Source organism: Durio zibethinus, chromosome 15 (genome assembly GCF_047325235.1).
Source record: "Durio zibethinus cultivar Kanyao isolate XHJ-2024 chromosome 15, ASM4732523v1, whole genome shotgun sequence".
Classification (NCBI taxonomy): Eukaryota; Viridiplantae; Streptophyta; class Magnoliopsida; order Malvales; family Malvaceae; genus Durio; species Durio zibethinus.
This window is the reverse complement of record NC_143176.1, coordinates 24,218,697-24,290,785: the sequence shown is the minus strand read 5'-3', so window position 1 is coordinate 24,290,785 and position 72,089 is coordinate 24,218,697. Positions and strand designations below refer to the sequence as shown.

The 72,089-nt window shown below is 37.4% G+C and overlaps 1 non-coding gene and 5 pseudogenes across 1 annotated transcript; 5 read left to right on the top strand and 1 right to left on the bottom strand.

Annotated features, from left to right (window-relative positions):
* The first annotated feature begins 34,937 nt into the window (after nt 1–34,937).
* LOC149514840 (5.8S ribosomal RNA) lies at nt 34,938–35,093 on the top strand. The gene has a single exon (XR_016328417.1). It is a non-coding gene; the product is annotated as a 5.8S ribosomal RNA (ribosomal RNA).
* Nucleotides 35,094–35,321: 228 nt separating this feature from the next.
* On the top strand, nt 35,322–38,639 carry LOC149514839 (25S ribosomal RNA; annotated as a pseudogene).
* LOC149514835 (uncharacterized) lies at nt 37,572–56,835 on the bottom strand (annotated as a pseudogene).
* On the top strand, nt 50,644–52,498 carry LOC149514838 (18S ribosomal RNA; annotated as a pseudogene).
* On the top strand, nt 52,789–52,952 carry LOC149514837 (5.8S ribosomal RNA; annotated as a pseudogene).
* On the top strand, nt 53,181–56,524 carry LOC149514836 (25S ribosomal RNA; annotated as a pseudogene).
* Nucleotides 56,836–72,089: the final 15,254 nt, after the last annotated feature.

Sequence of the window (72,089 nt, the reverse complement as noted above, 5' to 3'; positions counted from 1 at the left end):
ATCTTTTTCTCTTGGACTGTGTACTTGTGCTCAGTCTCATCGAGTTTTTGGCTTTCAAACATAACTGGATGGTTCTCCTACATCAGCACTCCCCCTATCACAAAGTTTGATGTGTTCGTATGCACCTCATATGGCTTGGCATGGTCTAGTAAAGCCAACACTGGCTTCTTGGTCACTGCCCATTTCAACCTACCAAAGGTATCCTGACACTCAGTGCTCTATTCCCATGCTCTTCTTTAAACAAATCTGTCAATGATGTGGCTATGGTTGATTGGCCTTTAATGAAGCATCGATAGTAGTTAACCAACCGAAGGAAAGACCTCAACTTAGTAACCTTGGCTGGAGGCTCCCATCTTAAAATGGCACAAACCTTGCCTGTATCCATGTGTATCTTACCACCTCCCACTATGTGGCTTAAAAATGGTACCTCTCACTAGGCAAATGAGCACTTCTTCTTCTTGACATATAGTTAATGCACTCGTAACACCTCAAACACCTATCTCAAATGGTCTACATGCTCTCCCAATGTCTGGCAATAGATCATAATATCATTAAGAAAAACCATAACAAAATGATCAAGGAACAATTGAAGTACCTTGTTCATAAGTGTATAAAATGTTGTTAGGGCATTGGTGAGTCTGACTAAGAACTCATATGAACTACACCAAGTGACACACACTATCTTGGGCTCATCTGCCTTTACGATCTTGACCTAGTAGTAACCTATCCTCAAATTCAGCTTGGTGAACCACCTTGTGCTTCCAAGTTGGTTGAACAAGTCCGCAATGAATGGGATAGGGTACTTGTTCTTGATAGTCAGCTTGTTCAATGCCTTGTAATCCATACACAACTACAAGAACCCATCATGCTTGTGTTGGAACAACATTGGGGCACCATACAAGCTCTTCGAAGGCCTGATATAGCCTACATCAATCAACTCTTTGAGCTACTTCCCTAGTTTCTTTAACTTTACGGATGACACTTGTAAACGACCTTAGCTGGTGGCTTGGCCTTAGGCACTAGCTTGATCTTGTGCTCCACCTCTCTTTTTAGTGGTAGCCTACTTGGTAATTATATAGGCATCACATCGCTAAAGGTCTCCAGCACCTCTAGCACTTCTAAGGGGGTGTTAGTCTCTTTCCCCCTTAATTGCTTATACTTTAGAGTAGCCAAGAAGGTGTCTTCATTCTTGGTCACTGCCTTGACAAATTAAATGGCTGACAACACCTTGGACCTAACCTAAACCCTTGCCTTAATGGTATAAAGCATTGGCACTATGCATCCAAAATGCATATACAATTGGCAAATAGCACAATGAGGGCATTAATTTGAACAGGGAAATCTAACCCAATCACAAACTCATAATCATCCAAGGGTATTACCTTGATGGTTTTCTTGCCTTTTCAAGCTCTAAGTTGTATCCCCACTCCCCGTGCTACTTCAAAGGCTAGAACCTCTTTGAAGTTCACTATCTTGATGGTACATGTTCCCTTTTACACTTTCAGGTTGAGTTTTTAGGGTCCATCACCTGAAATAAACAAATGTGAGGCACTTATGTCCACTACTTCGCTCACTTTCTTGCCCACAACCATTAGATCCATAAACATCATACCTTTTGGCTTGCGGTTCCCCTTAATATGGACAACATTAAGCAATAGTGACCCAAGCTATGCTATCCCAACCTTTAGCTCCTCATCTGACTCCTTGTCTATGGCAACCAGCTTACCCTTCTAGGGGCAATTTCATGCTATATGGCCTCTTCCATATAGGTAGCATAAGATCAGCTCTCAATCACCCTTAGCCTTCCATTTCCTTGTTAGTGGTTTGCCTTGGATGCCCTTGTCCAAATATTCTCGGTCTCCATCCATGGACTACTAGTCACGATCCTTTCCCTTGGACTATTTCTCTTAGTCCCTCTTGTCCTTACTTTTCCCATTGGTCTTGGTAGACTTTGACTTGCTCTATAGCTTGAAATCCACCAAGGACTCAACGATGGTCATGGCCTTAGCCAGCTCACAAACTCTTTTCCTTCAAAACTCATGCTTCACCCATGGCTTGAGCTATCCGTGAAGGCAAACAAACCTTTGGTCTCATTCAAATTTGAAATCTAAAGCATTAATTTAGAGAACTTCTGGACATACTCCTTTATGTCCCCTTGTTGAGCAAGTCAGCTTAACTTCACTCACATCTCATCATTAGGGTACTCTAGGTAGAACTACTCTTTAAACTCTTTTTGGAATGCATCCTAGGTTCCAATCATAGTGCCCTGATGCCTTATATCATCACACCTGTGCCTCTACCATAATTAGGCAACATCAGTAAGATATATGGAAGTAGTGCTTACCTTACAGGCATCATCATGCATACCTGTGGCTCAAAAGTACTACTTCAACCCCCATAAAAAGTTATCCACTTCGATTATAGCTCTAGTCCCCTTGAACTCTTTGGGCTTGGGGATTTCCATATGAGACTTAAACATTCGAGTGTACATGCCATTCCCAATGGCAGTCTTATAAACAGTGAGCTGCTCTTCAAACTCCTTGCACATGGTCTCCATCATGGCCTCCAAGGCTTCATTCCTCTAGATGAACATGTTAATTATCTCATTTAAGGTAGCCTGTATCTCACCTTTGATCTCCTCCTCCTTGGAGTCCATATCCTCAAAGCGAGCCTCTATCCCTTTAAGCTTGTCCCTCACATTAGCTACTGTCACCTTCACCTTGGCTAGCCTCTCATCCATAGTAGACTAAATGTCTCATGAACTAGCCTTCTTCCCCTTTTCACGACCTTGCTCTTGGGCCTCTGATCTAGCAACCTATACACAAAACACGCAATCAAAACTTGCTTGATACCAACTATCACAGGCTTTAGAATTAAGCCTAAATTTGTACAATTTCATGGCTTGGAATTAACTCTGTATGCCTAAGTTCAGCTTTTGCAACTAGCATATGGGTAAACAAGAATAGAAAAGGGTGGAATATACAAGTTAGTGAACATAACAGAATGCTAGAATATGCTCTATGTATTACTGAAATAGAATGTGAAGATGTGTGTACAACTAAAAGTGGGGTGACCTTATGTTTATAGTTCAGGCCCCAGGCTCTACTTTTGGCTATCTCCTAAAATAATGGGATTTACAAGTAAAAATCAGAGATTACATAAATTACATAGATTACATGAGGTTCATCTTGATTTTTAAGGTCAACTAGATCTTCCTACTAAATGTTATCGATCTTGGATGCCTCTAGAAGATTCTAGATTAGCCTAGTTCCTCTAAGTCCACCTAGATATAGTGTGGGCATGTTGTGGGCTTGGTCTTGGCTATGCAGGCAGGCCTGCATGCTATGCAGGTGGTTTGGACACTTCTCCCATGCTTATTGTACCAACCCATGCAACTATCCCTGGTGCTCGAGTCTTGGTCCTTGGTGCTTGGGCCTGTGCACCTAGCGCACCCACCCAGGGCATGACACGTGCACTTGACCCTTCTAGAACCTTTGGTGCTTACACACCTAGCTTGCCTCTAGGCACCTCTACACCTTTTTGTGCCTACCCGTCTAACCTATCTCTAGGTTGATCTAGAAGCTTCCATGCCAATGTGCCTAGCTTATGTCTAGGTAGTTCTAGGCCTTTTTATGCTTGACTACCCATGCCATATCCTAGGGCTTTCTGGAGCCTTCCAATAAGCAGTCCTCTTCCCTGACACTATGTAGCTCACTTTAAGTGTACTTCTACACTCTAGCCTTGGCATTTACCCCCATATTTGGGTAAAGTATGTGCCTTTAGGACCTTAGTTTCAATCCTTCCTAATGCTTCACCTACACTATCTTAAGCAAGTATCGTCATGTGACTCTTTTGGTCTAGGACTCATGCCTAGTCCATGACATTCTCCCTACTCATTCTAGCAATGCTTGCACATGCACGTTGGATCGATGTCCCACTGTCATCCCATCATCCTCTTCAATCGCCTTCATGTGGTCATGGTACCCTAGGGGCATAATTGAGATCCTATGCTACATACCTAAATTGATGAAAACTAGATGTCTTGCCTTCCCTTGTCTATCTTATGCCTTTAGGGGCTATGGGTTAAACCTCAATTGTGCCCTGTGTCCCAAGTGTGCCACCCAAACCTTTTATGGCCACATTGGTACACTAATGTTCGATCATGCTCTTGGATGTGAAATATTTTCTAGGCATAGGCTCTTGGCCCTTGTTTATCTGATGCTATGCCAAGGTCTTAAAGTAATGCTACTTGGTTTGTCTTGCCAGTAGTTATATGCTTATCTCAAAGATTATGCCATTCATGTGTAAGTAAGAACTAATTTAGACTATGAAATTGCCAATGGCTCATTAAATCGGCTATTGTTCGTTTGATGGTATCTACTACTTGAATAATCATAGTAATTCTAAAGCTAATACGTGCAACAAACCTTGATTTTCTGGAAGGGATGCCTTTGTTAAATAAAAGGTCGATGTGGGCTTTGCCCGTTGCTTTGATGATTCATGATAACTTGACGGATTGCATAACCTTTGTGCTTATGATGCATCATTCGAATTTTTGCCTTATCAACTTTTGATGGTAGGATAGTGGCCTACTATGGTGGTGACGGGTGACAGAGAATTAAGGTTCAATTTCAAAGAAGAAGCTAGAAAAATAGCTATCGCATCCAAAAAAGGCAGTAGGCATGCAAATTACCTAATCCTGACCAAAGAGGTAGTGACAATAAATAACAATACCAAGCTTTATAAGTTTGGTAATTGGAATGAGTACAATCTAAATCCCTTAACAAGAATCCATTTGAAGGCAAGTTCGGTGCTAGTAGTGACGGTAATTCTAGCTCCAATAGCATTTATTTAAGTTGTTGCAATAAAAAAGCTCATAGTTGGAACTAGGTTTGGGTTGTCCAATCTGCTCATGGTGAGCATCAATCTATTATTTCCTATTACCAGCAATGCACTCCTATCTTTAATTGGCTGGGTCATTCCTCTGACACTATTACTTTGAAGAAATTAGAGTGCTCGAAATAGGCCCACGCTTGTACACATTAGCGTGGGATAACATCATAGGATTTCGATCCTATTTTGTTGGCCCTTGGGATTGAAGTAAAGATTAATAAGGACTGTCATAACAATTTTTCGTATGAGGGGACTCAATCACTAAACTTGGTGAAAATTTTCAGATCTGTCACCAATCTTTTTATAGGGTGTGATTGGCCATCCAAAATATCATCTTTTAGTAAAAAACTTTTTAAATTAATTAAAACTTACTAAAAGAAATTTAGGTTTACGAAATCAGGACTAGGTTCGAGAGTACGGTTATGAGTGAAGAAGGTATTAGCAACCTCACGTCGCCCGTTTGAAGAACGGTATCATTTAAACATGCGTAATCCTATAATTTTGATAACGGGATCTTTTTTATTTAAGTTTAATTTCCTAAAATTTATTTTAAAACATTTTTCTCTGTTTCGAAATTAACATTATTATTATTATTTTGTATTCTATAAATTCTTCAATGCTTTGGTGCAATTTATAGAAAATCACTATTTATAAAATATTTTGAGAAAATTGACCATTCACAAAATTCTCAAAACTTCATCATAAGATATTTTAATTATTTATTTAAAAAGGATTTTAATAACATCCTGACTTTTTGGTGAGTTCCTAAAATTTTGAACAAATTTTAAGATTATCCCAACTTTTCGGTGAAATCTAAATATTATGGTTATTTTAAAATTTTGTATTATTTATTCTCTAATTATTTTTTATAAGAAAAAAATTAGATTATCCCGACTCACCTATGAAATCTAAATATTAATCTCTTGTTTGTATTGAAGAAAATCGAACTCTTTCAATTTTCTATATTTTTAAATATTCAAAATATCAACTATTATTAATTTCATTTTTTATTATTTTTTATTATTGTTTTACATTGTTTAAATCAATCTTTGTTTTAGTAAAAATAATTTTGGATTATCCAAACTCTATGGTGAAATTCGAAAAATTATTTTTACTTGTAATAATTAAAGAAAACTAAACTCTTTTAGCTTTCTCTAAAAATTATATTTAAAAGATTCATTTAAACAATTTATTTTTTAGCAAAAATTATTTTTTTAAATTATCCCAACACTTTGGTGAAATTTAAATAATATTTTTGCTTGTAATAAAATTTATTTCCTTTAAGTAGTTATTATTATTAAATTTTTTATTTATATTTTTTTAGGTTTTTATTTTATTTCAGTTTCATTTTTTATTCTATTTATTTATTTGTTTTTTAAAAAATTATTACTAGTATAAAATAACAATAATAAAAAAAAAACATAAAAAATCAAAATCAAAATCAAAACGAAAAATAAAAAGAAAAAGAGGAGGAAAAACCTACGAAATGGGTCGGGTTGGCGCGCGGATCCTATGCGGGTCGAGTTTGGTCTAGACGTCTAAAACGACTTCATTTAAAGCCTTTTCTAGTTTTTTTTCTTTATTTTCTCCTTTTCCCTTTCTCTCTCTACCCAAAGCTCCTTTATCTAGAAAACCCAGCCCCTACGCCGATCACCGTGGAGCCCAATTTCCTATCGGTTGCCATCACGCACCGATAGCCAGAAACTTCAATGGCACTGGAAAATTCAAAGATCCCTAGATTTTGATGGTCAAAAAATTCAACGATCACCAAAAAATTTAAACTTTTCTAGATTCTGGTGTCAAAAAATTCAAACTTTTCTAGTTTTTGGTGACCCAAAAAAATTTTCAAAAATTCCCCAAATGATCCTTTTTGCCTTCTAAACACCTTTCCAAGCCTAGATTTTTCAAAAAAAATATACAACTTCTTGGAACAAGAATTTCATTCTCGAAAATTTTTTTTTTCTGTTTGCTATTTTTTTTTATTGTATGTGTTCCCTCTTATTGTTCTTCTTTTTTTCTTGTTCGTTCCTTGTAGAGATTAGCTCTATTTATAAAGCTTTTGAGATTCAAGATCCCAAATCTTCTTGGATCCTTTTGTGGAAATTTTTGGTGTCTATCTGGTGACTTTTGGTCATCGGATTTCATGCTGCCATGTTAGGTAGTGTTAGGAAGAAATTTGGACCACTTTGGCAGCTTGATTTCGGCTGCCAGAGTTGAAATCAAAGACCTTTTTTTTTTTACTTTTTTTCCTTTTGTTTTAAAGATTAATAATAATAATAATAAAGAACAAAATTATATAATAATAATAAAAAAAGAAAAACAAAATTGGTGCCTACAGCTGCCCCTCTTTGCTTATTTCTGAGAATTAGGAATAAAGCAAAGACAAAAAGACACCAATTTTGTTAGATAAACACATACAAAAAATGAAACATTGAGTATAAATTTTTTTTTTGAAGAAAATTTGGAAGGCTCCTCTTAATAGAGGCTATAAAAAATTAAATTCAAAAATCTCCTTTCACTAGAGGCAACAAACTTTAAATTCAAAAGGCTCCTCTCACTAGAGGCAAGAAACTTTAAATTCAAAAGCTCATTTAACCAAAGGAAACGAACTTTAAATTTAAAAAGCTCCTTTAACCAAAGGCAACAAACTTTAAATGTTAAAAGGCTCCTTTCATTAGAGGCAACAAACTTTAAATTCAAAAGCTCCTTTAACCAAAGGCAACAAACTTTAAATTCCAAAGCTCTTTTAACCAAAGGCAACAAACTTTAAATTAAAGATCTGAGAGGCAATGGTATTTGAAAGATTTCTCACATCTTTCTTACTTTTGACTTTTTCTTTTGTTAGTCTTGGATTGTCCTAGACCCATACATCTACCATGTCACATGAATGTGTGAATGACATTTTCATGATGATCATGATGCAAATGCACTTATTATGCAAATGAAAAAACCATTTTCTTTCTTCTTTTTTTTTTTGTTGTCATTTTCCTTTAATCCTCAAAATTTCTCAAAGTTTGTTTCCTTTCTTCTTCACTTGAATCCTAAGCATTCCAGCAATTGATTAAGGTCAGATAAAAAAAGATTTCTCTTTATATCCCATATTCCATGTCAACCACTTTATGACCTATAGGACATTTTTCTCATTAACCTTTGTTCCCTACTATTTTGCTTATCATTTTAAATCTCCTTCAAAATAATGTGTGTCTTTTATGGTCATTGTTATTCCTTTATCATCTTTTGAATTTCAAACAATTATAACACATTGCACATTTCTCTTTTTAATGAGAGGGACAAAAGGAAGGATAAACAAAGTGGTATTTTATTTTGGTAAAAGGGAGAAGTGTTTCATGCGTTATAAAAAAAGATAAAACAAGGATAACAAGTAATCACATAACAAATATTCAGATCGTCATGAACTAATTCATCATGGATTCTTTTCTGAAGACTCTTAATTGATGCCCTTGACTTTTTGAAAATGTAGCAAACCAAACTAGCCCAAAACCATTGAGATCTTCTTGCATATATTGAGAATTGAGCCACTCCATTCACTATCCCCTTTTATTTTTATCTAAGCTACCCTTTTAGGTTTTCAACTCAGATATCTTTTAAATTCATTTTTCTTTTTTTATTTTTTTAAGCATAATACTTTTTTACTGTATCGACATTGACTGGATTTGACAGATCATCTCTATCCATTCTTGCCAAGATCAATGCCCCACTAGAAAAAGATTTTTTCACCATATATGGGCCTTCCCAATTAGAAGTCCATTTTCCTTGAGGATCCTATTGGTTAGGAAGAATCTTCTTCAATACTAATTTTCCCTCTCAAAATTGTCATGGGTGAACTTTCTTGTCATGAGCTTGCATCATTCTTCTTTGGTACAATTGGTCATGGCAAAGTGCAACTAATCTCTTTTCTTCAATGAGATTCAATTATTCATATCAAGCACAAACCCACTCAGATTCTTCTAACTCAACCTCTATGAGAATGTGCAAATAAGGAATGTCAACTTCGATGGGTACCATTACCTCCATCCCATATACCAATGAAAATGGTGTAGATCCTGTAGATGTGTGTGTCGAAGTTTGATAAGCATGTAATATAAATGGTAGCTTTTCATGCCAATCTTTGTACACATCTATCATCTTTTCAATAATTCTCTTTATGTTTTTATTGGCCACTTCAACGGCCCCATTCATCTTTGGATGATAAGGTGCTGATTTATGGTATTTGATTTTAAATTGAGCATAGACCTCAGTCATCATTTTATTATTCAAATTAAGAGCATTATCCAAATTGATCCTTTCTAGAAGGCCGTATCGACATATGATCTCTTTCTTAATGAACTTGCAAACCACCATTTTTGTCACATTAGCATATGAAGCTGCCTCTACCCACTTTGTGAAGTAATCAATTACCATTAAAATGAATTGATGTCATTTTAAGGCTTTTGGTGCTATAGGCCCTATCACATCCATTCCCCACATAGAGAAAGGCTAAGGTGTTGACATAACATGCAAGGACGTTGGAGGAACTTAAATCTTGTCTGCATAAATTTGACATTTGTGGCATTTTCTAGCATACTCAATGCAATCTTTTTTCATTGTCAACCAATAGTATCCTACTCTTATTATTTGTTTAGTCATTATATGACTATTTGCATGAGTTCCACAAACACCACTATGAATTTCTTTTAGTAACTTTTTGGCTTCAGTAGCATTCACACATCTCAATAGTGTTTAGTCTTAACTTCTCTTATATAAAATTTTTTCATCTAGAAAGAAACTCATTACCAACCTTCTCAACGTTTTCTTATCATTTTTGGATATGTGCTCTAGGTACTATTGATATTTAACATATTGTAATATGTCAAAATACCATGGTTTTCCATCAACTCCTTCCTCAATATTTGAACAGTGAGCTGGTTTCTCTCGTATCCTCAATTTGATGGGTTGGATTTCAGCATTTTCATTTAATTTGAACATTACTACCAATGTAGCCAATGCATCAGCCATATGATTCTCTTCTCTAGGTAAATGATGAAACCAAATAGTCTCAAATTCTTTGATCAATTTTGATATATACTTTTGGTATAAAATCAATTTTGAGTCTTTGGTTTCCTATTCTCCTCGTAATTGGTATATGACTAAGGTAGAGTCTCCATAAACTTTTAAAGCATGGGCCTTTCTTTCAAGAGTAGCTTGAAGACCCAGAACATATGCTTCATATTTTGCCATATTATTGGTGCAATCAAAAATTAGTTTCATGGTGATTGGGTAGTAATCCCCTTCTGGAGATATCAAAACTACTCCAATACCATGCCTCAAAGCATTTGATGCACCATCAAAATACATCTTCCATATATCTTCATTATGCTCTTCTTTTTCTATGTGCGGTACAGACATTAAGTTTTCATTTGGAAAATCAAATGTCACAGGCACATAATTTTCATGAGCATGTTCTACAAGAAATTTAGCAATAGCACTTCTTTTGATTGCCTTTTAGGACACATATACGATGTCATATTCAAAAAGTAACACTTGCCATCTTGCTATTCTTCTCAACAATGAAGGTTTTTCAAAGATGTACTTGATTGGGTCTAATTTCGCAATGAGCCAAGTAGTATGATACAACATGTATTGTCTAAGCCGATGAGCTGTCCAAGCTAATGCACAACAAATCTTTCCCAACGGTGAATACTTTGACTCGTAATCAGTAAACTTTTTACTCAGGTAATAAATGGCTTGTTCTTTCTTTCCTGTTTCATCATGTTGCCCTAAAACACATCCCATTGATTTTTCATACACCATTAAATACAGGATAAAAGGTCTTCCAATGATAGGCAGCATTAATACTAGTGGATTTGATAAGTATTCTTTAACTTTTTCAAATGCCATTTGACAATCTTCATCCTATTCTCCTAACCTATGTTTTAAAAGAATCTTAAATATGGGATCACATTTAGCTGTAAGTTGGGAAATGAAACAAGCAATATAATTCAATCTCCCTAAAAATCCCCTTACTTTTTTTTTTATATGCGTAGAGGTGGTAGCTCTTGGATGGCACGTATCTTATCTCGATCCACCTCTATTCCTCTTTTACTAACAATAAATCCCAGTAATTTTTCTGAGGTTGCACCAAAAGTGCATTTAGCTGGATTGAGCTTGAGTTAAAACTTTCTTAATCTCTTAAATAACTTTTTGAGATTCGTCACATGATTTTCTTCTTCATGGGATTTGGCAATCATGACATCCATATACACCTCTATTTCTTTATGCATCATATCATGGAATAGAGTTACCATGGCTCTTTGATAAGTTACCCCAGCATTTTTCAAATCGAAGGGCATGACTTTATAGCAAAATGTTCCCGATACTGTTATAAAAGTAATCTTTTCCTTATCTTCTTGTGCCATCTTAATTTGATTATAGCCTGAAAATCCATCCATGAATGAAAATAGAGAATGCCTAGCGATATTGTCCACTAAAGTGTCAATATGAGGCAATGAAAAATTATCCTTTGGACTTGCTCTAATTAAATCATGATAATAAACACACATTCTCACTTTGCCATCTTTCTTGGGTACTAAGACTATATTCACCACCCATTCGGGATATTTGGCCACTTCTAAGAATCCTGCATCAAATTATTTTTTCACTTCTTCTTTTATTTTCAACAACATTTCAGGTTTCATCATTCTCAACTTTTGTTTAATTGGTTTGCACTCAGGCTTCAATGGTAGCTTATGCACTAATATAAATAGAATTTTCAAAATCAAATCTTGAAATATTGTCATGATGATTTTCATATTCATTATTCAAATACCTAAAATGTAGAAGGATGTATAGTAATGCAAGGAATTGAAATGAAAGAGGTAAAAGAAATGGACAAATGTGCTACACTTGTCATTCATTCAATTGAAAATGAGGAAACAAACACACATAAGACATTTATTTAGATTTGGTTTAACACATTACTTTGGAAGAAATTTAAAAACAACAGGTAACCCCTCAACATGCTAATTTTTCAATTTTGCACCATGAAGAGTAAGATAAACCCATGAACAGCCTGGATCTTCGCTTTCCTTTTCTTTACCCACCATTTGTATTGAAAATTTAGCGAAGATATTTTTCAATGATGGTGTAAACTTTTTCTCTATGTTTCTTGCTACATCTGGATAGATATAGCTAGCTGAGATGAAACTCTCATAAAAGGGAGAAAAAGATAGGCCTTCAGTCTCTACTTCTTACCCTAGAAAATGAGCCAACCATTTTTCTCTTTTCTCTTCTATGAACTTTATTCTTCATTTTTGAGTTGGTTTGCACCTCAGCCTAAACTGATCATCCTTCATAGGCATCATCCATGGTCATTGTATTCCCTACAAGTTAACCTACACTTGTTATCCTTTCCCTACCACTTCTTTAAGTGCCATTTTGGAAGCTTTGGATAGCCATGGAATAGGTACTTTTGATCCTTCATCCATATAGGTTGCATTAACAAATTTAAAAGATTAGAAAGAAGATTTTAGAGCTTTCTCAACTGCTTTAATATATAATGTGGTAAAGGGTTTAGTCACCAATAGGTCCTCTTCACTAGCAACAATGACTAGCTTTTCATCAATTATGAATTTTACTTTCTGATGCAGAGTGGATGGAATAGCTTCTGCCATGCGAATCCATGGTCTTCCCAAAAGACAACTATAGGAAGGAGCATATCCATGACTTGAAAGACTATATTAAAAGTACATGGTCTATTTTGGATTGGTAGCTCAATATTAGCTATCACTTCATGACGAGTCCCATCAAAAACCCTCACTATCATATGACTCATTTTCATGTAAGACAAGTCGACCGATAATCTAGATAGTGTAGTCACAGACATGACATTCAAAGAAGATCTATTATCAATGAGCACCTTTACCAGTGTATGATCCTTGTATCTTGTGGAGATATGTAAGGCCTTAGCATCACCTCTATCACCAGGTGGAATTTCATCATCACTAAATGATATATAATTTCCCACTATGATATTTCTCACTATGCGATCAAGTTTCTCCATAGATATATTATGAGCTACATAAGCCTTTTTGAGTATTTTGAGTAAAGCATTTCTATGAGGCTCAGAATTTAACAATAACAAGAGCATAGAATTTGAGCTGGTAAGCGATTTAATTACTCTACCATACTATATTCACTGTGCTTAATAAGCTTCAAAAACTCATAAGCCTCTTTTTTTATAATCAAATTTTTACATTCTTGATCTAAGACTAGGGTTGGGTGAATCTCTTGATTGTTGGGTGATTTATCTTTTTTTTCTAAGCTCATTTCCCTTTCTTTTACTTTTTCTTTTCGTGCTCTTTCAAATGCTTTTGGGTATAGCACCACCCACTTCAAGTATGCCCCCAATGCCAGTTATATTTGTTATACTTGCATCACATGAGCCATATTGAAGAGAACCATTATCCAAACCTTGTGATATGATACTACAATCATATTTCCAAGGGACTGCCTTATTTGATTTGTACGGGAATGGGCTAGGGACCTCAATTGTCACCTTTGGCATAGTTGTACAAATTGGTTCGTTAACTTAGCACTCAATTTTTCATCATAAAAGATCATGAAAGGTTCAAAATTCATATGAACTGGCTTACTAACCTTAACACTTGGTTTCTCTTCATAAAAGATGGTAATAAGCTCAAAATTCATTTGGTAAGGCCTATTTTTGGATGAGTCTTTCGTCATAACATTCACTAAACTTTTTTCATGTTCTTCATAAAATTTAACTAAGAAATAATCCATCATTCTCTGCAACTCTTGTCAAATTACTTTACAATCTTGAAGTGAATGACCAACCATCCCCATATAGAATTCACAAGTGTGATCTGAATTATATGAGAAATTTCCATCATCTTAGTTTTCAAGTATTGGATGAATCATATTTGCTTTCACAAGGGTAGCAAATATTTCATCCATAAGGGTTCTGATCTCACTTACTTCTCTTTTAATATTCTAAGTTGTCTCACTATTTAAAGCATTTATTGATCCTCCACCATGATTAGGTAATAGATTAGCCTTCACACTTGATCCGGCCTTAGTTATGAAATTTAAAATTTCGTTATCAATCAAGCTTTGCACCTTACGTTTAAAGGCCATACAATTTTCTAGGAGTGGCTCTGAATTCCATAATGATAGTCTTAGGAAGTTTCAGGATCATACCACTTTGGATATGTAGGTTTCAAAGGCTCTATGGGCTGTTGAGCCACCAAGTGTTTTTGGAATAACTGAGGGAACAATTTCATGTATGTCATAGGAATCAGATCAAATCATTGTTGCTCTTGATTATTTTAAGGTTCCCTTCAATTAAAATCTACAGTATTTGCCTAAGAGAAAGGTCATGGTAAAGGTGCTCGGGGGTGAACATTGGCTTAGAAAATAGGTGTCTGGGTTTGCATTGCTTGGTAATGGTATGGGTTTTGGGAAATATTAGAAATGATTAGGTAAGAAGGTTGGTATATAGGATATGAATGGTATGGGATAAAAAGTCTTGGTTTTGGTTTTTCAGCAGTGACAGCTTGTACTTCTGCTTCTTTTTTCTTGGATGGTCATTCTTTCTTTGATCCAAAAACATCACCTCCATCAATCTTTCTATTTTTAATGTCATTTTCTATTATCTATCCCATAATCACCATATTAGCAAAGTTTTTTGTTGAATGACCAATGAGCCTGAACAGAATTGATGAACAAAATAGTTGTTTCTTTCTTGGTGAGAGGAGGTTGAACCTGAGTGGCAATATCTCACCATCTCTAGGCATATTCTTTAAAATTTTCATTAACTTTCCTTTCCATGTTTTGTAAGGACAATCTATCTGGAGCCAAGTCTATGACATGCTTGTATTAAGTAATAAATTCTTTGGCCAGATCTTTCCATGAATGAATACAATTCTTGTCTAATTGAATATACCATCTGATAGTAGATCCAGTAAGACTATCTTGAAAACAATGGATAAGCAACTTGTCATTCTTTGTATACTCAGTCATTTTTTGATAAAACATAGTGATATGTTCCTGAAGGCATTTGGTTCCATCATATTTTTCAAATTTTGGTACTTTAAACTTTGGTGGGATTACCAAATGTGGAACCAAACTGAGTTTACTGGCATCAATTGTACCAAAAATATTTACACTTTCAATAGCTCATAGCCTTTCTTCCAAGAGATCTAACTTTTGTTGTGCCTTTGTATTCTTAGATTGTTCAAGCATGCCTTTCTTTAGTTTCTCTTGTTCTTTTGGGTCATCTAAATATGGGACCATAATGGGTTCAACATAACTTGCCCCAATATTTAAACCAACATGTCCTTGACTACATGATTGAACCGTGAAGGGAGGTAAATTAAACTGAGCATGTGGCTACCTTTTGAGGCTATGTCATTTATGGATGCATTTGATGAGAGGTTTGAGCATAGGGTGGAGTAAATCCTGGTGGATACAATGGATATTCCCTATCACTGGTATTTTCTTGGGCTTAAGGCACTTTCTCAGTAGTTACTTCTTCAGCAATCCTTTTTCCTTTAGTCATTTTCCTTATCATGTCCATCATTGCAGCCATTTCTTTTCGAGTCTCTTCTTAAGTCCTAGTCATTTGTTCTATCAATTCTTGTTGAGACCTCATCATTTGCTCCTGCATATCAAATTGAGCTTTCTCTATCCTTTTTATTCTAGATGCTTACTCTCTTTCCATGATTCTGACTTATGAGTGAATGTTGTAACGATGATGAATGGTTTGATCTATGTTTGCTTGATGGCCTAACTATCCTTGCACCTGATTGAGTTAAAGGAAACTCTTTGAGATTTGTTATTTTGAGGTTTCTTTCTTTTAGTCACGATGTATTTTTTTTAAAAATGAAACACACATATGATGCATGAATGCATGAATGCAAAGAATGTGCTTATTATATATCCAATATTTGCAAAAGATTTTAAGTATAAACTTCAACCACCATATCATAACTTCACATTATCCTTACTAAATACTTTTTTCATTACAATATTAAAATTTTCAAAAGAAGCACCCTACATGCTTTTTGTAGACACCCCATTTTGTTCGGGATCCTTTGTCAATTGAGACTAATCCTAGCTCAGTTGCGAGGATTTTTATTCATTTTTGTTCTAGATTTTTTTATTTTATATTTATCAATTTTATTTTTATTTTTATGATTTATTTTTTTTATTATCTGATAAAAAAAAGGGATGAAAGCTTGGTGATTGTGATGATTGTCATCTAGACGCTAATCTTTAGCATTGGATGACTAATTGGAATTGAATTGAAACTCTATCAGCATGGGTCTATATATCAACAATGAATATACAAGTTGGAAGGCAGGAGGAAAAATAGAAGAAGAGTCGAATAGGAGAGAAAAAAATGAGCGGGAAGCCCCCATCTCCACCAGCCCTCAAGGCCTCTCTTTGGTGGGCGATCTCTCCTTCCATGACCCAAGAAGTGCTTAAAGACCAAGACATCGCATTTGCCAATCGTGATGTGCCTGTGAATGCCCTCTGAGCAAACAACAGATGTGACATAGCTTGGAACCTCGGGTTGAGCTGCTGAAATGGATAAGCTAGCTAGACAGCTCGTGTATGACCATGTAAAGGCGAAATAATTGAAGCAGGATCTTAAGAGGGAAGAGAAATTTTGGAGATGTCAGTCTCGGGTTCAGCGGCTTCAAGCTGGTGATAAAAAGACAAGTTCTTTCCCATGCTTTGTGTGTTCAGAGACGAAGGCATAATCAAATTCAGGGATTGGTTTTTATGACAGTGGTATGTGGAAAAAGGATCATGAGGGTATTCGGGGTGTGATACATGACTCTTTTTCCACCATTTTCACTTCTTGCAGTCCGTAAAATATTACAGAAGCAGTGAGTGGTATATCTCAGGTATTACACCCACAATGAATGAAGCTCTCGTGAGTGATGTCACAAAAGAGGAGATTCATGCTGCATCACTCAAAATTCACCCCAACAAGGTGCCTGGGCCTGACGATTTCTGAAGAAATAGCCTAAGTCAACTAAATGGAGTTACGATCTTGCAAGAAATTACCTCCCGTTCAGAATTATGGTAAAAATCTTATGCAAAAGTTATCTCAGTCTAAGAATAGATCATCCCCAAATCCTGAAAGTCTCGTCTAGGATCATGGTCTATCGCAAAATAAAAATCCTGGGGGTATCCCGTTAGACCGAGGTGCTGGAGGCACCCTCTTGAGCCAAAACGAAGTTACCCAACGAAGGAGATCACGAATGCTTGTTGGTCAAACATTAGCGACTAACCCTTATGGTCCTGAGTGCAGGATGTTAAGAAAGCAAGGCTGTACAGCAAGGCTGGATCGCTTGCTAATGGCCAGACTTGGCACCAAGTTCGAGTACGTCATCTCAAAAATAATGGAGACTTTGGGGTCTGCCCAATATTTCTGATTTTCTCCCAGCCTTGGCACCAAGTTCAGGCACGTCATATCAGAAATAATAGAGACCTTGGGTCTGCCCAATATTTCTGATTTTTTTCCCAGCCATGGCACCGCAATGCCACATCGATGAGGATGATGCTTCGATATCATGAAAGAAACGAAAGAAGCACTTCTTTATTTTGAGTAATTCTGACAAACCAGTAAATTTCAGATGTAGTGATGAACACAAAGTAGCTAGTATTTCAGCAACACTTCAAGCCATTATTTCCTTCGTGGAGAATGGGAAAACTAAGCTGGGTTGTTCAAGAAAGGGTTAAAAGTCTATATGAAGAGAACCAACTGTGGAGAGACTTGGCACAAACAAATGAAGCCACGGCCAATTCCCTACGCACCAATTTAGAACAAGTCCTGGCTCATGTTGGTGAGGAACGCCATGCAAACGTGGAAGGCGCTGTAGCCGCGTTGGCAGATGATGCAGAGTCTAGCTGTGACAGCAGTGATGAAGGGTGACGCAAGGTGGTGCCACCACTACCATATGGGAGTGGTGCTGCTCAGGATAAGATGGTGGTAGTTGAGAATAATAACAGGAAATGTAGAAAGTGTGAGGGAAGTAAAGTGGCTCCTTACACACCTACAACCGAAGTAGATAATGAGAGTAGTGCACAGCCAGCTACAAAGCTGGAGTCAATATCAACAATGCCTATTTACAAAGATAAAAGTCATGAGGAGCTGCAATGGGAGGATTATCAATTAGAAGATAAAGGTGGATCACAGGTAGCTGCTCAACCTTCTGGAGAGATTGGCTTTGCTGTGTCAATCGCGCCTACTAGTCCTTTTGACTCTTCTTCAATGTTCAGTCCAACATCTGCAAATCCATTTTCTAGTAGCACAAGTATCACTCCATTAGCCTAAAACCGCCATCCTCTAATAGTACAGATTGTACAACCTTGACTACTACATCAAATCCTTTTCAATCAACATCATCAAGCCTTTTTTGTCCAATTTCGTCAACAATTTCGGTATTTAGTTCATCTGCAATTCCTATATTTGGAACCGATACATTTCTTTTTAGTTCATCTGTTACTCCTTCATTTTCAACTTTGCCATCCATTTTTGGTACTGGTGGAGCTCCGATAACAATTCCAGTATTTGCTACTGGTTTGAATTTCATTTTTGTTTTTTTTTATTTTCATTTTTATTTCCTTTAAATAAAATTCAAAAAAAAATATTTTTGAGGAAAAGTTGAAAGTATCAATTTTCCTTAAAAATAAATTTTCAAAAAAAAAGGTTTTTTTTGAGGAAAAGTTGAAGGTATCAATTTTCCTCGAAAATAAAAGTTTTCAAAAAATATTTTTGGGGAAAAGTTGAAAGTATCAATTTTCCTTAAAAATAAATTTTCAAAAAAATAAATTTTTGAGGAAAAGTTGAAAGTATCAATTTTTCTTGAAATTAAAGTTTCAAAAAATAAATTTTTGAGGAAAAGTTGAAAGTATCAATTTTCCTCGAAATTAGAAGTTTCCAAAAAATATTTTTGGGGAAAAGTTGAAAGTATCAATTTTCCTTAAAAATAAATTTTTAAAAAAAATAAATTTTTTGAGGAAAAGTTGAAAGTATCAATTTTTCTCGAAATTAAAGTTTCAAAAAATAAATTTTTGAGGAAAAGTTGAAAGTATCAATTTTCCTCGAAATTAAAATTTCAAAAAAATATTTTGGGAAAAAGTTGAAAGTATCAATTTTCTCTGCACAAAAATAATCATTCTTTTCTTCCTTTTTATCTTTTATGTTTTTAATGTTAAAAAAATTTCGACGACGGAGCCTCTGCAAGTGAAACAGTAGTTTTCTTGCATACTCCTGAGGTGAGGGAATTTTCTCAATTTTCTGCTAAAAGTATTAGAGTCAATTGAGAATAATTTTCAATAATTAATTACTTGGTAAAATTTTAAGGCTCATTGGATAACACAAATCTAAGCTGGTACCATCTTTTTAATGGCGTTGTGAGGGTGCTATAACCTTCCTCACACGTAACCAAACTCCCAAACCCTGTTCTAGTTAGTATACCTGAACCTATTCTTTTAGGGACCCTTAAACTTAGGTGTTCCCTGAAAGGACAGATTCTTTAGGTGGCCAATCACACCTAGATAAAAAAAGATTGGTGACGACTCCCTTAAGTCAATGTCCAGCGATAGATCCTCGGATCTAAATGTAATGACAGCTTGGTGACTCCACTGGGGACTTTGAGAGTCATGCCAGCAAATAATTTGTGTTATCCAAAAGCCTAATAAAATTGAACCTTTTTGTATATATGTGTTATTATTCATTCATGTTTATTTACCTTGTTAATTATGTCATTCATATGCATGTGCATAACATGAGCTCTACACCCGAGCTCCGTCCCTCTAGGAGGGAGTAAAGTACATATTGCTTTCGTGAGATCTAATGCCTCCACAGTGGCTAGCGAAATACTCCCACTCAAATTGAACCTTTTTCGCTTGTAGCCTGTAATGGGTGAGGATTAGGGTGCCTTACTAGTCTATGATGGACAATGATGTAAGGAGTAATTTGGGAACCTTTAGACTTTGACCTTAAACCTCATATAGTGAACCTTAAGAGTGCCTAAACCTAGGATAGAGCCTTTTCTACCCAATGATAGATATACCCTAAAATTAAGACACAAAAAGGGTGTTTATCTAATCATTTTGATTGTTTAACTTTGTGCATCATTTTCATTATCATATGTAACATTATGCATCAGCATCATTTTCATTTCATCCATGGAACTAATTATGTTGTTTGTCTGATTGTATACATCTGCATTACTTTCATGATCATGTTTTAACATAATCATTTGCATCCATTTCATATTAGATTTCATTCAATAAAATGTACATTTCATTCGTGCATCAAAACATCATACATAAAGCATAGCATAGCATTTTTAACCATAATTGTGGTGCTAGAGGTTCAAAGATAGCTCCACCAAGCAACTCCACTCATCAGTACAACACAAGAGCTCAAGCCAGGTAAATGGAACAAGAAAATTCCAATCATTTTGAGAGATTAGAGAAAGCTCAAAAGAAGTTAGAAGAAGAGTTGAGTAAGATATTAGAGGCTTTGAACAAGCTAACCAAGGGGAAGGCAATAGAGGAAAATGCTAGCCAATAGAAGGAGGATGACCTATTGTGTCCTCCTGGTTTCGAGCCACATCAAGCTTAATCTGCACAAGGTCTACCACCACAGCGGTTCACTTATCTTGTAGGGTACACATATCCCAGAATGTCTTCAACTTTAAATCAAGGACAATTCTTGTCTTTACTGAAAAGCCAATAGAACTAATATCAGTCCTTATTTTGGATGATCTAGAAAAAAAGTTGAGGCCTAAGGAGAATGGGACTTTAGAAGCCTCAAAAGCTGAATAGAAGATGAACATGTTAGAGAAAACGCTACGAGCAGTAGAGGGAGTTAGTTTTTATAGCTCAGTTGATGTTGCTGGGCCCTGTTTAGTTCCTGTTGTGGTTATTCTTCCAAAATTTAAGGTGTTGAATTTTGAGAAATACGATGGTACAAAGTGTCCAAAAATTCACATTACTATGTATTATCAAAAAATGACTGCCCATGCCAATAATGAAAAGCTCTTGATGCATGCATTCTAAGATAGTCTCATTAGCTCTACTGCTAGGTGGTATGTCCAGTTGGACAGGAATCATATTGGTTCTTGAAGCGATATGGCTTATACTTTCATTAGTCGATACCAGCATATAATAGACTTGGCCCTTGATCATCTTTCTTTACAGAATATGAATAAGAAAGCAACTGAATCATTCAAAGAATATGCCCAACAGTGGAGGGATATTGCTTCTCAAGTGCAACCTCCTTTGACTAAAAAAGAGATCATCGTATTATTTGTCAGTACTTTGAAATCCCACTATTACGAAAAGATGATAGGAAATGCCACAAAAAAATTTTGTTGACATGGTGATCTCAGGCGAAATCATTGAGAATGGCAAGCTGAAAGGAGAAGAAACCAAGAAGGCACCCAAGAAGAAAGAGACTGAAGCTCAAGCTATAGGCTTTGACAGATAGTTCAAGGGATAACAACCTTATCTACCCTCAGATTACTCTCCATACTATCCCACTGTGAACAATGCTTCATCTTATCCATACCAACTAGCCCTCGCAACCACCTAATTCATCCATATACCAGCCCATTTTTATCCCCCAAGCTCTCATATACAGCTTTAACAGTCAAACTCCTGCAAGACCCTAAATTCATCCTATTAGCCTAGAAAGTGGTTCACGAGAGCAATGGACTATTCGAGAAAAACTTGTATTTGATCCAATCCTCATGACTTATACGGAGTTATACTGAGAGCTCTATAATAGCCACATAATTGCCCTTAAGCCATGTGGACCCACTTAAACCACCTCATCCTAAGTGGTATGATCCTACAGTTCATTATGACTACCACTATAGAATTGCTGGCCATTGCACTGAAAATTACACTACTCTAAAGCATGAGGTGCAACGGTTAATCAAGGATGAAATGAGCTTCAGCTTCTGGCACTGTTCGTGCCAAGTATTTATGGGCCATCCTTTTCAAGATAACAGAGAGAAAATTTGAATTAGCAAAGCTTGAGCAATTGATTAGAGAAACCACTTGATGAAGTAACTTGAGACATTGATGATGTTGCTGGATGTTTTGAGTACTATACGTACTTTGCTGAAAGTTTAGATGCGAAGTAAAAGGTTGCCATCTCTCTTTTTATTGAGACATTTAAGAGTTATGTGCTTAAGGAACCACTTGGGGTCGTTGGATTGATTACTCTATGGAAGTATCCACTATTGATGGCCTCCTGAAAAGTAGCACTTGTTTTGGCTGTAGATTGTGTTGCAATACTGAAGCCTTTCGAGTTGGTATCTATCACCTGTTTGAAGTTGGCTGACGTGTGTAAGAAGGTTGATTTTCCCCTAGGTGTCTTGAACATTCTGATTGGATCAGGCTCGAAAGTTATGATTCTTTTGGCATCTCATTCCAATGTTGACAAGATTGCCTTTACCAGAAGCACTACAACATGGAGCATGATAATGGAAGCAGTCGCTCAAATGGTCAAGCCTGTATCTTTAGAACTCGACAGGAAAAGCCCAATCATTTTGTTTGTGGATCAAGAATATGAAAAGTCGTAATGAATCAATGGGGCGAGATAAAAATCTTTCACCGGATTGCACAGGGGCATGATTTTAAAGAGGATGTTAAAATCGGTTGAATACTACTTGTCATTCTAAGAGTTCTTTTAAAGTAATGTTGGGATTTCTTTTCTGCAATATGATTTCACTTGTTATCATCTTAATAAGGGCAAGTTAATGCATTTCATTACATTTTCTCTTTCACTCGACCATTATTCCATGCCTTATTACCTTTCATAACTTTACATTCCCATTCTCAAATTTTGGATGATGAATATTTAGACAATGATAACAATAATTCTAGGATTTAATTTTGAGAACTCATCCACATTAATATGAGAAGATGATTTGAGCAAAAAGTAAGCTGTTACTGGAGGTGAAATAGATATGTCTTGAAGATGTGTAATCTTTTATACAAGTTCATGAGCTTTGTTCGATAGATGATGTTCAAGAAAGGCATTCACAATTGAGATGAAAAATGGCCATCTTTCTTTTACCATTCAAAAAACCATTTATTGCTACCCCTTTGAGCCTATTATGATTTTTTTTTCTGAAGAACCCCAACCAAGGATCACCATCTACACTGGGGGGTAATTTTTGAAAAAATATCATAAAAGGTCTTAAAAATGAAAAAAAAGAAAAAAAAAATACCACACATGACTTGGGGCAAAATAATGAGAATCTTTTGTGTAAAGAAAAAAAAAGTAGAGAAATGATGTGGGGGCAAAATGCCAAGTTACATCAAATGATCCTTCAGTCTTGAACCTTTTTAATATATGTTTTGAGCCTATTATATCCATTTCTTTTATGACCTCTCACCTTGACCTACATTACAACCTTGAAAAGCCCATTTGGATCAAGTGTAAATACTTAACTTGAATGATCATATGTTGAGCGAAGGTATGCTCATGATGAAACAATGGAACCATGCTACATTGCTCTAAAGTTGGATGTATGGAAGATATCAACAATGAATGAAAAATGGAAAAAAAGAAAATGATGAAAAAAATAAAAAAAAGAAGAAAAAATGAGAAAATAAGAAAATGAAAAAAAGATATTCAAATTGAAAACCTGAAAGAGTGATTTTGGTAGAAAAAGATCCAGGTCAAATGGTTCACATGAATGGAAGATCAAAGACGTCTGAAGATCCCTCAAAGACTGGGGTAAAGTTCGCCAAGGTCAAGATGACTTCAACAGTAAATGGAATGAGTTTGTGAAAAAGAATCCTAGATTAATGTTGAGAATTGTCTGAATATTCATCATTTGGACATACCATTCATCCCAATGACATGTATCTAATTTATTTCCTTTCCCATTTATTTTATACCAAAATAAATCTTCATTGATTATCTTTACCATAATTCACCTTGTTTTCTTATTGTTACACCCCTAGAATGAATTGAAAAAATGCTTGATTGCATGTATTTGTCAAGATTTGAAATGATAATGAATGAATGAATATGTGTTTAAAAGAATCTTGCATTCATTTGAAAAGAAATCTAAGATGATGGTGGTAACAAAATGAAGAAATGGTAGAAACCTAAAAGAGATGATTTGGAAAGATATACGATGTGATCAAATGGAGAATATGATGGGGCAAATCTTGAAAAGTGGTATAACCAAGTGATGAGTACAAGGATGAATTAGTCGATATGATTTGCAAGTTATGACTGAATGATGAGAACAATCAGTGGATAAAGTTTGTTTTGGAATGGTTAATGCTGAGACACCTATGAGTAATGACCTAGTGATGGTGGATGAAACTTGTTTTGAAATTTGTTAGTGCTGAGAAGTTCATTGAATGATGGTCAAGTGATGATCGATTGATGAAGCTTATTCCAAAGTATTGAGAAACTGAACAAGGGAGAATGTGAGATGGTAGGGTCTTGAGGACCATATTCCATAATTATTTAGAATTTTGTTACATAGACATCTGCATTACATGCATCATGGTGACATCATTGCTTGAATAGTACATGCTCATAATTTGATGAATTAAACTTTGTTAAACATGCATGGCACTATGAGAATATAGGTTGCCGCATTTGCATCATTAAGAAGGCATGTGCATATTTGGTCATGACATTCATTCATGCAAATTTTTGAGTCACTTGAAAAACAAATTGTGAATATTTTGATGAGAATTTTTGAGAACATAAATGAGAGTCTTTGAGGAGTGAAACCCTAAAGTTCGTCGAATGTGAATCTTCGAACAAATGAAAAGTTTTGAACTTTTGGATGTGAATCTCCAAAATACAAAGCTTCAACCTTTTGGATATGAATTTCTAATGTTTTAAATGAGAACCTTTGAACTTAGATGTGAAACTCTAAGTTTATTGCATGTGAGCCTTTGAACTCAAATGAAAAGCTTTGAATTTTTGGATGTGAATCTCCAAAATTCAAATGAAGAGCTTTAGATTTTTGGATATGAATTCCAAGTTTGCCAAACGAGAACCTTTGAAAAGCCTTGAACTTTTGGATGTGAGCCTCCAAAATTCAAATAAGGATCTTTGATGCGAGTCTTGCAAGTTGCAAATGCAAATCTTGAGATCTTGCAAATTTGAATGAAACTGAAATTTTGAGAATCACATTTTAGTAAATTCTTACGAAGTTGGAAGGTTCTTACAAATCTGAACCTATGAATGTTGAACTCAAATTATGAATCTTTGAGTTCCCAGTACAAAATTTTTTCAATCACGATCTATAACTCCTTTGGACATGATTGTCAAGGAGCCATTTACTTTTCCAAAGTCATGGTGCCTCTGTTTAGAGGAGCAATTTACTTTTCCAAAGTCGTGGTGCCTTTGTTTAGAGGAGCAATTTACTTTTCAAAGTCGTGGTGCCTCTGTTTAGAAGAGCAATTCAAAAGTCATGGTGCCTCTGTTTCGAGGAGCAATTTATTTTCCAAAAGTCGTGGTGCCTCTGTTTAGAGGAGCAATTTACTTTCCAAAGTCGTTGAGCCTCTATTTAGAGGAGCTTTGATAAAAAAATAAAAAAAAACAAAAAAATTACCTCTATTTAAGGGAGCTTTGTTTATGTTTCTCAGAGTCGTTAGTCTCTGCTTAGAGGAGCTTTAATCAAATCTAAAAAAAAAAAAAGCAAGAAAATAAAAAAATTTGCCTCTATTTAGAGGAGCTTTGATCAAAATTTAAAAAAATGGGCAAAAAAAAATCCAGTTGAGTCTTGAATGGGTGTCTATGTCTTTGCACAATTTCTGTTTGACAAAAAAATATGCAAAGAGGGGCAGCTGTAGACACCCCATTTTGTCCGAGATCCTTTGTCAATTGAGACTAATCCTAGCTCAGTCACAGGGATTTTTATTCATTTTTGTTTTAGATTTTTTTATTTCATATTTATCAATTTTATTTTTATTTTTATGATTTATTTTCTTTTTTTTTCTTTTGATTATCTGATAAAAAAAAAAGGGCTGAAAGCTTGGTGATTGTGATGATTGTCATCTAGACGCTAATTTTTAGCATTGGATGACTAATTGGAATTGAATTGAACCTCTATCAGCATGGGTCTATATATCAACAATGAATATACAAGCTGGAAGGTAGGAGGAAAAATAGAAGAAGAGTCCGAATAAGAGAGAAAAAAAATGAGGGGGAAGGCCCCATCTCCACCAGCTCTTAAGGCCTCTCTTTGGTGGGCGATCTCCCCTTCCATGACCCAAGAAGTGCTTAAAGACCAAGACATCGCATTTGCCAATCATGACATGCCTATGACTGCTCTCTGAGCAAACGGCAGATGTGACATAGCTTGGAACCTTGGGTTGAGCTACTGAAATGGATAAGCTAGCTAGATAGCCCATGTATGACCATGTAAAGGTGAAATCATTGAAGCAGGATCTTAAGAGGGAAGAGGAATTCTGGAGATGTCAGTCTCAGGTTCAGCGACTTCAAGTTGGTGATAAAAAGACAAGTTCTTTCCCATGCTTTGTGTGTTCAGAGGTGAAGGCATAATCAAATTCAGGGATTGGTTTTTATGACAGTGGTATGTGGAAAGAGGATCATGAGGGTATTCGGGGTGTGATACATGACTCTTTTTCCACCATTTTCACTTTCTGCAGTCCGTAAAATATTACAGAAGCAGTGAGTGGTATATCTCGGGTATTACACCCACAATGAATGAAGCTCTCATGAGTGATGTCACAAAAGAGGAGATTCATGCTGCATCACTCAAAATTCACCCCAACAAGGTGTCTGGGCTTGACGATTTTTGAAGAAATAGCCTAAGTCAACCAGATGGAGTTACGATCTTGTAAGAAATTACCTCCCGTTCAAAATTATGGTAAAAATCTTGTGCAAAAGTTGTCTCAGTTTAAGAATAGATCATCCCCAAATCTTGAAAGTCCTGTCCAGGATCATGGTCTATCGCAAAATCAAAATCCTGGGGGCATCCTGTTAGATCGAGGTGCTGGAGGCACCCTCTCGAGCCATAACGAAGTTACCCAACGAAGGAGATCACAAATGCTTGTTGGTCAAACATTAGCGGCTAACCTTTATGGTCCTGAGTGCAGGATGTTAAGAAAAGCAAGGCTGTACAGTAAGGCTAGATCGTCTGTCAATGGCCAGCCTTGGCACCAAGTTCGGGTACATCATCTCGAAAATAATGAAGACTTTGGGGTCTGCCCAATATTTCTGATTTTCTCCCAGCCTTGGCACCAAGTTCAGGCATGTCATATCAGAAATAATAGAGAGCTTGGGTCTGCCCAATATTTTTGTTTTTTTCCAGCCATGGCACCGCAACGCCACGTCGATGAGGATGATGCTTCGATATCATGGAGGAAATGGAAGAAGCACTTCTTTATTTTGAGTAATTCTGACAAATCAGTAAATTTTAGATGTAGTGATGAACACAAAGTAGCTGGTATTTCAGCAACACTTCAAGCCATTATTTCTTTCGTGGAGAATGGGGAAACTAAACTGGTCCTTCAAGAAAAGGTTAAAAGTCTATATGAAGAGAACCAACTATGGAGAGACTTGGCACAAACAAATGAAGCCACGGCCAATTCCCTACGCACCAATTTAGAACAAGTCCTGGCTCATGTTGGCGAGGAACACCATGCGAGCGGGGAAGGCACCGCAGTCGCATTGGCAGATGATACAGAGTCTAGCTGCAACAGCAGTGACGAAGGGTGGCGCAAGGTGGTGCCACCACTACCTCATGGGAGTGGTGCTGCTCAGGATAAGATGGTGGTAGTTGAGAATAATAACAGGAAATGTAGAAAGTGTGGGGGAAATAGAGTGGCTCCTTACACATCTACAACCGAAGCAGATAATGGGAGTAGTGCACAGCCAGCTGCAAAGCTAGAGTCAATATCAGCGATGCCTGTTTACAAAGATAAAAGTCATGAGGAGCTGCAATGGGAGGATTATCAATTAGAGGATAAAGGTGGATCATAGGTAGCTGCTCAACCTTCTGGTGAGATTGGCTTTGCTGTGTCAACCGCGCCTACTAGTCCTTTTGACTCTTCTTCAACATTCAGTCAAACGTCTGCAAATCCATTTTCCAGCAGCACAAGTATCACTCCATTTAGCTTAAAACCGCCATCCTCTAATAGTACAGGCTGTACAACCTCGACTACTACATCAAATCCTTTTCAATCAACATCATCAAGCTTTTTTGGCCCAACTTCGTCAACAATTTCGGCATTTAGTTCATCTGCAACTCCTATATTTGGAACCGGTACATTTCTTTTTAGTTCATCTGTTACTCCTTCATTTTCAACTTTGCCATCCATTTTTGGTACTAGTGGAGCTCCGATAACAATTCCAGTATTTGCTACTGGTTTGAATTTCATTTTCATTTTTTTTTATTTTCATTTTTATTTCCTTTAAATAAAATTCAAAAAAAAAATATTTTTGAGGAAAATTTGAAAGTATCAATTTTCCTCAAAAATAAATTTTCAAAAAAAAAAGTTTTTTTTTTAGGAAAAGTTGAAAGTATCAATTTTCCTCGAAAATAAAAGTTTCCAAAAAATATTTTTGGGGAAAAGTTGAAAGTATCAATTGTCCTTAAAAATAAATTTTCAAAAAAATAAATTTTTGAGGAAAAGTTGAAAGTATCAATTTTTCTCGAAATTAAAGTTTCAAAAAATAAATTTTTGAGGAAAAGTTAAAAGTATCAATTTTTCTCGAAATTAGAAGTTTCGAAAAAATATTTTTGGGGAAAAGTTGAAAGTATCAATTTTCCTCAAAATTAAAGTTTCGAAAAATAAATTTTTGAGGAAAAGTTGAAAGTATCAATTTTCCCTGCACAAAAATAATCATTATTTTCTTCCTTTTTATCTTTTATGTTTTTAATGTTAAAAAAATTTCGATGACGGAGCCTCTGCAAGTGAAACAATAGTTTTCTTGCATACTCCTAAGGTGAGGGAATTTTCTCAATTTTCTGCTAAAAGTGTTAGAGTCAATTGAGAATAATTTTCAATAATTAATTACTTGATAAAATTTTAAAGTTCATTGGATAACACAAATCTAAGCTGGTACCATCTTTTGATGGGCGTTGTGAGGGTGCTATAACCTTCCTCACACGTAACCGAACTTTCGAACCCTGTTCTGGTTAGTAGACCTGAACCTATTCTTTTAGGGACCCTTAAACTTAGGTGTTCCCTAAAAGGACAGATTCTTTAGGTGGCCAATCACACCTAGATAAAAAAAGATTGGTGGCGACTCCCTTAAGTCAATGTCTAGTAATAAATCCCCGTATCTAAATGTTATGACACTTTTACTGCTCATAACCAATCTCTAGAAAATTGGTCAAGCGTTGCCTATGCTGTCCTAGGTAAACCTCTTCTTTCATTTGTTTATTTTCTTGGGCCATGTCTCTTACTTTAAAGTTGACTTCTCTTATCTGTTCTATTAGACTAGTGGCTTGAAATTCTTTCAACTGATATTCTTCCTTCTAATACTATGCTTTATGTTCAAATTGATCTCGTTTCTCTCTCAAAGCTTGAATGGCTTCACTTCGATAATGCATTTACTATTTTAAGTCATCTACGAGACCTTGTAGTACCTTCTTTTCTTCCACAGATTAACTAAGCTCTTATTCCTTAGATAATAAATTAGACTAAAGTTGTTTTGCATTTTTTCTGGATCTTTCAAGCTTTGTAGTCATTGTGGCAATGGACTTATACCAACTTTCAGAGATATTTTTTTATTCTCTTTCAAGCCTTCAAAATTTTGCTTCATTCTTATCAGTCTTGTCTTTCCACTCATTAATCTTATACCAAACCCTCTTCTTTTCAAGCTCCCATATTTCTTTTTCTTCTTCAAATTTACGCTTTATAATCTTCATATCCTTAAGAATCTTTTCACAATGGGTGTCTTCTTGGTGGCATGGTCTGTTTTCTTTAGGACCAACTTTGCTTGTGACCTGTTGACTTCTCCATATCAAATATTCAAATATGGCTTTATCTGTATATCCCCCACAATCTACGCTCTGAGTTTGCTTCCACTCTTTGATAATCTCTTTTATCTTTCCCAAAAATCCTGATTCCTCAAAAGAGAATTCCAATTTTTAAAGCCCATGAGTCATTAGGACAAATTGCTTAGACCCTAATTGTCAACAAACTAGTGCTGGAGCATAGCTTATACGTTCCAATGGTCCTAAAAGTGGAACCCATGGCTTGTCACCACACCTATATAACATGGCTTCTCGTGGCATCCATGAAGCTCTCCATATAACCTGAACACTAGTGAGATCTTGTGAAACCAATACCCACTCTTCCTTGGTCTTTGATTCTGGCCACTCAACATTATAGCATTCTTTAATTGGCCTATTTTTATTACTATAATTAGGATAAAATTTACCCATAGGATGTTGAAGATGACTTTTTGCCCAAATGTAGAGTAACTGTACACACCCTATAAAGCATCCTCCTCTTCTTCAGTAATGATTTAATGATCTAAAGGTTTCTTCCAGTATAGAAGAAACAAGATTGATTTTATTGTCCACCTACTCGACAAAGTCAATCACTGATACCTTAATGTGCCTCAGGACCTTTAGAAAAATGATCAAGCCATAAATTCCCAAAGCTATCATTCTCATGCCTCATTCATCATCTAAGTGTTTGATGATGTAATCACGTAAGATTTCCCACAGGATGCAATCATTTTTTCCTTTTGTTTGGATATACGAGTTCACATTTTGAGTGGGGAGCTCCATCATACAGGCGAGTTTCTTTTGAGATCCAAGTTTTTGACCTCACCAATAGATTTTGTCTGGATTGGGAAGATGCAACTATAACAATGTAGTATACTCTTCGATCGTCGGGGTCATATCTATTTCATTGAATATGATACATCTGTATGCAGGATCCCAAAACTGAACTAAAGCTCTTATCAATTGATTTTTCATAGGCACCTCATGCAGTAAAGCAATATGACCATATTTTTCCTCAAAAGCCATCTTCCTAGAAGTTGTTACATAGCGCCAGATCTCGACCAACTCAAAAATGTCATTTTGTTGAAGTCCCAATTAGATTTCTTTAGGCAAAATTTCTTGTTCAGATTCTTTCAAACAATTTCCCATTCTACTTTGGGCTTCTAATGATAAAGTTATCACCACATTGGTCTCTTCACACGTGGTGAGCTTCGAAGCTAAGAACATCATGATGGTGTTTTTGAAGCAAGATTGAAAATCTTTTTACTGATATTAGCATATTGATAAGCACACCCTATATGCAAGTGTTTATGATGATGCATGATTGTGAAACAAAAGGAGATCAAAACAAAATAGGGTTAGTAATCACATTAAAATAAATATTCCTTCATGTGTCCTAATTTACGGTATAGTTAAAAATGGTATTGCCCTATCTAAGGTTGGTTTCTTAAGGTTCACTATATGCATGATTTGGTAATTAACATAGGCTAAAAAGGTTCCCAAATTGATCCTCACTGTCATCCACTCCGGACTAGTAAGGCCCCCAATCCTCACCCATAACGGGCTGTCAATGGAAAGGGTTCAACTTTAGTGGAAGTATTTCACTAGCCTAAGTAGAGGCATTATAACCTCATGGAAGCGTAGGTACTCTACTTCCTCCTAAAAAAAGATAGATTTGAGAGCCCGGTTATAGAGCTCATGCATGAATGCAAATGTACACATGTGTGAGGGAATGTAACAAATAAAATTAACAATATAATTAGTAATAGTATAAAATAATAACATATCAAAACCAAATGAAACCAAAAAAAAAAAAATTTTTAAATTCAGAGATAAGAAATTAAAATTAAATATAAAAAAGACCATAAAATCAAATTTTGGATGATGCATGTTTAATTTTTAGCTTGACTTTCATTTGTCCCCAGTGGAGTCGCCAAACTGTTATAATAATTTTTTGTCCAGGGGGACTCAATCACTAGACTTGGTGAAAATTTTTGAAACTGCCACTAATTTTTTTATAGGGTGTGATTGGCCACCCAAAATATCATCTTTTAGTAAAAAAATTTTAAAATTAATTAAAACTTACTAAAAGAAATTTAGGTCTATGAAATCAAGACTAAGTCTGGGAGTATGGTTACGAGTGAGGAAGGTATTAGTACCCTCACATTGCCGGTTCGAAGAACGGTACCATTTAAACATGCGTAATCCTATAATTTTGATAACAAGGTCTTTTTTATTTAAGTTTAATTTCCTAAATTTTATTTTAAAACATTTTTTTCTGTTTCAAAATTAACATTATTATTATTTCGTATTCTATAAATTCTCGAACGCTTTGGTGAAATTTATAAAAAATCACAATTTAGAAAATATTTCGAGAAAGTTGACCATTCACAAAATTCTCGAAACTTCGTCATAAGATATTTTAATTATTTATTTAAAAAAGATTTTAAGAACATCCCGACACTTTGGTGAGTTCTCAAAATTTTGAACAAATTTTAAGATTATCCCGACTCTTCAGTGAAATCTAAATATTGTGGTTATTTTAAAATTTTGTATTACTTATTCTTTAATTATTTTTTATAAGAAGAAATTTAGATTATCTTGACTCACCGGTGAAATTTAATATTAATCTTTGGTTTGTATTAAAGAAAATCAAACTCTTTTAATTTTGTATATTTTAATTTTCTATATTTTTAAATATACAAAATATCAATTATTATTATTTTCATTTTTTATTATTGTTTTACATTGTGTAAATCAATTTTTTATTTTAGTGAAAATAATTTTGGATTATCCCAACTCTATGGTGAAATTCGAAAAATTATTTTTACTTGCAATAATTAAAGAAAACTAAACTCTTTTAGCTTTCTCTAAAAATTACATTTAAAAGATTCATTTAAAGAATTTATTTTCTTATTTATCAATTTTTATTTTTTTTTTAGCAAAAATTATTTTTTAAAATGATCCCAACACTTTGGTGAAATTTAAATAATATTTTTGCTTGTAATAAAATTTATTTCCTTTAAGTAGTTATTATTATTACATTTTTTATTTATATTTTTTTAATTCTTTATTTTATTTCAGTTTCATTTTTAATTCTATTTATTTATTTATTTTTTAAAAAATTATTACCAGTAATAATATAAAATAACAATAATAATAAAAAAAACATCAAAATCAACATCAAAATTAAAAATCAAAATCAAAATGGAAAATAAAAAGAGAAAGAAAAGGAAAAACCTACGAAATGGGTCGAGTTGTTGTGCGAATCCTACGTGGGTCGAGTTCGGTCAAGACGTCCAAAACAACGTCGTTTTGAAGAGCCTACAAAATGCCTGTTTTTTTATTTTTTTCCTTATTTTCTCCTTTCCCCTTTCTCTCTCTACTCAGAGCTCCTCTCTCTAAAAAACCTAGCCCCTATGCTGGCCGTCATGGAGCCCAGTTTTCGATCCATTGCCATCATGCATCGATGGCCAAAAACTTCAACAGCGTCAAAAAATTCAAAGATCCCCAGATTTCATGGTCGAAAATTTCAACGGTCACTAAAAAATTCAAACTTTTTCAGATTTCGGTGCTGAAAAATTCAACGATCGCCAAAAAATTCAAACTTTTCCAATTTCTGGCAACCTAAAAATTTTTTTAAAAATTTCCCCAATGATCATCTCTACTTTCTAAACACCTTTTCAAGCCCAGATTTTTCAAAAAAAATCTACAACTTCCTGGATTGAGAATTTCATTCTCAAAATTTTTTTTTTGTGTTTGTTGTTGTTTTTTTTTTATTGTGTGTATTCCCTCTTATTGTTCTTTTTTTTTGTTTGTTCCTTGCAAAGATTAGCTCTATTTATAGAGCTTTTGAGATTCAAGATCCCAGATCTTTTGGGATCTTTTTATGGAAAATTTGGTTGTCTATCCATTGATTTTTGGTCACCAGATTTCATGCTGCCATGTTAGGCAGTGTCAGGAAGAAATTTAGACCACTCTGGCAACTTGATATCGACTACTAGAGTTGAAATCAAAGATTTTTTTTTACTTTTTTTTCCTTTTGTTTAAAAGATTAATAATAATAATAATAATAAACAAAATTATATAATAATAAAAAAATAACAAAATTATATAATAATAATAAAAAAAGAAGAACAAAATTGGTGCCTACAAGGACGATTAGGGGCATTCATATTTCATAGTCAGAGGTGAAATTCATGGATTTATTAAAGATGAACAATTGCAAAAGCATTTGCCAAGGATGTTTTCATTAATCAAGAATAAAAGTTGAGGGCTCAAAGACAATCAGATACCATCCTAATCTTGACCATTAATGATGCCAACCAGGGATCAATGGATGTTACTTTTAGGACTCCGTCAACACCTTATGAGAAATCAAAGTCTTTGGGTTTCAGGTGAGTATGGTCTCAAGGCTGAAACTTAAAAGAATTGATAGAAGGGCATAACCAAAAGTGGAGCTTACAGCTTAATTTGACTTAACACGAGAAAACTTACTAAGTTCAGACATAGTAAGGATTCATAGACTTAAAGCTCATTCTTGATTCTATGGGTGATGGTGCATGGCTAATCTTAGTTGGTGAAGTGATTTATCTAGTTAATTTCATTAATGAATGAGAGCTCAGCCTACGATGTCATAAAAAGTCCACTAAACCTTATCATTTAGAGGAAGGATAAGTCATAAAAAGGTTTTCATAGGTAAACCTACGAAAGGATCATTGTTGAAACCCACTTAACAAAGGACCCGCAAATGTTTTAACAAAACACCGAGAGGGTAAAGATGCTTCTGTGCCCTAAGCCTCATGCCTCTTCTGGCCTTAGACATGCATGACAGTCACTTCATTCTGGCTCCCGAGTAAGTGAAACAATTGGTATCATCACCCAGGGCTAAATAACAAACCCCCAACATAAATCCCACCAAGAAACCAGAATGAAAAAGAGTTTGTGTGCTATCACCATCCCATTTGTAATGCATGCACAGGTGGCACCATGACTCTTTTTGTCATGAAAAACCAAAATGAGTCTTGACAATGGATATCTTATCTCTCACATCGATGAAGAATGCAACGAAATGCGATACTTGGCATGAATTGCAAAATCCTATGAACCTTTAATTCTTTGAATGCAAGTTGCACCTTTAGCCATTATGCCAAAGGCATGCCTGCCTAGCTATCATGCATCATCACCCTTTCTAACGTCTTATCCATCGAGCTCTTAGTAAGAGGGTAAAAGATGGCCTCCAATGATCTCATCTATTATGGTTAGCCCAAAAATAAGTCCCTGGCAATCAAAGCCCTGTGATTATCAGTGCTAAAGCTCCTAGTGTGAATCATCTCCGGTGACATGCACTTATCCAACTGAACCCATTGGACCTTCCATATCACTCAGTCGATGCTCACATCATGACCCTAGGTCAGGTAGGATTACCTATTGAGTTTAAGCATATGAATAAGCAAAGGAAAAGAAACTTACCAAGATTCTCCTAGTAATAATGAGCCAACCAAAAGAAGCCCAGCTTGAGAATCGAGAACCTTTGGAGTCCAAATTGTAGTTTGGTGAAATATCTTCAGTGATGGATTAGGCCTAAGTCCCATAGAAAAAGGGTGTTAGAGAGGGTGAGAGTCCTATTATGCTTGGATCCTATCGTACCATGAGACTCTATCTATGAGTCAGGTTGTAAATTTCATCCAAGGCTGAATACGAGTGAGAGACCAATAGTGAAGAAGTATTACGAGGGAAAGATGAAAAGGATTTTGAAAAAAGAATCAAAGAGTGCTTGAAATTATTGAAAGGAAAATGGATGGGGGACGATGATGCAACCCAATTAGATGTGGAATGGTGAGAGCCAGTCTATTGATTGGCTTAGGGCATGGACTAACATGTGTTGTAGTGGCTACCTAACCATGGGCTCTCGATATGCCCATGGAGACATTGTCACTATGATCATGGAATGCAACACATATCATTTCAACATGCCTTGACACTCGTGTGCTCCTAGCATCAGCCTACAAGCTCCCTATCTAGCTTGTTTTAAAACGTAGCCCAAAAAGTGTGACGTGTGCAAGTTAACATGCTAGATAACCTATTAGGTGCAAGGAAGTTGGTTGGCAAGATCCCTCATAGGTGTACCACCGACCGACCTTAAGCTTTTGAGAAAAGTTCGAGTGTGATCTTACCTGTTGAGGTGAGCTATGCTTGAGTGGGGCTAAGATATGGGAAACTCTAGTGGAAGCCCATAATGATATTGATGTGTAAATCATTCATCTAACTTGGGTATAGGGGTGAAAGACTAATTGAACCATCTAGTAGCTAGTTCCCTCTAAAGTTTCCTTTAGGATAGATGGAGCCTTTAGCGAGTTCTATTAGGTAAAGCCATGGTTAGAGGCATTGGGGCACACTGCCCTCAACCTATTCTCAAACATAAATAAGTAGGATGATGTAGCTACTTCATTGAGATGCTTCATGGAATTGAGACCTCCAAGTGGGCCATTTTTGGTAAGTAGACCTGGCGACATAGGATGAACTAAAAGTTGGGTTACAGTGGCTAATTATGTGCTACCCTAGAACCCTCAAAGGTGTTGGTCGATTAAGACAGTAAGACAGTGATCATAGAAGTCAAAATCCTCTAAAGAGTGTGTAACAACCCACTTATCAAATCAACTAGCCTCGAATATAAATGGCACTTAAGCATGTGACCTATACTAGATCATCGAGGCAAGGGTGAAGCTCTAATGAGTAGGAGGGTATGATGGTTGTTGCAAAACTCAGTACGCAAGCTTGTGCAAAGAGACTGTCAGTGCAGATCTTGGTGGTAGTAGCAAATATTCAAATGAGAACTTTGAAGGCCAAAGAAGAGAAAGGTTTCATGTGAACAACACTTGCACATAGGTTAATCGATCCTTAAAGATGGGTCCAACATAAGCTTTGAAAGGAAATTGAGTTAAAATTCCTAGACTAGGACACAATGGCTAACAGCAGCATTAGGGATTCCAAAAACATCGATGGGGGCTTCAAGAAGAGTTATCTTTTCTATTTAATGACCTGCCCACCCTAGAAACAACTCAATTGGAGGTAGGTTCCATTGGCTAAAAGAGTAACACATGTCACATTATGTCCTGTTTGCCCTAGCAGCCCTTGAAAATATGGAAGAGTGAGTGCTATTCATGCCCAGTTGTACTCATAATTGCATGGGTTTCCAAATTGAACAAGCTCTAGTCGATGAAACAATGTAGGTAAGGGAAGTCAGCAAAATGGATCGCTAACCTTGGAAAAATGATTGGCTTTGAGGGTTGGGCATAAAGGTCATAGTCTTGAACCTTTTGGCTACCAATGCACTACTCAAGTTGCCCTCACAGTAAGAGCAATTCGATCCATGTAGGCTGAGGGATGGACTAGGAATGGCTCCCTTGGGGGCCTTCCCCATGTGATGAATAGTCAACTCAAAACTGGTATAGACTAGGGGAATTTGACTATTTAATTAAAACAAAGCATTGTGATGGTCCCTAGGGATGCTCACTCAATGTGATTTTTGCCCAGTGCTCTAAATGTCAAAGTGAAGAATTTCAACCAATCATAGGTAAATAGTGGGTGTAATATAACTCTTTTGAGGTAGCCAAATGCCTCTACATCTAATTAGTGACATACATGAGTGGATTAACAAGATTCCCATTGTCCCTGTTGACTATCCAACAAAACCATAACCAAGGGAATAGGCTTAGCATAACCAACAGGAAAGAAGACCTAATTGAGCTTGACTCTAGTCTAACTTTGTGAAATAACTTGAGAGGTGTAGGATAAGTGGGAGCCCTCTGATGAAATTGAAATACCATTTCTATTAATGTTATTTTACTTATTTCATGGATCGAGGTGGGGCACAACCCTTTTTTTGGACATAAGGCTAGCCTCGGTCGGTCAATCTAGGCAGAAGACATTGTCATGTGGGGAGTTTGCTGGGGTAGCACATCTATTAAATGATAACACAGGTGTTCTATGATAATCTCAACGAGAACAAGAATCTCATGTGGAATAAAAGGGAAAAGGCTAATTTCATTCTAATTTCCAATACAAATATGAACCATGAAAACATGGCCTATCGATCTTTTAGACTTTCAAAAATTGAAGCTAGTGGCATTAGAAAAGTTACCATAGGGATAATTAGCTTGTGGCAACGAAGTATGCATTAGCGACATTGCTTTTTGATCTTTCGATGTTAGCTCTTGCCATCATTGTGAAGCAGAATTCTTTAAGTGTTGGATTGTTCACCCACCAATATGAAATGTGAGCTATGTTTAGACTATTGTGAGATACATTAGTTTTACCTTATTGATAGCAATGTTGCAATAGTAATTCAACCTAGAATGAGAAGAACTGTTGATTCGCATAATTGGTCATCGTGCTTAGTTAAAAAGCTAGGGGTAAGAAGCTGTCATGCGCTGGATTATGATTGAATGCCTCTAAGTCAAAATCTAGGCTAGAAGTGATGCATGTGCCCATCATCCAATTGCCGACCTACAGCATGGATGTATGGCCCCCAAGGGCATGTGTCATAGGTGCAGCCCCTGCTGCGGACAAGCTATGTAAGCCTCATTGGAGCTCAATTCCTACTGAGCCACGAGTAGAATCCTTGCAGATGACTTAAATATGCAATGGGGTATTGTAAGTGACAGAGTAACCTTGCTGCTATAATCCATTGAGATTCAATCCTTTGTCGCTTCGATTCATCCCTCCCCCCACACACTCATCAAAGTCCTCTCACTTCATTTTTTTACACTACATCCCTCTGGGTTGCAGATGAATAATGTTTTCCATTGCAACTGATTTAGTCAGGTGATGAAATCCTTTCTTCGTGCTTCCAAGTAAATGAGGATCAAATGCCCTTGGTATTTGTTATAGGGCTGGGCTGGCCCTTAGTGAGGGCACTTGCCTCAAACTCTATCAGCACACATTGTCCCTTAGTGTAAGTTCTTACCTTGAACACCATCAATAGCATCCAGCCTTTGGTTGGTGTGGGCTATCGCATCCAACACCATCGATAGATGCAAGACAATTGTTACCTCAGGCACCATCAGTAGATGTTGGCCCTTTGGTATGGGATGTTGCCTAGGACACCATTACAAGATGCTAGCACTTGGCACAGGTACTTACCTCTACCACCATCTATGTAAGTGGGCCCTTGGTGTAGGTTGTTACCTTGAACACCTTTTTGGTAGATGTTGGCACTTGACGTGGCATGTGTACCATAACCCCCCCATCCAAGACACTTCTTTGCCTCTCGATTGCTATTGGCACTAAATGATGCTCGATGCATATGTCATAAGCTCTAGTTTTAAGCCAAACTCTATGCGGCCTTAGACAGGGAATTGACTCCATTTGCCTGAGTCAGCATACAAAATTCAAGTGCTTAGCATAATTCTAGCTCATCAAAGATTGTGTTATAGTATTGGGCCTTCTAGAAACCCATATATACTGCTCCTCCTATGACTATATTCAAGCATGCTCACACCTAGGTTTGGCCATGTTCTCACACCTCGATCATTAGTGCTTGCACTTGGTTCTGACTATGTGTTAGTGCATCATTCACCAATGCATGCACCTAGGCCTGGCTCAATCCTACTAAACCTAGACACCATGCCTGAGCTTCTAGAGTCTTGATGACTATCGATACCACTAGTCTAGGCTAGTTCCTCATGATCTAGCCCTCTAGTAAGCTTTAAGTCCTGGTCCCCCTGGCTATTAGACCTTGTCTCACTAGAGCTAGAATTGCTCCTCGATTTAGAAAGAACCCCTAGACTAGTACTAGCTTGTAGACTGTGACACATGCACATGCTTTGACCACCATCGAGACATGTTAGCCTTTGGACTCAACACATGCTTTGACCACTATCAACACATGTTGGCCTTTTGTGTGGGTAATTCCCTCAAATACCATTGGCACATGTTGGGCCATGCATCATGTGTGGGTATCCTAGCATCGGCCATGCACCATGCACACCATAACTAGGTAATAGGTGGATTCAAGCACATATTTATATTTCGACCATGCCAATGCCATTTTAATGGCTTGCAAATTTATATAAGTGCTCACTAGTGCTTGCACATAGGCTTGGCTCAATTTTACTAAACATAAACACTATGCTTAAGCCTCAGAGTCTTGATTACTACCAATACCACTATTCTAGGCTAGTTCCCTATGACCTAGGCCTCCAATAGGCCTCAAGGCTTAGTCCCCTTAGTTGTTAGACCCTATCCTACTAGAACTATAATTGTACCTTGTCTTGAAAAGAACCCCTAAACCTGACTATCTTGTAGACTAGACATATGCACATGCCTCGACCCCCATTGGGACATGTTAGCTCTTGGTCTTAGCACATGCTTCAACCATTGGCCTTTTGTATGGGTAGTTCCCTCAAATACCATTAGCACATGTTGGGCCATGCATCATGTGTGGGTATCCTAGCATCGGCCATGCACCATGCACACCATAACCAGGTAATAGGTGGATTCAAGCACATCTTTATATTTCGACCATGCCAATGCCATTTTGATGGCTTGCAAATTCATATAAGTGCTCACTAGTGCCTGCACATAGGCCTGGCTCAATTCTGCTGAACATAAACACTGTGCTTAAGCCTCAGAGTCTTGATTACTACCAATACCACTATTCTAGGCTAGTTCCCTATGACCTAGGCCTCCAATAGGCCTCAAGGCTTAGTGCCCCTAGTTGTTAGACCCTATCCTACTAGAACTATAACTACACCTTGTCTTGAAAAAAACCCCTACACCTGACTATCTTGCAGACTAGACATATGCACATGCCTCAACCCTCATTGGGACATGTTAGCCTTTGGTCTTAGCACATGCTTCAACCATTGGCCTTTTATATGGGTAGTTCCCTCAAACACCATTGGCACATGTTGGGCCATGCATCATGTACGGTTATCCTAGCATCGGCCATGCACCATGCACACCACAACCAGGTAATAGGTGGATTCAGGCACATCTTTATATTTCGGCCATGCCAATGCCATTTTAATGGCTTGCAAATTCATATAAGTGCTCACTAGTGTCTGCACATAGGCCAAGCTCAATTCTGCTGAACATAAACACTGTGCTTAAGCCTCAGAGTCTTGATTACTACCAATGCCACTATTCTAGGCTAGTTCCCTATGACCTAGGCCTCTAATAGGCCTCAAGGCTCAGTCCCCCTAGTTGTTAGACCCTATCCTACTAGAACTATAACTGCACCTTGCCTTGAAAAAAACCCTTACACTTGACTATCTTGCAGACTAGACATATGCACATGCCTCGACCATCATTGGGATATGTTAGCCTTTGGTCTTAGCACATGCTTCAACCACCATCGGCACATGCTAGGCCATGCACCATGCGTATGTATCATGGGCCTGGGCCATGCACCATGTGCACCACGATCAAGCAGTAGGTGGATTTAGGCACATCTTATTTCTGTAAAGGCAATGCCATTTTTTTGGCTTGTAAAATCATATAAGCGCTCTCCAATGCCTGTGCTTGGGATTGTCTCAATTTTACCAAACATGAACACCATGTCCTAGCCTCTAGAGTCTTGATTATTACCCATACCATTATTCTAGGCTAGTTCCCCATGACCTGGGCCTCTAATAGGCCTCAAGAGCAAGTCCTTGTGGCTGCTCAACCCTATCTTGCTGGAACTAGAATTGTCCCTCAACTTAAAGAGAACCCTTAGGCTTAGACTAGTTTGCAGACCATTACACATGCACATGCCTTGACCACCATCGAGACATGTTAGGCCTTGGTTTTAGCACATGCTTTAACCATCATCAGTACATGCTGGCCCTTTGTGTGGTAGTTCCTTTGAACACCATCAGCACATGCTAGGTCATGCTATCTTAGGCTCGAGCCATGAACCATGGGAACCACAATTGAGTGGTAGGTGGGTTCAAGCAATTTGTACATTTTTGCTAAGCCAATGCCATTTTTATAGCTTCTAAATTAATATAAGTGCTTACCAACACTCGCACTTGGTCCTAGCTCAATTTTGCCAAACTTGAAAACCATGCATGAGCCTTTGGAGTCTTGATCACTACTCATACCACCATTCTAGGCTAGTTCCCCATGACCTAGGCCTCTAGTACACCTCAAGGCTTGGTCCCCTTAGTTGTTAGACCCTATCTCGCCAAAACTGGAATTACTCATTGACTTAAAAAGAACCCATGGGCTTGGGCCAGCTTGTAGATCATGACACATGTGCATGCCTCGACCACCATCATCACCCAATTACCCTTAGTGCATATGTCATGGTCTGTAAGCTAGTCTAGACCTAGGGGTTTTTTCCAAGTTGAGTAGCAGTACAAGTTCTAATGGGATAGAGTCTGATAGCTTACAAGACCAGGCCATAAGGTGTGTTAAAGGTTCAAGTCACATGGAACTAGCCTAGAACAATGGGACGAGTACTGATTGAGACTTTAGAGGCTTAGAAAAGGGGATAAGGTTAGACAGGATTAAGCTAAGCCCAGGGACGGGCACTAGTGAACAATGGGTGGGCACCTAGTTAAACCCAAGCAGAAGTACTAATGATCGAGGTGAGGGTGCATGGTCAGGCCCAAGTCTTGGCAGCATGAACACAGTCCTAGAAGGATTATATTTAGGGGCTTCTAAAAGGCCTGGTGCTTAGCATGATTTTAGCAAGTCAAAGATTGTGCAATAGCACCAAATCCTTCAAAATTAAGGATTGTAATCTCTAGAGTTTAAGAATGTATTTTAGGCTCTGATTATAAGGGGGACTTAGCTATAAAGAGAGAGTCCCCCATCTTTATTACGTACACATTAGAACCATTGAGTAATAACATCTATACTCTTGCCTTAAACTTTCTGTTGTTCTTTTAGCCTTTTTTCAAACACTTATTATGCCTTTTTGTTTTGTAATGTACTAGGCAACCAACCCCATAGTCTAGAGTGATCGTGTATTGTTTCTTATGTTAGACTGATCTGAGATGTAGAAAAGTTTATTCCCCTATTATGGAGCTATGCGGTCTTGGAGCTTGAGTCTCAGCCTATGACAAGTTGTATCAAAGTCTAATTTGGAGGAGCTAGAAGTAGGTAGCAGAACTAAATACCAGGGGGTATCAAAGCCTGGATCAAACTAAAGATGGTGACTAGAGCCTTGGTTCAAAGTGTGCAACAGATCCCTACTCATGACATGAGGACCCAGAGTTGTCGTAACAGCTAAAGTTAGTGTGAAGAGCCAAAGTTAGCATTGGTGCAAGTTGGGGGACTTGTATGCGGGCATCCTAGTGTGGTGTGTAAGCACTGTGGTAAGTTGTGCAAGCATGTTTTGGGCTATAGCATGTTTAGGGAAAACCAGATAAGAGGCTAAAGAAAGGTGCTTGAAGAGTGCCCACCTACAGACAAGTAGGGGAAAACTTTAGAAAGATATGTTCCAACAAGCACTTGATTAGCAAAGTGTGGGAGGCTATTTTACAAATAATAGATTGGTTCAGAGATGTTGATGAATAAGGCACTAGAGAAGTTCATGCAATGTAATGAGGCATTAGAGTCCATGGTGACAACCTTGTGAGAAGAGCTAGCTAGGCTCAAGGTTGACCATGCTACATTACGAGCTACTATGGTTGCTAATGCAAGCTTATGACCGAAAGTAAAGGTGCCTAAGCATTTTATTAATAGACTAATCCATGGGTCAAGGTCAAGCTATAATGAAAAGCCATTCAAGAGTTAAGTCAGGCTAGAGTTGCTATAGAATCATTAACTCAGGTTGAGTGCACCAAGTTTCCAAAGCCAAAAAAAAAGGGAGAGTGAGGGAGACACCGATTGTAATTCTTTAAGAGAGGAAAAGGCTATGAGGAAGCCTAGATTTAGCAAGATTGACAAACTATCGACAAAGGCATAAGGCCCATGAGTTGCTATTTTTATGCCAATCCACATTGGGTTAGGGAGTGCCTCAAGCTTTCAACCATCAAACGGGAAGAGAGGTTGTCCAAAGGCAAAGTGGCAATGGTAAACAACCCTAGAAAGGGCCCAACAAGGAGCAACTAGGTGCTAGTCGAGACTACTAAGGGATTGGGACCTCTCAAAAAGATGATAAAGGGAAACCAATGGCAACAGAGTGCCACAGTATGAGTTCCACAGTACAACCAAATTTCTCACAAGAGAGGGTGCCATAGATAACTCAAAAAAAGCATCAAATGTGTCAACAATATGGGTTAAAAGGACCAACACCTACACCTAGGCCTGGCTCAATTTTGCTAGACCTAAACACTATCCCTGAGCCTTTAGAGTCTTGATCACTACCCATACCACAATTCTATGCTAGTTCCCCATGACCTGGGCCTCTAACAGGCCTCAAGGCCTAGTCCCTCTAGTTGTTAGACCTAGTACCACTAGAACTACAACTGTTCCTTGACTCGAAGAGAACCCTTGGGCCTAGACACCCCCCCGGCCCCCCTCCCAATCGTCGGAACCCCAATGCCGCCGGTCAGGTTCTCCGACGGTACTCCGACGATGCTCCGACGATGCTCCGACGATGCTGTCCCGAGTGAAAAAAATGTGGCACCAGCACATGCTGGAGCCAAGCATGTGCACCGTGGCTCAAAATCGAACTTCGGCCAAGGCCTCGACCATCAATGGCACATGATGACGCATGGTGATGGCACATGCATCGACCATCATCGGCATAGGCTGCCCTTTGGTACGGGCACTTGCCTCGACCGCCATCGACACAAGCTGGGCCCTGGTGTGGGTTGTTGCCTCGATCACCATCGGCACATGCTGAGCCTTGGTGCGAGTGGTTGCCTCGAGCACCATCGATAGACCCTGGGCCCTGGTGCGGCCGGTTGCCCCGATACCCAACGTCATACACTGGGCCCTGGAGCGGGCAGTTGCCTCGATCACCATCGGCACAAGCTGGGCCCTGGTGTGGGCGCTTGCCTCGACCATTATCGGCACACGCTGGGCCCTGGGGCGGGCGGTTGCCTTGACCACCATCGGCACACGCTGGGCCCTAGTGCGGGCGGTTGCCTCGATCACCATCGGCACACGCTGCGCCCTGGTGCGAGCGATTGCCCCCAGCACCATCGGCACACGCTGGGCCCTGGTGCGGGCACTTGCCTCGACCACCATCGGCACACGCTCGACCCTGGTGAGGGCGCTTGCCTCGACCACCATCGGCACACGCTGGGCCCTGGTGCGGTCGGTTGCCTCGAGCACCATCGGCACACGCTGGGCTCTGGTGCGGGCGGTTACCTCAAGCACCATCGGCACACGCTGGGCCCTGGTGCGGGCGGTTGCCTCGACCACCATCGGCACACCCTGGGCCCTGGTACAGGCGGTTGCCTCGATCACCATCGGCACACGCTGGGCCCTGGTGCGACAGGTTGCCTCGAGCACCATCGGCACACGCTCGGCCCTGGTGCGGGCGGTTGCCTCGAGCACCATCGGCACACGCTGGGCCCTGGTGCGGTCGGTTGCCTCGAGCACCATTGGCACACGCTGGGCCTTGGTGCGGACGGTTGCCTCGAGCACCATCGGCACACGCTGGGCTCTGGTGCGGGCGCTCGCCTCGACCACCATCGGCACACGCTGGGCCCTGGTGCGACAGGTTGCCTCGAGCACCATCGGCACACGCTGGGCCCTGGTACGGTCAGTTGCCTCGAGCACCATCGGCACACGCTGGGCCCTGCTGCGGGCGCTTGCCTCGACCACCATCGGCACACGCTGGGCCCTGGTGCTGCCGCTTGCCCCCAGCACCATCGGCACACACTGGGCGTTGGTGCGGGCGCTTGCCCCCAGCACCATCGGCACACGATGGGCCCTGGTACGGGCGGTTGCCTCGAGCACCATCGGCACACGCAGGGCCCTGGTGCGGGCGGTTGCCCCGAACACCATCGGCACAAGCCGACCCTTGGTATGGGCTCTTGGCTCGACCACCATCAGCACACGCTGGGCCCTGGTGTGAGCGGTTGCCTCGAACACCATCGGCACACGCTGGGCCCTGGTGCGGCCGGTTGCCTCGACCACCATCGACACACGCTGGGCCTTGGTGCTGGCGCTTGCCCCCAGTACCATCGGCACACGCTGGGCCTTGGTGTGGGCGTTTGCCCCGACCACCATCGGCACACGCTGGGCCCTGGTACGGGCGGTTGCCTCGACCACCATCGGCACACGCTGGGCCCTGGTGCGGGCGGTTGCCTCGAACACCATCGGCACAAGCTGACCCTTGGTGCGGGCTCTTTCCTCGAGCACCATCGGTACACGCTGGGCCCTGGTGCGGTCGGTTACCTCGAGCACCATCGGCACACGCTGGGCCCTGGTGCAGGCGGTTGCCTCGAGCACCATCGGCACACGCTGGCCCTTGGTGCGGGCTCTTACCTCGACCACCATCAGCAGAAGATGGCCCCTACGTCGAACACCATCGACACATGCCTGGCCTTGGTGTGGGCACATGCCTCGAGCTGGTACGGGCGGTTGCCTCGACCACCATCGGCTCGCGTTGGCCCTTATTGCGGGCACATGCCTCGACCACCATCGGCACCTGCGCACCCTCGGTGTGGGATTTGCTTGTTTGAAAAAAGTGTCCCCGTTTCAGACATTTTAACGTCTACTAGTAGCATATCTGTAAAATCTCTAATGCTCTTTAGGGGGTGGTGGTCCGGCACCCCCTCTCCCCCCCACGGGGGGAGTAGGTGTGCGCGATGGGCCTCCCATTGCGTGCACCTCGGCCAACGTCCCTTGAGCGAAATACAGGGCGTGCATGCCTTCTGGCGATTTTTGTCCGGCGACTGGTTGCTCCGGTGACTGGCAGGCGCCCATGGCCTCGATCGGTTGGCTTGCATGTGAAAAAAGAGAGCTGAGCTCCAACCCGTGCACGCGGCGGATGCTGCCCTAGACCCCAAACCAAGTCCCTGAATCGGGCAACGGCTCCCTGGGGTGGTGCGAGCAGAAGCTGCTGTTGCGGGCTTGGCCCGGCCAAGTCTCTCGGTATTTGACGGTCTCGCGGTCCCTTCTCGTCGGCCACAAAAATGCCTTGGCCTCGACGAGGCCGTGCACGCAGCCGATGCTGCCCGAGACCCCCGGAACAAGTCCCTGAATCGGGCAACGTCCCCCTGGGGTGGTGTCAGCGGAGTTCGCTCGTGCGGTCTCGGCCAGGCCAAGCATTGGTGGTATCGCACCTTTGTTGCCTATCGGATGGCAGGGGCAGTCTCGTGGCCCTTGCTCGTGTTATTCTCGTGCCAAGCGGTTGTGGCGTGGCCTCGCACGTCGTTTCCTCCGCTCGCTCGTCGAGTAATCGATCGGGTGGGTTATGGACCGACGCGCGTGGATGCTGCCACTTGTACGCAATGGGCATATGAGTGGTGCTATGGTTGTGCGTGTTGGCAGGCTCCGTGCTCGATGCATCGAACTGTCGACCCGTCATCCTCTTCAATCTTCCCTCGTGCGGTCGTCGTACCCCGGGGGCGCGATCGGGATCCTGTGCTGCATACCTGAATCGATGGAAACCGGATGTCTCGCCATCCCTCATCCGTCTCGTGTGCCGAGGGGCCACGGGTCGGACGTCAATCGTGGCCGGTGTCCCAAGCGTGCCACCCAATCCTCTGTGGCCGCATTGGTGCATCGGCGTTCGATCGTGCTCTCGAATGCGGAACGTTTAGCGGGCACGGGCTCTCGGCCCCCGTTCGTCCGATGCTATGCATTTCATGTGCTCGACACGCACGACGCTTGCGCTCCGCGTCGGGCTCTCTCTGCCGCTCGGTCGGTGCGTCGAGCCTACGCGGTGCCAACGTCCCGAAGGAATGCTACCTGGTTGATCCTGCCAGTAGTCATATGCTTGTCTCAAAGATTAAGCCATGCATGTGTAAGTATGAACTAATTCAGACTGTGAAACTGCGAATGGCTCATTAAATCAGTTATAGTTTGTTTGATGGTATCTATTACTCGGATAACCGTAGTAATTCTAGAGCTAATACGTGCAACAAACCCTGACTTCTGGAAGGGATGCACATGCTTTAATCACCATTAACATAAAATGACCCTCAGTGCATGCATATGCCTCGACCATTATCGAGACTTATTAGCCTTTTGTCTTGGCACATATTTCAATCAGCATTGGCATAAGTTGGCCTTTGTGCAAGTAGTCCCTCAAACACCATTAGCACATGCTGGGACATGCATTACATGCGAGTATCCTAGGCTTAGGCCATACACCATGTACACTATAATTGAGCAGTAAGTGGGTTCAAGCACATTTTTGTATTTTTGCCATGCCAATGCCATTTTTATGGCTTGTAAATTCATTTAATGGTTGCCTAAGCTTTCATGTTAAGTTTCATGGTAAGATGATTTGTTTTCTATTTTTCATGATGTTTGGAATTTTTTACAGTTTAAGATTTTTTAAAATTTTTTTAAAAGGAGTTTTGGCCCTAAATTCTGTACATGATGCTTGTATTTTTGTTGGCATTCACAAAAAAGTTAGCTGAAAAATTGAAATGTAGTAGATTTTGTGGCCATTTGGAAAATGCATCCCCATTTTAGACACTTGAATGGCTACTGCCTATGAACTTGTAAAAGCTCTTATGCTATTTAAGGAGGTATGAGTTGTTAAGGTTCCTTGAGGGATAGGGGAGCAATATAAGGGCCAAGGACTAGTACCCATCACATATCATGTGCACACACCCCTGGCCTTCCACCCTCAATCGTCATAACCCTTAATGCCATCGATCAGGTTCTCTGATGATGCTTCAAAGATTGTGCCTTAGGTAAAAACACATGCTCGAGTTAGCATGTGTACTGTGGCCTAGAATTAAACTTTAGCCAAGGCCTTGACCATCAACGGCACATGTTGGCACATGGTGTGGGCATATGCCTTGACTATCATCGACACAAGCTGTATTTGGTATGAGCACTTGCATTAACCACCATCGTCACAAACTGGCCTTTGGTATGGGCACTTGCCTCGACCACCATTGGCACATGCTAGCCCTTGGTGTGAGCACATGTCAACCCTTGGTGCAAGCATATGCCTCGATTAGCATTGGCACAATTTGGACCTAATGCGAGCACATGCCTTAATTAGCATCGGTAGAAGATGGCCCTTAGTATAGGCAGTTGCCTCGAACACCATCAGCACATATTGGCCCTTACTACTATCACTTGCCTCAAACATCATTAGCACATGCTAGGCCTTGGTGAGGGCACATACCTTGACCACCATCGGCACAAACAGACCCTTGGTGCAGGTTATGCCTGTTTGAAAAAAGTGCCCCCATTTTAAACCCCTTAATGTTTACTACCAGTACATCTATAAAATCTCTCATGTTCTTTAAGTGTTCATGATGAGCCTGTCATTATGTACATTCATGGTAACATCCTTAGAGCAAAATCTAGGCCATGCATGCCTTTCTACCATGTTGTTTGATGACTGGTTGCTTTGGTGACTCATAGGCACCCATGGCCTTGATTGGTTGGCATGAATACGTAAAAAGGGCTTAGCTATGCCAAGCTCAAGCCCATGCTTACAGTTGATGCTACCCCAAACCCCAAACCAAGCCTTGAATTAGGTAATGGCACTTTGGGTTAGTGCAAGTAGAAGCTACAGTTGCAGGCTTGGTCTAGCCTAGTCTATCGAGTATTTGGCAATATCATGGTCTTTCTTCATCGACCATAAAAATGCCTAGGCCTAATAGAGCTCGTGCCTGCAACTGATGCTGGCCAAGGCCCTAGGAACAAATTTTTGAATCAGCCAATGTCTTCTTTGGATGGTGACAATAGAGTTTGTATGTACAATCCTGGTCAGACTAAGTATTGGGGGTGTATGCCATTGTTGCCTATTAGATGGCAGAGGTAGTCCCATGGACATTGCTTGTGTTTCTCCCATGCCAAGCAATTATGGCATGGCCTTGTACGTTGTTTCATCTACTCACTCATCAAATAATTGATTGGGTGGGTTATAAACTAGCGTGCGTAGATGCTACCACTTGTAGTAATAGGCATAAGAGTGGTGCTATGATTGTGCATGTTAGTAAGCTCTGAGCTTGATGCATCAAACTGTTCACCTATCATCCATTTCAATCTACCCCTATGTGGTCATCATACCTTGGGGGTGTAATTAGGATCCTATGCCACATGTCAAAATCAATGGAAATCGAATATCTTGTCATCCCTCATCAATCTTATGTCCTTAGGGGCTACGAGTTAGTCCTCAACCATTCCTCATGACCCAATTATGCCATTATTGCCTATTGGATAGTAAGGGTAGTCTTATGGACGTTGCTTGTGTTTTTCCTATGCCAACCAGATGTGGCATGGCCTCGTACATTGTTTCATCTGCTTGCTCATCAAATAATTGATTGGGTGGGTTATAGACCAGTGTGTGTGGATGCTACCTTGTAGTAATAGGCATAGGAGTGGTGCTATGGTTGTGCATGTTGGCAGGCTCCAAGCTTGATGCATCAAACTATTGACCCATCATCCATTTCAATCTACCCCTATGTGGTCATCATACCTTGGAGATACAATTAGGATCCTATGCCGCATATCGAATTAATGGAAACTAGATGTCTTGCCATCCCTCATCAATCTTATGTCCTTAAAGGCTACAAGTCAAAACTCAATCATGCCTCATGACCCAATTATGCCACCCAAACTGCCATGGCTACATTGGTGCACTGGTGTTCGATAATGCTCTTAGATGTGGAGCATTTTGTGGGTGTGGGCTCTTGACCTTGCTCATCTAATGCTATGCATTTTATTTGCTTAACATGCAAGATGTTTGTGCACCATGTTGGCTCTCTTCGCTACTTAGTTGGTGCATTGAGGCCTATGTGGTGTTATAAACTAATTGAGATAATGAAACTGTAAACGACTTATTAAATTAGTTATAGTTTATTTAATGGTATCTACTACTCAGATAACCATAGTAATACTAGAGCTAATACATGCAGAAACCCCAACTTCTAAAAAGGATGCATTTATTAGATAAAAGGTCGACACGAGCTTTGCTCGTTGTTTTAATGATTCATGATAACTTCATGGATTGCATGGCCTTTGTGCTATGCTAGCAACACATCATTCAAATTTTTGCCTATGATGTTTCGATGCTAGGATTGTGGTCTATTATGGTGGTGATGAGTGATGGAGAGTTAAGGTTCGATTCTGGAGAGGGAGCCTGAGAAATAGCTACCACATCCAAGAAAGGCAGTAGGAGCAAAAATTACCCAATCTTGACACAGGGAGTTAGTGACAATAAATAACAATATTGAGCTTTATGAGTCTAGCAATTAGAATTAGTAAAATCTAAATCCCTTAGCAAGGATCCATTAGAGGGCAAGTTTGGTGCCAGTAGCCATAGTAATTCTAGCTCCAATAGCACAAATTTAAGTTGTTACAGTTAAAAAGCTCATAGTTAGAGCTAGGGTTAAGTCATCTGGTCTACCTTACAATAAGCATCGGTTTACTTGTCCCTACTACTAGGATGTGCCCTTAGCCTTAACTGGCTGGGTCATTCCTCTGACATTGCTACATTAAAGAAATTAGAGTGCTTAAAATAGGCCCTTGCTTGTATGCATTAGCATGAAATAACATCATAGGTTTTAGTCCTATTGCATTGGCCTTCGAGATCAGAGTAATGATTAACAGAGACAATCAGGGACATTTGTATTTTATAGTCAAAGGTGAAATTCTTAGATTTATAAGAGACAAACAACTACAAAAGCATTTACCAAGGATATTTTTATTAATCAAGAATGAAAGTTGAGGGCTAAAACATGATCAGATACCATCCTAGTCTCTACTATAAATGAAGCCAACCAGGGCTAAATGGATGTTACTTTTAGGACTCTATTGGTACCTTATGAGAAATCAAAGTCTTTGGGTTTTAGGGAGAATATGGTCGTAAGGCTAAAACTTAAAAGAATTGATAGAAGGGCACCATTAGGAGTGGAGCCTATAGCTTAATTTCAGTCAACACAGAAAAACTAACCCGGTCTACATATAGTAAGGATTGACAGATTGAGAGCTCTTTATTGATTCTATGGGTGGTGGTGCATGGCCGTTCTTAGTTGGTGAAGTGATTTGTCTACTTAATTTTGTTAATGAATAAGATCTCGACCTACTGACTAGCTACGTGGAGGTGATTCTTTGTGGCTAGCTTCTTAGAGGGACTATGGTCATTTAGGCCAAGAAAGTTTGAGGGAATAATAGGGCTATGACACCCATAGATGTTTTGGGCTGCTCATACATTACACTGATGTATTAAACAAGTCTATAGCCTTAGCTGATAGGCTCGAGTAATCTTTGAAATTTCATCATGATGGGGATAGATCATTGCAATTATTAGTCTTCAATGAGAAATTCCTAGTAAGCGTGAGTCTTTAGCTCATGTTGACTATGTTCTTGCCTTTGTAGACACCACATATTACTCTTACCGATTGAATGGTCTAGTGAAGAGTTTGGATCATAGTGATGTGGATGCTTCGTTGCTAGAGAAGTTGTAATAAGTCCATTGAATCTTATCATTTAGAGGAAGGAAAAGTTGTAACAAGGTTTTCATAGGTGAAACTATAAAAGGATCATTGTTGAAACCTATTTATCGAATGACCTGCAAATGCATTAATGAAACACCAAGGGATGAGGGTGCCTTTATGCCCTAACCCTTTTTTAGCCTCATGCATGTGTAGCGGTTGATTCATTTTACTTTCTAAGTGGGTGACATGATTGGTATCATTGCCTGTGGCTGAATAATGAACCCATGACATGAATCACACCAAGGAACCCTAATGAAAGAAAGCATGTGTACCATTACCATCCCATTTACGATGTGTGTGAGGGCAACATCATGACTTTTTCTATCGTGAAAAACCAAAATGACTATTTACAATAGATATCTTGGCTCTTTCTATCATGAATCAATGAAAAATGTAGCAAAATGGGATACTTGGTGTGAATTACAAAATCCCATGAATCATTGAATCTTTGAATGCAAATTGCTTCCCATTCCATTAGGCCAAGGGCACGTCTACCTAGGTGCCATGCATTGTTGCCCTTCTACCCCTTGCCCATTGGGCTTTTGGTGAAGGGGTAAAAGATGGCCTCCCATGATCTCATTGATTATGGTTGGCCCAAAAGTGAGTCTTTGGCAATGATAGCACCAACCATTAGTGGTAAAGCTCTCGATGTGCCTCATCTCCTATGACATGCACTCATTGTCTATCTAGACCCCATCAGGCCCCTTGCATCGCTCGGTCAATGCTTACATCACCACCTTAGGTTAGGCAAGATTACCCATTGAGTTTAAGCATATCAATAAGTGGTGGAAAAGAAACTTACCAAGATTTCCCTAGTAATGGCAAGCAAACTAGGAAGAGCCTAGCTTGAGAATCGAGCACCCCTGTATTCGAATTACAGTCTAGAGAGGCATCTTTACTGGCGGACCAGGCCTAAGTCCCCTAGAAAGGGGCACCAAAAAAGGTAAGAGCCTTATTGTGCCTAGACCCTGTCCTACAATGAGGTGCAGTCTGTGAGTCAGGTTATTTGGGAATGCAACCCAAATTGAGTAGTAAATTCTATCCAATGCTAAATACAGGTAATGACCGATAGCAAAAAAGTACCACAAAGGAAAGGTGAAAAGGTTTTTGAAAAGAGATTCAAATAGTGCTTGAAATTGTTATAAGGGAAGTAAATGGGGGTTGGCTATGCACTTTGGTCAGACATGGAATGGTGATAGTCAGTTTGTAGATTAACTCGAAGCATGGACTGATGCAGGTCATGGTGGCGGCCTAAGCCTAGGCTTTTGATATGCCTATGGAGATGTCATTTTTGTAATTATGGAATGCAACACAAGTCATCTTAGTGTGCCTTAGCACTCACATGCTCCCGACATTGGCCAGTAGGCTCCCCATCCAACCTATCTTGAAACATGAACTAAGGAGTTTGACATGTGTGCAAGTCAACAAGCTAGAAAACCCATAAGGTGCAAGGAAGCTAATTGGTGAGATCCCTCATGAGTGTACCACTGACTGACCTTGATTTTCTAAGAAGGGTTTGAGTGTAAGCATGCCTATTGGGATTGAAAAGATAGTGAATTATGCTCAAGAGGGTAAAGCTAGAGGAAACTCTGATGGAGGCCTACAGTGATATTAACATGCAAATCATTTGTCTGACTTAAGTTTAGGGGTGAAACACTAATCGAACCATCTAGTAGCTAGTTCCCTCTGAAGTTTGCCTCAAGATAGTAGAAGCCCTTAGCAAGTTCTATCGGGTTAAGCCACTAATTAGAGGCATCAACAGTGCAATGTTTTCAACCTACTCTCAAACTTTAAATAGGTAGGATGGTATAGCTACTTCATTGAGCCATGCCATAAAATCGAGAGCTCTAAGTGGGCCATTTTTGGTAAGCAAAACTGGCAATAAGGGATGAACTGGAAGCTAAGTTATGGTGACCAACTGCATGCTAACCTAGAACCCATAAAGGGTGTTGATCGATTAAGATAGTAAGATGGGGGTCATGAAAGTTAAAATCCACTGAGTGTGTAACAACTTACCTATCGAATTAACTAGCTTAAAAAATGGATGGCATTTAAACGTATGACCTATATGCAACTATCAAGGTAAGGGAAAAGGCCAAGCCCCAATGAGTAGAAGGGCATGGTGGTCACTACAAAGCCTGGGGCATGAGCCCCATGGAGTAGCTTTGGTGCAGATCTTAGTGGTAGTAGCAAATACTCAAATGAGAACGTTAGATGTTAAAAAGGGGAAAGGTTCCATGTGAATTGCACTTGCACATGGGTTAGTCGATCCTAAGAGATGGGGGAAGCCTATCCGTTAGTGTGTCCAATGTGAGCTTTAAAAGGGAATTAAGTTAAAATTTTTGAACCAGGATACATAGGCTGACAGTAATATTAGGTAGTCTAGAGTTGTTGGAGGGGGCCTTGGGAAGAGTTGTCTTTTCTATTTATGGCCTGCCCACCCTAAAAATGGCTCAGCCAGAGGTAGGGTCCAGTAATCAAAAAAGCATCACAAGTCACATGGTGTTTGGTGTACCCTCAACAACCCTTGAAAATCTGGAAGACTGAGTGCTCTCCATGCCCGGTCATATTCATAATCACATCACTCTCCAAAGAGAAAGTCAGCAAAATGGATCCATAACCTCAAGAAATGGATTCGCTTTAAAGGCCAGGCATGGGGTCTTAATCCCAAACTCATTGGCTGTCGATGCACTACTTGAGCTGCTCTCATGGCAACAGTGGGTCGTTGTGTGCTGATTAAGGATGGACTTTGAAAGGCTTCCTTGAAGGCTTTCCCTGGGTAATGAATAGTCGACTTAGAATTGATACAGATAAGGGGAATCTAACTATTTAATTAAAACAAAGTATTACAATGGTCTCTACGAATACTCATGTAATGTGATTTTTGCCCAGTGCTCTATATGTCAAAGCGAAGAACTCAACTAATTGAGGGTAAATGACAGGACTAACTATGACTCTCTTATGGTAGCCAAATGCCTTGTCATCTAATTAGTGAGCACATGAATGGATTAACACAATTCCATTGTTCCTATCTACTATCCAATGAAACCACAATCAAAGGAATGGGCTTGGCAGAATCAGCAGGGAAAAAAGACTCTATTCAGCTTGACTCTAGTCCAACCTTTGGAAATGAATTGAGAGGTGTTATATAAGTGGGAACCCTAAGTCAAAATTGAAATACCACAACTTTTAACATTATTTTACTTATTCCATGAATCAAAGGCAGGGCAAAACCCCTTCTATTTAGCTTAAAGCCAACCTTGATCGATCGATTAGGGTAAAAGACATTATCAGGTGGGGAGTTTGGCTAGGGTAGCACATCTGTTAAAAGATAATGCAGGTGTCCTAAGATGAGCTCAATGAGAATAGAAATCCCATATGGAACAAAAGGATAAAAGCTCATTTGATTTTGATTTCCAGTAGGAATAAACTATGAAAGCATGGCCTGTTAATCTTGTAGACCTTCAGAATTTGAAGCTAGAGGTGTCAAAAAAGTTATTAAAAAGATAACTGGCTTATGATAGACAAGTGTTCATAGTGATGTTGCTTTTTGATCCTTCAATGTTGGCTCTTCTTATCATTGTGAAGCAAAATTCACTAAGTGTTGGATTGTTCACCCACCAATAAGGAATGTGACCTAGGTTTACACCATCATGAGATAGGTTAGTGTTACCATGCTAATGGTAGCATCAAAATAATAATTCAACCTAATACGAGAGGAATCATTGATTTGCACATTTACTTATCCCACTTGGTTGAAAAGCTAGTGGTATGAAGCTACCTTGCACTTGATTATGATTGAATGCCTCTACATTAGAATCTAGGTTAGAAGTGACACATGCATCCGTCTCTCAACTATCAACCAGTAGTAGAGGCCTATGTCTTGAAGAGCACATGTCATAGGTGTAGCACCCCGTAGCAAACAAGCCATATGGGCCTCCTTGGAGCTCAATTCCCATCGAGTGGTGGGAAAAATCCTTTGTAGATGACTTAAATACATGATAGGGTATTGTAAGTGGCAGAGTGGCCTTGTTGCCATGATCCATTGAGATTCAACCTTTTTGTTGCTTGATTCACCCCTCCCCCCACCATAGCCACTGAAGTCCTCTCACTTTATTTTTTTTTTCACCACACCTCACTAGGTTTGGGGATGAATGGTGTTTTCCATTGCAATTGATTTAGTCGGGTGATGATGTCCCTTCTTTAAGCATACAAGTAAATAATAATTAAATGCTCTTGGTATTTGTTACAGTGATGGGATCACTTTTGGTATAAGAACTTACCTCAAACTCTATTGGCACATGCTGGCCCTAATGCAGGTTGTTACCTTGAGCACCATCGATAGCATTTGGCCCTTGGTTGGTGTAGGCAATTGCATCCAACACCATCTACAGATGCTAGCCCCTTAGTGTGAGATGTTACCTTGGACACCAAACCTAGATGTTGGCACTTGCCTTGACCATCATTGATATAAGTGGGCCCTTGTTATGGGTTGTTGCCTTAAACACCTCTTTGGTAAATGCTGACACTTGGTGTAGCATGCGTACCATGAACCTCCCACCCAAAGCACTTGTTTGCCCCTCGATTACCATTGACTCTAAATGATGCTCAGTGTATAGGTTATATAGGCTCCAATCTCAAGCCAAACTCCATGCAGATTGACCCCATCTACCTAAGTTAACCTACAAAACTCAAGTACTCAGCATAATTCTAGCTTGTCAAAGATTGTGTTACTGTGTTAGGCCTTCTGAAGCCCTCAAATATGGTCCTCCTAGGACTGTGTTCAAGTGGGCCCATACCTAGGTATGACCATGCACCCTCACGTAGGCCTGACCATGCACTCACACCTTGGTCATCAATACTCGCACTTGGTTCTGACTATGTGCCTACGCATCGCTCATCAATGCCTGCACCTGCGCATGGCTTAATTTTGCCAAATTTGAACACTGTGTATAAGCCTTTGGAGTCTTGGTCACTGTTCATACCACGTTTTATGCTAGTTCCTCATGACCTAGGCCTCCTATAGGCCTTAAGGCTTGGTCCCCCTGATTGTTGTACCTTGTCTCGCTAGAACTCGAACTACTCCTTGACTTGGAGAGAACCCTTGGGCTAGGACCAGCTTGTAGATTGTGACACATGCATATAACTCAACCACCATCGAGATAAGTTGGCCCTTAGTCTTAGTGCATGCTTCAACCATCAACGGCAAATGTTGCCTTTTTGTGTAGGTAGTTCCCTCAAACACCATTGCAACATGCTGGGCTGTGCACTATGCAAAGGTATCCTATGCTCGGGCTATGCACCATGTGCACCACTATCGGGCAGTAGGCAGGGTCAAGCACATCTTCAAATTTCTACTATCCTAATGGCATTTTTATGGCTCATAAATTCATATAAGCACTCACCAATGCCCACACTAAGGCCAAGCTCAATTTTACCGAACATAAACACTATGCTTGAGCCTCTAGAGTCTTGATCACTACCCATACCACTGTTCTGGGTTGGTTCCCTATGACTTGTGCCTCCAATAGGCCTCAAGGCTTAATCCCCCTAATTGTCAAAACCTATCCCACTAGAACTAGAACTGCTCCATGACTTAGAAAAAATCTTTAGGCCTGGACCAGCTTGCAGACCGTGACACATGCACATGCCTCATCCACCATTGGGACATGTTAGCCATTGGTCTCGATACATGTTTTGACCACCACTAGCACACGTTAGGTCACACACCACATGAGAGTATCCTGACCCAAGCCATGCACCTTTTGTACCATAATCAAGTAGTAGGTGGGTTCAAGCACATCTTCATATTTCTACCATGCCAATGCCATTTTTATGGCTTGTAAATTCATATAAGCACTCATTAGCAACCACACTTAGGCCTGGCTCAATTTTTCCAAACATGGACACTATGCCTAAGCCTCTAGAGTCTTGAACACTACCTATACCATTATTTTATACTAGTTCCTTGTGACTTGGGCCTCATTAAGCCTCAAGGCCTGGTCTCCATGGCTATTAGACCCTATCCCATAAGAATAAGGATTGCTCCTCTACTCAAAAAGAACCTTTGGACCTAGACTACCTTGCAAACCATGACACATGCACATTCCTCAACCACCATCAACATCAAATGACCCTTGATGCATGTGTCATAGATCATGCAAAAGTTCAAGACCAAGAGGGTTATGTGACGAGACTTGCTTATGATGATATGGGTAATGAACTAGGAAGGATTGAAACAGAGGCTGTAAAGGCACTTACTTTACCAAAGTGTGTGGGTCAAGCCAAGGCCAGTGTGTAGGAGTGCACTCAAGGTAAGTTGCATAGTGATAGGGATGAAGGCTATTCATTGGAAGTTTTAGAAAGCCCTAAGATGTGGCACAAGCATTCTGGCATAGAAAGGCCTAGAACCACCTGGAGATAGGCTAGGCTTGCAAGCATGGAAACTTTTAGATCAACCTAGAGATAGGCCAAATGGGTGGGCATGAAAGGGCTAGAGAAGCTTGGAGGCAAGAGAGGTGTAAGGGCACTGAAGGTTTCAGAAGGATTAGGCACATGCACAATGATGGACATTATAGAACCTAGATGAAGAAGCCTCTAGAAAGCTCTAGTTACAAGTAGAGTGGCATCAAATGGAGAATGCTTTGGAACTAGCTAGGCATGAGCACTTAAGGGAAGTGCCTAAACTTTTCCAAACCAAAGGGCACAACAGGGAAACTAAAACTAGTAGACCTCTAGAAAGGCCTTAGCCAACCTTATTAGAGCCTGGGCACCCTATAACTGTCTAGAAGGCCTTTAATGGACATACACTTGGATTCAATCTAACCATAAATGCCAAGGGGGCTCAAGTATAAATAGACGAGTCTCCCCCTGATTTGTACATAAGCCATAATCAAGTGACAATAAGAGAAGCAAGAGTATAAAGCATTAAGGACTTAGGCCTTGAGAGCCTTTGTAGAGAACACATAAGGACTGTGTTCCAAGAGTAAGTGTACATACCCCATCAAGTAAATAAACTACTCTTGCCTTAACCATTTCCTTCCTAGCTTTTTCCTAAACTCCTAGGAGGTTTGTCGAGTTTCAATACAAGTGCATAGCACAAAGAGTCAATTAAGGGCTGACTTAGGCATACGGACGATAGTTTCCTACCTAAGGTCGCACAGTAGCTAGGTATGTAGATGGTAGTTTCCTGGGCTATGCACCATGCAATCCAAGATCAGTTAGTAGGTAGGTTCAGGCACATCTTTATATTTTTGCCATGCCAATGCCATTTTTATGGCTTGTAAATTCATATAATGGTCTTCTAAGCCTTCATGGGATGTTTCATGGCAAGATGAACCATTTTTTATTTTTCATGATTTTTAAAATTTTTTATGGTTTAGGATTTTTTAAAATTATTTTAAAAGTTTTGGCCCAAAATTTGGTATACATGATCTTTGTATTTTTGTTGGCATTTACAAAAAAATTTAGCTAAAAAATCAAAGTACGAAAGATTTTATGGCCATTTGAAAAAAGCATCCCTATTTCAAACATTTGAATTGTTATTAGATGTGAACTTGTAAAAGCTCTTATGCTTATTAAGGGGGGAGAGTTGTCAAGGTTCCTTGGGGGATAAGGGGCCAATATAAGGGCTGAAGATAGCACCCATCACACATCATGCACTCACCCTCTAGCCCACCACCGTTAATTATTAGAACCCCCAATGCCACCAATCAAGTTCTCTGATGATGCTTTAGTGATGGTGCTATAGGCAAAAGAATGTAGTGCCAGCACATGCCTGAGGCCAACATGTGCATCGTGGCCCAAAATCAAACTTTGGCTAAGGCCTCAACCATTAATAGCACATGCTATTGCATGGTGCGGGCACATGCCTTGATCACCATTAGCATAAGCTGGCCTTTCGTATGGGCACTTACCTTGATCACCATTAGCACAAGCTGGCCCTTGGTATCGGCACTTGCCTTGATCACCATTGACACATGCTAGCTTTTGGTATAGGTACATGCATCGATCTGGCCCTTAGTGCAGGCATATACCTCGATCAACATCAGTACATGATGGCCTTTGATGCGAGCAATTACCTCGAACACTATCGGCACATGCTGGGCCTTGGTACCGACATATGCCTTGACCACTATTGGCACCTATGGACCTTTAGTGCAGGATATGCCTATTTGAAAAAGTGTCTCCATTTCAGACACTTTAATGTCTACTATTGAAATATTTGTAAAATCTCTCATGCTTTTTAAAAGGTGATTATTTGGGCACCCCTTTCCTCTCCATGAAGGGAAAAGGTATGCATGATAAGCTTGTCATTACATACATCCACAGCAACATCCTTGGAGCAAAATCCAAGCCATGCATGCCCTTTAGCTGTGTTGTTAAGTGACTGGTTGCTCTAGTCACCTGCAATTGTCCATCACCCTAATCGATTGGCATGCATTAGAAAAAGGCTTAGCTATGCCAAGTTCATACCCATGCTTACAACTGATGTTTCCCTAGACCCTAGACCAAGCCTTTAAAATGGGTAATGGCTCTTTAAAGTGGTGCAAGTAGAAGCGGCGGTCACAAGCTTGGTCTGGCCAAGTCTTTTGGGTATCTGGCAACCTCGTGGTCCCTTCTCATCAACCACAAAAATGCCTTGGCCTAGCCAAGCCAATGCATGTGTCATGGGTAGGGGGCTAAAGTTTAGCACCTGTGTAGCCTTAGGTTGGAAACTATCATCCATCTGCCTAAGTTAGCCTTTTTCTCCAACTTTGTGCTGAATGCTTATGCTGTGCACTCCATTGGCTCTCTAGCAGCTTGACAGAAAGCTAGGAAGGAGAGTTAAAGCAATTGTATTTCTATTTACTTGACATTATGTATAATTACTCATTGTCCTTACAATGACTCCTATGTCTATCCCCAAGTCTCTGTGTATGGCTAAGTTTAAGACTTGGTTTTTTTAACTTTTCTCTTGTTGTTGCTAACTTCTTACAAATGAGAGGAAAGACCTTTATTTATACTTAAGTCTCCCTAGCACAAATAGCCTTTACTGATCCAAGTGTATGGCCATCATATGCCCTTTAGTCTATTGCATAGTCCTTAGACACTTCCTAGGTTGGCTAAAGCCTTTGTAAAATCTAGCTGGTTCTAGGCTCCCTATTGAGCCTCATGTTTAGAAGTGTCTGGGCACACTAGTTGAGTGCCCATGCCTAGTGGGTTCTAGAACATTCCCCATTTAATCACTATTCTACTCAGAGCTAGGGCCTTCTAAAGCTTTCTCATTCGAGCACTACAGTACCTATTGCTATTCCTACACATGGCCCTTCTAGAACCTTTAATGGCCATGCACATGGCCTACCTCTAGGCTTTTCTATACTCTTCTGCACTTGTGTGCCTAGCCTATCTTTAGGCTAATCTAGAGCCTTTTGTGCCTACCTTCTCGTGCCACTCTTCTGAGGCATTTTAGATTTTTCCAATGAGTAGTCCCTATTCTCAGTACTAGGCTGCTCAGCTTATTATACTCTTGCACCTTAGCCTAGGCCCTAGCTTGCTCACTGAACCTAGTATGTGCCCTTAAAACCTTGGTCTCAATCCTTCTAGGTCTTTCACCTACACTAATTTGAAAAAGCTTAGTCTATCAACTAACTTGGCTTAAGACTTTGTGCACAGACCATGACATTCTCTCAAACTTGTCAGATCGATGTCCCACTCTTGTCTTAATGGTCTTTGGCACACAATGGTTCTTGGTACATGATGGTTCTTAGTACAACATCATAGTCATCCCTTGTTCTGGTCATAATCCCAATATGGTTCTTATGAAACCAATGCTTGTCAAATTGAGTAGTGCCTTAATTGGTGACATGCCATTACCCTCTCTTCGTGCTCAATTGGCCCTTTGGGGGATGCAGCACCTGTATCACATAGGCTTCTGTGATCCTAGCTTGTTGAACCATGCAATGCCTCTATGCCTAAAGTGCCATTACCCTCTTCTCTACACCATAGGGTCCTTACCCTTTTCTCACACTTAATGGGCCTTTTTAGGTGTACAGTGCACAAGTGTAGGGTGTCCATACTCATGTCTAGGCCATTACCCTTTCTTTAACAAACCATCCATCTTTAGGGACGGTGTCACCTATACCTCCACCTTAACTAGGCAACATTAGTAAGATACATCAAAGTGGTGCTTACCTTAGTAGCATCGTCTTGTATACTCGTGGCCTAGAAGTACTACTCCATCCCCTGTAGATAATTGTCTACTTTCTTGGTTATCTTAGTCCCCTTGAAATCCTTAGGTTTGGGAATCTCCACACATGTCTTAGACACTCCAATAATCATGCCATTCCCAATGGTTGTCTTGCAAGTAGCAAACTCCCCCTTGAGCTCCTCCATCTCCTTGTGCATGGTCTCTACCTGGGCCTCTAAGGCTTCATTCCTCTAGGTGATCATGTTAATGGCCTCATTCAGAGCCACTTACAACTCACTTTTGAGCTCTTCCTCCATGGAGTCTAATGCCTCGATGTGAGTTTCAACCTCGTCAAGCTTCTCCTTCACATCGCCCACTGTCACCTCTACCTTAGACAGCCTCCCATCCATGGTAGACTACATGTCCCTCGAACTAGCTTTCTTCCCTCTTCCACAGCCTTACTCCTAGGCCTCTGGTTGTTGGCTACCAACATACTCTGGGTTGCCATTTCTATAAATGCCTTGAGTGTAATCTAAACATCACCGAATAGAACCTACATAAAACCTACTCTGATACCAACTATCATAAGCTTGGACCTTTAAATCAAAATCCATGCAGCCTTAGACTAGGAATGAGTTCCTTATGTCTAAGTCAGCCTATGAACCAAGTGTACAGGCACTAGACCAACTAGACAGGCAGAATATGCAAGTTTGAGAAAATAAGAGAATATTGGAATATATTGTATATTATTGTAGATAAAATGTGTTTGATGATGTACAACTAAGGGTGGGGTGACCCTCTATTTATAGTTGAGGCCCTAGTACTAATTATGGCTGCTTCCTAAAATCAAAAGATTATATGATTCCAAGAATTAAGGGATTTACACATTAATACATGATTAAACCCTGATTCTAAAGACTGTCTCCTGATTCTTAGGGTTGACCAAATCCTCCCACTGAATGCTACCAATCCTGGATGCCTCTAGAAGATTCTGGATCTACCAATCTCCCCTAGGTCCACCTAGGTGCGGTGCAGCATGTTGTAGGTTTGGTCCTGGCTGGGCGGTCTGGACATTTCTCCAATGCTTATTGTGCCAACCCCTGCAACCGTCCCTAGTGCTTGAGCCTATTAATATTTAAACAATTAATAAGTAAAAGATTTAAAAAATAGATCTGTTTATCGAATAAGTTTAAACAGTTATGATTATTTTAACAATTACTTATTTTAAATCATTATGACTTTTAGTTTTCTCATATAACAATTGTTTTTGTTCATACAAGCTTATTCAGATTAAAAAAATATTAATTTATTAATATCTCGACAATTAATAAGAAAAAATTTTTTAAATAAATATATTTACCAAACAAGTTCAAATAGTCACAACTATTTGAGTAATTATTTATTTCAAATTGTTATGACCTTTTGTTTTGCCATAAAACAATTGTATCAATTCATATAAACTTATTCAAAATAAAATAATACTAATTTATTAATATTCCCAAAATTAATGAGTAAGAGACTTAAAAAATGAATCTATTTACCGTACAAGTTCAAATAGTTATAACTAATTGAACAATTATCTATTTCAAATCATTATCACCTTTTGTTTTGTCATAAAACAATTGTTTTTGTTCATTCAAGCTTATTTCAAATAAAATCATATAAATTTATTAATATTTCAAAAATTACTAAGTAGAAATTTAAAAAATAAATCTATTTTCTGAACACATTCAAATAGTTATAACTATTTAAACAATTATCTATTTCAAATAGCTATGACCTTTTGTTTTGTCATAAACCGATTGTTTCTGTCCATATAAACTTATTTGAAATAAAATAATAATAATTTACTAATATTCAAAAAATTAATAAATAAAAGATTTAAAAAATAAATTTATTTATCGAGCAAGCACAAATAGTTATAACTGTTTGACAAAACGAAAGTCATAACGATTTGAATTATATAATTGTTCAAATAGTCATAACTATTTAAACTTATTTGGCAAACAAATTCATTTTTTAATTCATTTACTTATTAGTTGTCAAAATATTAATAAATTTGTATTATTTTAATTGAAATAAGCTTTTATGAATACAAAAAAAATATTTTATAACAAAACAAAAGGTTATAGTGATTTGAAATAGGTAACTGTTTAAATAGTCATAACTATTTGAACTTGTTTGATAAACAGATTTAGTTTTTAAATCTCTTACTTATTAATTTTTGAAATATTAATAAATTAAAATTATGTTATTCCTAATCAGTTGTATGAACAAAACAATTGTTTTGTGACAAAACAAAAGGTCATAATGATTTGAAATAGATAATTGTTCAAACAATTATAACTATTTGTACCAGTCATGCCAATAGATTCATTTTTTAAATCCATTATTTATTAATTTTTAGAATTTTAATAAATTAGCATTACTTTATTCCAAATAGGATCATATCAATAGAAAATTTGTTTTATGGCAAAACAAATGGTCATAACAATTTGAAATAAATAATTGTTCAAATAGTTATAACTAATTGAACTAGTTTTATACAAATTTATTTTTTAAATCTCTTATTAATTATCAAAATATTAATAAATTCATATTATTTTATTATAAATAAACTTATATGAATAAAAACATTTGTTTTATGACAAAACAAAAGGTCATAACGATTTGAAATAGAGAATTGTTCACATAGCCATTAAATTTCTTAGTTATTAATTTTCATAATATTATTAGATTAGATTACTTTATTTTGAATAAGCTTGTATGAACATAAATAATTATTTTATGATGAAACAAAAGATTATAACTATTTGAAATATATAATTGTTTAAATAGTCATAATTATTTGAACTGGTTCAATAAGCATATTTATTTTTTAAATCTCATACATATAAATTTTTGAAATATTAATAAATTAGTATTATTTTATTCTGAATTGGCTTGTATGATGAAGAACAATTGTTTTATGACAAAACAAAAGTTCAAAATGGTTTGAAATAGATAATTGTTCAAATGTGTTAGCTTTATAGGTGAGATGATGAGCAAGAGGGGGGTGAATTGGATTTCTCCAAATTCTTCTCAAACAATGATTTCAATTTAGTTGAATGAAAATTAAAACAATAAGCACTTTTGATGAAAATATAATGCAAACAATAACAATTAATGAACCTAAAATCAAATATAAGCAACAATAAATTGTAAAGAAATAAAGATAAAGAAATCAAACACAATGATTTATAGAGGTTCGGTCCTTCTCCACAAGGCACCTACGTCCTCTCTTCTTGGTTGTCCACACCAAGGCTTCACTCCACTATTCTTGAATTGAAAATACAACCTATCTTTTTCTTTCTAAGGCTTAAGATAGAAACCTCTACCCTTTATAGTATTTTACCCAATCTCACTACAAAGCTCTCAAGAGGATACCTCACCTCTTATTCTCTTCCACCCTTGTATATCAAAGCTAATTTGCAAACAATAGAACAACTTCTCTAAGGCTAAGTGTTTACTAAGTTTAAGTACAAGAGAAATGATGAATGAACAACAAATAAAAATTGGATACAATAAATACAAAGATATGGACTTTGAAGCTCTAAAAACTCTTGATTTTTTTTTATAGAATGAAAATATTGCTTGTTGGCTCTTGCTCTCTCAATTTATCAATCCTCTTGGCATGTTGGAGTGCCCAATTTATAGAGAAATTGAAGAAGTAGCCATTGGGAAAGCTTCGGAAGTGAAAGTAGCCATTGAATGCATGAAAAAAATAGTCGTTGGTGTGATTCCGCCTAGAATCGATTGATCCCTTCCTTGAGGGGATCGATTGGTTCAAGTTTTATGCCATTGCATGCTTAAAAAACATGACCAGATCGATCCCTTCCATGAGGGGATCGATCCTGTCAATGGCTAGGTCGTTATCTCCTATTTTGCACTCTACTCACTAATTTGATCATATCTTGAGTTATATAAATCCAAATCACAAAAAGTTTAAAGATTTAGAACTATACTTAAAGGGCTTTCTATCCATATAAACTTCATCACCTAATTCATTGAGTACGAATTATAGTGAATTTTCAAAGTTACCCTTGTGTAGTTTTTCTAACAACTGCAGAGTGTCTAGTAAAAATTCAAAATCTTTTCTTAGAAAATTTGGATTTTGATTTTGTTTAATCCATTAGAAAGTAGACTTAAAGAGCTTTCCAATCATATAAAATTCAAATATTAAAACTTTGTGAATTAATACAGAAAAATAAAATAAATTCAATGTTGGAAAACTTTGTTATTGTAAAACAGCTTTCTTAAGTTAATCTTTTTCTCAAAACCAATATTATCAAAATTGTATTAAGTCCAAAATAAATAAATTCACTTTAAAAACAACAATTGGTCATTTAAGCTCAAATAAATAATCTTTAAAGATAGATTTGGTTTGAGAAATATGAAACCAAGAAAGGTTTGTTTAAACTTTGAAAATCATATTATTTATTTAGTACCAAAATATAAAACTTAAGAATATGTACTCAATAAATCTTTTTCAAAATTTTGATCAAGTTTATTTATCTTTAATGTTTTGTCATTTCAAAATAAAGATCAATTCAAAGCTAACAAAATGGCTATAATTATTTAAACTGATTTGATAAACTGATTTATTTTTTAAATCTCTAACTTTTCAATTTTTGAAATATTAATAAAGTAATATTATTTTCTGTTGGATAAGCTATTATGAACTAAAACAATTGCTTTATGATAAAACCAATGTTCGATAAATAGTTTTTTTTTTTAATTTCTTGCTTATTAATTTTTCTGAATGTTAATAAAATAGTATTATTTTATTTCAAATAAGTGTATATGAACTAAAACAATTATTTTATGACTAAACAAAAGGTCATAACGATTTGAAAAAGAAAATTGTTTAAATAATCTTAACTATTTAAACTAGTTCTGCAAACATATTTATTTTTTAAATCTCTTGGTTATTAATTTTTAAAATATTATTATTTTAGCAATATTTTACTCCAAATAAGCTTGTATAAACAGAAACAAATTTTTTTATGACAAAACAAAAATCATAATGATTTGAGATAAATAATTCTTTAAATAATCATAACTATTTGAATTGGTTCAATAAGTAGATTTAGTTTTTAAATCTCTTATTAATTTTTGAAATATCAATAAATTAGTATTATTTTATTTTGAATAATTTTGTATGAATAAAAACAATTTGTAAACAAAATGTCATAACGATTTGAAATAGATAATAGTTCCAATGGATATGATTATTTGAACTTATTCAGTAAATAGATTTATTTTTTAAATTTTCAACTTATTAATTTTTAGAATGTTAATAAATTAGTATTATTTTATTTCAAATAAACTTGTATGAATAGAAACATATGCTTTATGACAAACAAGAGATCATAACGATTTGAAATAAATAATTGTTTAAATAGTCATAACAATTTTAACTTGCTAGGCAAATAGATTTATTTTTTTAATTTTTTACTTATTAATTTTTGAAATTTTAATAAATTAATATTATTTTACTCCGAATAAGCTTTTATGAATAGAAACAATTAGTTTATGATAAAACAAAAGGTAATAATGATTTGAAATAGATAAAATCATTATAACCTTTTTGTTTTGTCATAAAACAATTATTTATGTTCAAAGAAGCTTATTCAAAATAAAATAATACTAATCTAATAATATTATGAAAATTAATAACTAAGAGATTTAAAAAATAAATTTGTTTGCTAAACCAATTTAAATAATTAAGGCTATATAAATAATTTTCTATTTCAAATCATTATAACTTTTTGTTTTGTCGAAAAACAAATATTAAGTTTGTTCGGAATAAAATAATATTAATTTATTAATATTTTGAAAATTAATAAGAGATTTAAAAAAAAATATGTTTACCAAACTAGTTCAATTAGTTATAACAATTTGAACAATTATTTATCTCAAATCTTTATGGCCATTTGTTTTGTCATAAAACAATTGTTTCTATTGATACAATATTATTCAAAATAAAGCAATGCTAATTTATTAATATTCTAACAATTAATAAGTAACAGATTTAAAAAAATGAATCCATTGGTTTGACCCATATAAATAGTTATATTAGTTTGAACAATTATCTATTTCAAGTCGTAGTGACCTTTATTTTGTCAGAAAATAATTATTTCTGTTCATACAAGCTGAATATTCAAAATATTAATAGATTAGTATTATTTTATTCTAAATAATTTTGCATGAATAAAATAATTATTTTATGATAAAATAGGAGGTCATAATGATTTGAACTAGATAATTGTTCAAATGGATATGACTATTTGAACTTGTTCGACAAATATATTAATTTTTAAATATTCTACCTATTTATTTTCAAAATATTTATAAATCAGTATTATTTTATTCTGAATAAACTTATATTAATAGAAACAATTATTTTATAACAAAACAAAATATAATAACTATTTGAAATAAATACTTGTTCAAATAGTGATAACTATTTGAACTTGCTCAGTAAATAGATTTATTTTTTAAATCTTTTACTTATTTATTTTTGAAATATTAATAAATTAGTATTATTTTATTTCAAATATACTTGTATGAATAGAAACAATTGGATTATGACAAAACAAAAGGTCATAACTATTTGAAATAGATAATTATTCAAATTATCATAACTATTTGAATGTGTTCAAAAAATATATTTCTTTTTAAAATTTTTACTTCTTAATTTCTAGAATATTAATAAATTTATATTATTTTATTCAGACTAAGCTTTTATGAATAGAAACAATTATTTTATGATAAAAATAAAAGGACATAACAATTTGAAATAGATAATTGTTCAAATAGTCATAACTATTTGAACTTGATCGAAAAATAGAATCTTTTTTTAAATCTCTTACTCATTAATTTTCAGAATATTAATAAGTTAGTATTATTTTATTTTTAATAAGCCTATATAAATTGATACAATTGTTTTATTATGAAACAAAAGGTCACAATGATTTGAAATGGATAATTATTCAAATAGTTATGCCTATTTGAACTTGTTTGATAAACATATTTATTTTTAAAATCTTTTGCTTATTAATTGTCAAAATATTAATAAATTAATATTATTTTAATCCAAATAAGCTTGTATAAACAAAAATAATTGTTTTATGACAAAACAAAAAGTCATAAGAATTTGAAATAAATAATTGTTCAAATAGTCATAGCTATTTGAACTTATTCAATAAACAAATTTATTTTTTAAATCTTTTATTTATTAGTCATATGAATATTAATAAATTTGTATTATTTTAATTAAAATAGGCTTGTATGAATAGAAAAAATAATTTAATGACAAAACAAAAGGTTATAGCGATTTGAAATAAGGAATTATTCAAATAGTCATAACTATTATAACTTATTCAATAAACAGATTCAATTTTTAACCATTTATTATTTTTTGAATATTAATAAATTAGAGTTATGTTATTCTGAATAAGCTTATACAAAAGAAACAATTGTTTTGTGACAAAACAAAAGTTCATAATAATTTGAAATAAATAATGTTTGAAACAGTCATAACAATTTGTATTGGTCAAGCCAACAGATTCAGTTTTTAAATTTGTTACTTATTAATTTTTAGAATATTAATAAATTAGCATTACTTTATTCCAAATAAGATTGTTTCAATAGAAACAATTATTTTATGACAAAACAAATTGTCATAACGATTTGAAATAGATAATTATTCAAATACCCTTAACTACTTGAATTGGTTCAACAATATTTTATTCTGAGTAAGCTGGTATGAACATCAATAATTGTTTTATGACAAAACAAAAGGTTATAATGATTTAAAATATATAATTGTTCAAATAATTATAACTATTTAAACTGGTTCAGTAAATAGATAATCTCCTACTTAGTAATTTTTGAAATATTAATGAATTAGTATTATTTTATTCCAAATAGGCTTGTTTGATGAAAACAATTGTTTGATGACAAAACAAAAGTTCATAATGATTTGAATTAGATAATTGTTCAAACAACCATAATTATTTGAGTTGATTCGATAAACTAATTTATTTTTTAAATCTCCAACTTCTCAATTTTTGAAATATTAATAAAGTATTATTATTTAATTTTGGATAAGCTTTTATGAATTGAATAATTGTTTTATGATAAGCAAAAAGCCATAACAATTTTAAATAGATAATTGTTCAAATAGTCATAACTATTTGAACTTATTTGGCAATAGATTTTTTTTTTAATTCCTTGCTTATTAATTTTTTGGATGTTAATAAAATAGTATTATTTTATTTTGAATAAGCATGTATGAACTGAAATAATTATTTTATAACTAAACAAAAAGTCAAAAAAATTTGAAATAGATAATTATTCTAATAGTCTTAACTATTTAAACTAGTTTGTCAAACACTTTTATTTTTAAATCTCTTACTTATTAATTTTTAGAATATTATTAGTTTAGCAATATTTACTCCAAATAAGTTTGTATGAATAGAAAAAATTGTTTCATGATAAAACAAAGCTCATACCAATTTGAGATAGATAATTGTTCAAATAATTATAACTATTTGGACCGGTCCAGTAAATAGATTTAGTTTTTAAGCTTATTATTTTTTGAAATATTAATAAATTAGTATTATTTTATTCTAAATAATTTTGTATGAATAGAAACAATTTTTTTACGACAAAACAAAATGTCATAATGATTTAAAATTAGTAATAGTTCAAATGGACATGATTATTTGAACTTGTTCGGTAAACAGATTTATTTTTTAAACTTCCAACTAATTTTTTGAATATTAATAAATTAGTATTATTTTATTTCAAATAAACTTGTATGAATAGAAATAATTGTTTTATGACAAAACAAAAGATCATAAGAATTTGAAATAAATAATTATTTAAATAGTCATAACTATTTAGACTCACTCGGTAAATAGATTTATTTTGTAAATCTTTTACTTATTAATTTTTAGAATTTTAATAAATTAATATTATTTTATTTTGAGTAAGCTTTTATGAACAAAAACAATTGGTTTATGACAAACTAAAAGGTCATAACGATTTGAAATAGATAATTGTTCAATAGTCAGAACTATTTGAACGTGTTCAGAAAATAGATTTATTTTTAAAATTTTGCTTATTAATTGTTGGATTATTAGTCAGTTTATATTATTTTGTTCGGAATAAGCTTGTATGAATAGGAACAATTGTTTTATAACAAAACAAAAGGTCGTAATGATTTGAAATAGATAATTGTTCAAATAATTATAACTATTTAAACTTGTTCAATAAATATATTCATTTTTTAAATCTCTTACTCATTAATTTTTGGAATATTAATAAATTAGAATTATATTATTCTAAATAAGCTTGTATGAACAACAACAATAGTTTTGTGACAAAACAAAAGGTCGCAATGATTTGAAATAGATAATTGTTCAA